Genomic DNA, 72,089 nt, shown 5'->3' on the forward strand with positions numbered 1-72,089 from the left:
CTATCCTTGTTCGTCCCAGCCGTTCCTTAACTGCGGTTGCTGCACCTCTTCCTGGCACTCACCTGAACGACTCTGTGTTACCTACTGTGGCTGCCCCTCTTCCTTGTATCCTCCTGCATGACTACGTTGCCTAGCCGTATGCCTGGTCTAAGGTTCGACGCCAAAAATCAACAACAACAAGTTCATATTAAAACGCTGAAGAGTTTTTTGTTTGTTTGTTTGAACGCGCTAATCTTAAGAATTACTAGTTTGATTGAAATCATTATTTTTGTGTTGAATAGCTCATACATTGAGGAAGGCTATAGGATATATACAATCACTCTACGACTAATAGAGGCGAAGCAGTAAAGAAAAATGTTGCAAGCACGGGAAATAGTATTTAAACTATTTTCACTCGTACGAAGTTGATTTTGTGGCGTCGAACCTTGGACCAGGCATATGGCTAAGCAATGAAATCGTACAGGAGGGTACAAGGAAGAGGGGCAGCCACATTAGGTAACACAGAGTCGTTCAGGAGAGTGCCAGGAAGAGGTGCAGCAACCGCAGTTAAGGAACGGCTGGGACGAACAAGGATAAGCGAATCAAACTCGTGAGCCTTGTTAGGGTTACACTGGTTAAGGCGACCCTTTACAAGGCTTGGAAGCATGTGGGTAACAAGCCATTGGACGTGGAGAGGGTCATTAATTATACGTATATTTTCTACTTTGCCGAACTTTAGCGCGAGAACGGTTTGTCCAAAACATATGAATTTGGTCTTATTCAATGCAGGATTAAGTGCCCTTTAACCGTCATGAAGACCACTTTTCGATAGGGTAAGTCCTTTACGCGGTATAACCGGAAAACCGAAAAAACGCCCCTTTCAGGGGCCCCCACCACTTAAGCACAACTCCGTCGAAGTCGAAAACTTAGGAGAGTCTTAATGGGCAACCAATGAAGCCATTAAAGCAAAAAAATCTTTTGTAGGAATTATTTCCGATTTAATCAATTTTTGTGTTTAATTCTACTGGCCTATTAATTAAAATCATGTCAATTGCTTTTAATTTTTTATTCCAATTTACCTACTTACTTCATCCGTAACTAAAACTTTGCGTAGACAAATTTTAAAAATAAGGCAGACTAAATATGGATACTCAAAGAATTTTCTATTCCTTAACTGATGTGTCTAAGTTGAATCATAATCATTTCAAATCATTTCATTTATTTACTTTAATAATGTGCTATTAGTGATTTAAGCTTAAATTGGGTAAGAATCTCGGAATTCGAGATACCCAGCTGTAAGTCTGTAAATACTTGTATATTGACACCCTAAAAGTTGTCTCGAAACCTAATGGTAGGGTGTAAGCAACTATTAAATTTTAAGGTCTTAAAACTTAAGGTGAACTTACTATAATGACTGGACTATATCTTCAGACCATTATGATAGACTGTTGTTCAATTATCTTCCAAACAATATTCTTGAAGCAAATTCACATGTATTCGTACACAAAATGTTCTTGTACAAACGCATAAACACCATAAACTGCCTGTTCGACCTCGGGGGAGTAACCAAGCGCCCGGGGCCCATAATTTCATTAGGTCTTGTTTTAATCAAGTATAGTGTGTGGACGCCGGATCGATACGTCGCCGGTACGCCGGTACTTCGCCGCTCGTTCAGGTTAGGGCTGAACGGACCGACCTGTGATATTTGACGGTTAATAAACGTGTGTTAGAAAAAATATGTTTGTTCTGTTAGGAGAGATGCTAGAGCAAATTTTTATGAGATAATCATTAAAAGGCTTCTTAGGGGTAGCTAGATTTGTGACTATTTTAATTAGCAAAGACATTTTGTTACTTAAAATAGTCACAAATCTAAAAAAATAAAGAATTTTTTACTTTGTATTTGACGTTTTTCTTATAAAATCTCCTTTTCTTTGCTTAAATGTAAAACCAGCTGGTGATAACTGAAATTGAACCCTCCGAGCTCGCTAATCATAATAGATATGCAAAAATCCCTGTATCAGAGATAGGCGATTCTTTTGCTAAAATGCAATCACTATTTGTATGTGACCAACAGAAAAATCTCAAACAAGATATTATTTATTCCCCATACAAATACTCAATCAATAAGGGGTAGAGATGTTTTCTTGAGTTTAATGTGCCTAGTATAGACATTTTATCAACATCAATTCAATAAAACACTAGCGTCCCTTGTGCGGTACATTCATTAAGCTCAAACGGGCCATCCCATTAGCAACCCATCAGAATGCACTCACCACAGCTCTCAATTATTCGCGGCACTTAGGGACAGTGCACATTAAAGGTGAAGGTTCATCAGGATAATAGATCGCGAGCATTCGGGATCGAACGAACATCCTTCAGGCAGACGATGGCATAAAAAATGTATCGAGTTAAAATGTTTAGTATTTTAAACTTTTTATTTTTCATGCTTTTGAAAGAAATAGTTACATTTAGAAAATAACAATAGGTAAATTTATACAAACGGTGCTAAATAGTTTTTGGTTCGTTCGTTTCGTTTCGTTATGGAAATCCTTGGGAGAGGCCTTTGTCCAGCAGTGGACGTCATTTTAATTAAATAGTTTTATTACTAACTATTGACTTTTTCATTCTTACTTTTAATTTAATTTCAGCATTCATGGCCTAAACATTATTTAATTTTATTTATGTCTTATAAAAAGTGTGAGCATAAAAATAACAATTATCCATATTTAAATTGTAAAATTGCTTTTAAAATCCTACGAGTTTCATGTGTGGAAGTAGAAATGCCTATGTTTATTTTTAAAAAGGCACTCACAGCTTGGCAGCTTGCAAATGAACACAAAGCTCACAATCGAGCACTTGTTGCTTGCTTGCTAGCATAATGAGATGCTCGCGGACGAACGTCATAGTGAGAGCGCACCTTAAAACTCCTACGTAATCTGCCACTAAAATGCATGGAATAAGGATAATGTTCGTGTATTAAAGTTAGATGATTCCTGCAACTTTGTATACCTACCAGTATTTTTAATTATTTTACTACGTACCTATAGTTACTTACTATAGTTGTTGCAATTCACAAAGGCGAGTAAGCTTTATACATATGTGTGGTGGATCGCTATTGTTCGTTTTTTCAAAAGTTTTGATAGCCATTACACTATCGTTATAGCTCACGTGAGTTGCAAGAACTACTTATACTCCTTTTACTTTTTGCTTTCTACAAAATATTTGTAGTTTTCAGTCAAACATTCATAATATAAACTGAAACCCCAATATGTGATGTACGAGTATACGGTGAATGTCTTAAATGTGTATTGCTGTTGGTGTACCTCTATCAATAAAAATAAATAAATATACTCGTATGTAAGCTGAAAAGTTTTCAGCCGCATATCTTCTAAACTACGAAAACAATTGTGATTTTATCAAAGAGAGTCGGATATTCTTTTGTTATATCTTTCTGAATAATATACTCACTTTATGTATACTAATATCATAAAGAGGTAAAGTTAAAGTGTGTGTTTCACATTATTGCTGAGTGTCATAGGTTATAAAAAAAACCGAAAAATTCAACGTGGGCGAAGCCGTGGGCGGAAAGCTAGAAGCTAGATATTTTAATTATTTTCTTTTCAGAATATCAACACCTACTACACAATTTTCAGACAGCAAATAAACATTTTTCTTGTTCCGTTACAGCTCTTACTATGTTAAGGTACAAAAACTTTCAGAAATATAGTAATGTTCATCAATAAAGTACCTTTTAGGTAGGATGAGGCATTTCATTGATGAACATTACATGTCGCAAAACATTTCCGATACAACATCATTATGTAATTTCAGTTTAATTTGCTAAAACGCTCCCAAATTATGGGAGTTTGTGTGAAATGCGTCGTTTATAGCTTCGGAACTTGTTTATGGGTCCATTAACGAAATTATCGACTCCATTAAATATCACTTAGTATCTGACAGATGTCAACTTCGGAGGCGTTTCTTAGGCGCTTCAGTAGTCTACGAAATTGGTGCCTTAGTGGATGTTTTTTGCGTAATTAATTGGATTATCATAAAATTGTGATGTTAAATACTTACTTAAGCCAATTTTTCAATTCATTGGTTATTAAAAATATAAACAGTCCGTTCTACATTTAACAATGCACATTGGATATTTAAACCAAAAGTACCTACCTAAGTTAGGCAACTAGGTTGTTAGTACCATTTATGGAAAAAATATGTACCTATGCAAACAAAGTCACGGGCAAAAGCCATATTATAATGTTAAATAGTAAGCTGTTATCCAGAGAATCATTAGTAAAGTAAATTGAAAGCACACCTAACAACCCTCTGGTAATTTCCTCTCAAATTATAAGAATTGAGTATAATTCTTATAAAGATTCTTATAGCTTCACATTCGAGAATTTTCCAAGAAGGAGCTTTTGTATGATTAATACATTCATCATTTAAGTATGATTTACTATTTAATAAACGCGTGTAAGAGATCGTATACGGGATAAGTAAAAACTGAAAATCTTGAATATTGTGATTTTATAAGCTTCAAGAAATTTTCAAGAATTCAATTTTCACTCATAACTGTTTCCAGGTAGGCAGCACGGATGTTATGGATATCCGTAACCGTAACCGAAACCGGTATAATATTATTCATATATCCGTAACCGTATCCATAACCGAAACTACATATCCATAACATCCCTAGTACTGCCGCACAATTTATAAACGCAGTAAGTACCACTTACTGCATTTATGATTGTTTTGAATATTCTGAATCCTGACATCGCGATCTATAAGAATCAAAGACCCGTTTTTTTCTATCTATCTTAGAACGGAAGATACATATTATCATAAACGCAGTAAAGAGCAGATTGTAGGTTTCTTCACATACTATGTTAGCAGTAAGAGCACATAATAACTTAATATTACGTGAATACTCGCGCTTACTTAATTTGCTACACAGTAATAGTGCAGTATGTGCCAATTACATCATTCTTATTGTGTTTCTACAATTGTTAAGTTCACCTTGCACATAGTATATGTGCAGTAATTCCATTTAAACACACACTGATATTATGTTTCCATAGGAAAAACAGATGACTTGTACTTAATATTAATGCAGTAATTACAATTATACTGCGTACATACTAAGGATTGTCAATCAATCATTTAACACATGTACCGTAAGTAACGAAAACTACTGATAAACGCAGTAAGGAACAAACTTACTGCATTCATGGGTAGTAAGTATCGAACGAAAACTTAGTTAATCCTTAACATAAACAGTTTTTTAATAATTTTAAATACAAAATATTAATTAAAATACAAAAACCTCATATCAAAATAAACTTTGAGTTTAGCTCTATAAGCCTATATATTTTTTTTTACAAATATTTGCGTAACTAATTGTAGACACCCCAAAATAAAATTTCAACTTTGATCGCGTTTTTCTCGAAACTGTTCACGTGTTACTTACTGCGTTTATAAATTGTGCGGCAGAGTAGTCAGTAATAAATTGCCCACACACTTTAGTAAACCCCTTTCCTGGAAGACACTGCTTGAAATAAATGATTATACTGCTATTAAAACCTTTACCAACTGATCAACTAATGGATAATATTGAAACACTAAAGTTCTTGGGAAAATCCCCCTATCCCAATAGGTAAAAGTGGTAAGAGGTGAATGAGGAAGATGCTAGCAGCATGCTTACCCAACCAGTTTGGCCAGCATGAAGAGTGTAAACCAAATTTTCCATTTGACATAAAGAGAAGTTCACCCTCCTGCAAAGACTAAAGGACGTAGTTTAGCAAAAAGGATCCAATCCACAAAGTCATCGAAAATGAGTGAAGTATAGGTACCAGTAGGTAAGTGGTCATTACGATCAATATTACCATGTAGCAAAAAGTGTCAAATGTAACATGATGTGGTTTGGATCCTTATTGCTAAACTGCGTCCTGTCCTAACTGATGATGATGATTATTACTATCGTGGTTTCTTAAACATAGTCTCTTAAATTATATTCTATTAAATTATATATGATTTTTTTAAAGATACGAGTATGTCTGTTATAAAGTAAATTATTCTGAACAACAACATTATGAGTTGAAGTATGTTCTTAGTAACAACATTATTACTTAAGACAATATGATCAATGAATGTTATGAAGAAAAAAGATCTGAAAATAAAAATTATGTATTTTAAATGCTTCTTGGTAGTAACAGTATTAATAAAAAAATTATGATTACTAACTGTTATGAGCTCCGATGGTAGTAATAAAAATGTATGAATAAAAAAAGTATGAAAAATAAAATTATGAAGAGAGATTATTATGAACACAAATCGGTAGTAAGACAAAGAATAGGATTTAGAATTTTATGTGAGCCAATATAGAACCCAAGTCGATACCACATGATGATGATAAAATGAAATTGCTTATTTATTTATTAAATGTTGTTTTACCAATTTCGATCAATCATAACCAATTTTCATGCAAATTAATTCTATAAATTATTCAACGACCATCAACCCTTTCAACACATTGTTTCATTTTCAGCAAGTAATTTTATTCACACAACGTTCCAACAGATTCTCTTCAGCCACAAACATAGAACCTTTTTACACCAACAAATTGAGCCCGCGACACACATGCTACTTTTAGCATAATATTGACGACTAGCGGCCGCCCGGGACTTCGTACGCGTGGATCCCGTTTTACCCCCATAGGAGTGGAGTGTCGTAAAATCCTTTCTTAGCGAATGCCTACGTCATAACATCTACCTGTATGCCAAATTTCAGCTCGATCCGTCCAGTGGTTTGGGCTGTGCGTTGATAGATCACTATGTCAGTCAGTCAGTCACCTTTGAGTTTAGATTTAGTCGCCATTGTCGCTAAAACGCTTGATTCCAATACGTCGCGTACGCATCTGAACGCACGAAGTTACGAAATCGCGATGATGTATCGATAGAGTAGCTAATACGCGCGATTGCGATGTCGCATCCGAACGGACGATGTCGCGAAGTCGCGATCCTGCATCGATAGAGTCGCTAAAACCACAGAATAATAATAAGTACTCTAAGGGCTATATTTCACCGGGACATCATGGCGACGCAACCAGTCGCCAGCTACCAACAAAATGTATACAGCTCTAGAGAGAGTTACTCACCTGGTGTCCGTTTGGTTGCGCAAAGCTGCATACATTTTGTTGGTAGCGGCGACTGGTTGCGCCGCTATGGTATCCCGGTGAAATATAGCCCTTAAACGCGCGATTCCGATACCGCGTCCGAACGCATGAAGTCGCGAAATGATGATGCTGCATCGATAGAATCGCTAAAATACGCGATTCCAATAATCCGTCCGAACGCATGAATTCGCGAAATTGCGTTGCTGCATCGATAGAGTCGCTAAAATTCGCGATTCGATACTGCGATCGAACGCAGAGTCGCGAAAACGTGATTCAGCATCGATACAAAATCGCCACTGCTAAGGCTGGGTTGGACCATCTTACTTGCTATAACAAACGTTAAAATTCTGCCAAACTCTATACAAAAATCACCGGTTATCGTTATAGTTACGGTTAAAGTTAGGTGGTGCAACTCAGCCTAAAAGTAGCATGTCTGCTGTAGCCCTTTGTAGTACAAAACTGATACAAATCGATAACTGAGACACGGTTCCATGTGACGAGCACGCCGCATTGTGTTGGACCCTTGTCACAGTCGACAGCAGGACAATGACGTCAGAGGTGACGTGCCCGTTGTGTAGCGATGTATGAACATTTATTTGACGGTATCCAAAGAAATGTTAATTAAATTGCGAATTTCTGAGTAAAGTTTAATGTGAGAAGTTATTTCGTTAATTTTGAAGATGTTCGTTTGATAAACTGAAGAAGAAAATCTGAAACAGACAGACTGGTACTTTAAAATTAATTAGGTTGTAATTTTAATACCCAGTATTACCCAGTTTTGTATTTTAAAAAGTTGCAAGAAATTGGAAAATTAAAATCTTTATGTAGTCTTGTCAAACTACAAAGCAACAGCGAAATTAACGAATAAAATTGAAAAAATATATAAATAAACAAATAAATTCCATGCAAAATATGTAGAGTCGAAGGCACATCTGACTACACATTTCCGTTGCAAAATCACACCAAACACAATCACATAAAGTACCACAGTATTCAGGTACCATGTCGTCCATACTTATAAACCGTACCCTGAGCACAATTAACTACCGTAATCGTATTCCTTAGCCTAGCAGTGGTTCCCAAACTTATTTAGTCTACTGCCCACTTTGAGAATAAATTATTTTTAGCGCCCCCCATTTTTGTAGTCAAGAGTCGAGCTCAGTCGATGTCTAAGAGTCCTCCTAGTAGATGACGCCTCCCAAGCCTCTACACAACGTCCCGATTTTTGGGTCTCTTACCGCCCCCCTTTAAGCCTGCAGCGCCCACAAGGGGGCGTTATCGCCCACTTTGGGAAAGACTGGCCTAGGCGCAGATCACCGACTTGTAGTTGGCCGATAAGTAGTAGGACCCGATTCTAATCACACTTTCATTCTTCTCCATACTGATTAACTGCCCAACCCAACTGCTATCGGCCAACTGAAAGTCGGTGGGCTGCGCCTAGGTTTACACAACCGTAGCGACGCTGTTGTTTTTCAACCGACTTCAAAAAAAGGAGGAGGTTCTCAATTCGACCCGTATGTTTTTTTTTTCTATGTTTGTTACGCGATAACTCCGCCAATTATGAACCGATTTGAACAAATCTTTTTTCGGCGTATAGGTAATACCTCAAGGGTGGTCCCATTTAAATTTAATAATAAAAAAAACAACCCCCAAGGGTGGAAAATTGGGGATGAACTTTTTATACGCAATATCTCCGCCGATTATAAACCAATTTGAACGATAATTTTTTTGTTGAATAGGTATTATCAAAAGGGTGGTTTCATGCGAATTTGAAGAAAATATTTCACCCCCAAGGGTGGAAAATTGGGGATGAACTTTTTTATACGCAATATCTCCGCCGATTATGAACCAATTTGAACGATTATTTTTTTGTTGAATAGGTTAGGTATTATTTGTGTTCACGCATTTGAAGTCGGTTTTTTTTTTTAATTTATTATCAGACAAAATAAACCATACAATACAAGAACGATATTTCGTGCTCCGGGTACTAAGCTCATTTAAACTATCACCCGTATAGCCATGACGTGCAGTCCACAAGCGATTGTTTTCTATCACAATAACTAAATGCATCCTCCAAAACTCGAACAATGAGAACTGATTTTCCATACAAGCCTATGGCGGTTTATTGTTGTGTCCTCCCAATCGAAATTAAACCGTGGCCACACGAAATAGATCACACATTAACGTGGCCAAGCAAATGCTGTTTAAGGACAGAATGAATTTAAATAATGTACCATCAGGTACATTCTGATTAATCGTGTAAAAGAAGAGCCAAGTTGTCATAAATATGTATTTTTTTCCTCACATTCTTACGTTAATTGACTTAAAACATCATTCGTGATTGTTGGTTAATGTTTTTCATTTGTTTTTGATGAACCTACTTGTTTTTTAGACTGTGAAGACATTTATTTCAATCGTATTATTTTTTGTGGATACAATTGTTATTTATTGGAGTCAGTGTAATAAAAATCAACGCTTGAATAAAATTTGTTCTTTCACATTTTACGAGAAAGTGTTGTAAAATGAAGGCCACTTAAGGAGAGTTTACTTACAGTAGTAATAATCTAAAAAAACATTGTTTTACTTCAAACAATTCCGTAGTAATAACACATACACTCAACGTCAAATAAACCGCACCTTCCGCGACGCGAACTTTAAAGATTTTCTTCTGACACAATCATGGTACCCCGACAATATTGGTGTTATTTAAAAGCCCAATAAATATCCTTAAAGAAAAATACATTTCATTTCTAAATAAATGATTAACATATACCATAAATGTGACTTGAAAATAGACCTCACTTTGGGCTCACCTCTGGGATCAATTAGACCAATTTTTATGGTTATAAAACCAAATAAAGATCTCACGTGTCCTCTTTAACAGATGGATAGCGATTAATCCCAACTTAACAGTTTTATAGTCATAAAAAATGGCTATAGCGTAACTACCTATTTTTTGAAGAAGTGACTCTGGATCCTTGTAAAGACACATTTTTGGGGTAAAAACCTTTCCTTTAATGAAATGAAGTTTAGAACTAGGCTTTCAAATGGTACCAATGTTGGTGGGAAGTGGGGATGCATACGTTTGATAAGTGCTTGTCGCGGGAGGTGCGATTTATTTGAAAGAAAGAAAGAAAGAAAGAAAGAAAGAAAGAAAGAAAAAATATTTATTTGGTACTAAAATAATGATACACATTGACATTAAAAAGTGAAATAATTTGATGCCGAGTGTATTATTCATATCATAGTTCTTTAAGCCCGATGTTGTCCCGAAGTGGTGGTAGGGCAAGCTATATTTGGGACGTGTATAAGTGCCCTGGACAGAGCCTATATACTGAATAAACTATTTGAATTTGATTAATATAAAACGACGAAAAAAGAATGAAAATTTTATTACAGAAAATATGTCAATTTCGCAATGACAAAAAATTTAAATGCAATAAAAAAAGAAGTTCCACAACTTGGACCAAACACCCGTGCGCCTGATAGTAGCCGATAGCTATAACTGTGTCATGCATAAGTATGAAAACATCGTTTTGCACCTGTGAACTACATACTCAATTCTGTGCCGTGCCGTTGTGCATGGTGCGTGTTTCCATTGTAGTGTTTTTTCTTTTAAAAGATTTATTACCTACCAATTGTTTCCTAGTTAGACAATGAAATGGAATAAAGAATTCTAGGGTTTAAGCTTGCGCTTGAAAAAAAAAGATACTACTTGCGTGTTATGAAACAAACCTAAAAACGAGTTTGATGGACTATTATCGCCTGTAGATTATTTTTCACCACACCGAGGAAGTCCTTTGGTCTGCATCTCACCAGATGTAAAGATTTTATATAATTAAGGCTGAGTTTGTTGTTGACACACATTTTTTAAAGCTAAAGTAAGATGGTGTAACCCAATCTAAAAGCAGTTTGGTCTTTTAACTGTGTGGAATAGGATCGGACCTAACACTCTCATTCTTCTCGTGGATATTGTAAGAGGCGACTTAGGGAAAAAATATGAAACTCAGACCACCCCAAACCGTATGCCAAGCGTGTGGAGTGTGAAAAAAATCCTCGTATTTGCCTCTGGTAAATTAGAGATCTGGTGAAGGTCGCGGGCACCTCCCTGGATGCGAGCTCCGCAGGACCGGTCTTTGTGGAAATTCTTGGGGGAGGCCTTTGTCCAGCTGTGGACGTCTTTCGGCTGAAATGAACGAACGAACGAACTAAATTAGAGAAGGTCTACTTTGACCTGATGATTATGACGAGTTTTCTTTGAACACGGTTTGAGAAAAAAATCGTGGTACAGTGAAGATGCGCACGCTCACCTAACTCATAACATTAAACGGTCAATATGCATCCGCGGGCGAGTGTGCGCGACTGCACAGTGTGCACACGCCCTTATGTCGTCGCTCTGAGCACAGAACGGTGTACTTGACACTTTTGTTTTTACTATTTTGCTTTCCGTATCTCGAAAGGGTGAAGCGACCCTTATAGGGGCGTTTGGTCGGTCTTTCTGTCAAAATCTTTTCCTCAAGAACGTTCTACCTATGTCACAACAACAATAACTCAAGAACTTGACTTGAGTTCAATTCGAATTGAACATCAGAAACTATAATTTGGAGTTGTAAAAAATCAACCATAATAATATACTAAGCCATGGGGGGCTTTATATCGATAAAATTTGTCGATTTAGAGGCCCTTATTAAATACTATCAAATTAATAAAGGATTATTATCTTCGTCGACACTGAAATATTTTGTATGTACCACTAGTACAAAATTAATCTTAACGGTATTAAATACATTTATGGAAATTATCGTTTGTTTGTTTTGGGTAGAGATGCATTATTAAGTCAGTGCTAAAGATAATAATTAATACTTAGCATAAAATAATAAGTAACGCATTTCGATATAAAATTACAATATCAAAATTATGATGATAGGCAATGCATGTTAACGGTAATTAATGTATTCGTTGGAAGTAAGTTTACGATTACAATCGATATGCAAACGAATCGCGAAGATTTCTAAATGCCATTCTAAACTCACGCAAAACGACCAAAAGGTATTTTTTGTAAATTTTAGCGGCCATTAATTATCATTATCACCGTTGCATGATACATTCTTACTCAATTGGAGCGTAGACGAGCAGCGAGGCCGTACTAGGTCTCTATTACAGTGGAACTGGCACTCAAGACAGGCGGCTGCTTTTCCATTGGCCCAGGAATCCACATTATTAAAAAAGTAAGGCCAAAGTGCTCCCGTCCGATCGACGAAAAAGTTTGCGCGCGCTCTTTTTCTTTTTTTTTCGGCCTTAGACAAGTTTCAGAGAAAAGTTTTTGAAAATGGCGCGCGCGTTTTTTGTTCGTGTGCTTAGCTCGTGTAGTGAGGGCAGCAGGGGCTTATGCAGTAATCGAATTAGCCGTAATTAAATTAGTTTAGCGGCGGGCTCTGTGGCATGTCACCGTTTTACAAATAGGTTAATATTTGTCGACATTATAATATTGTGCTTCTGTTTTCTGCCTCGTAATTTGCGGGCTTGTGTACGTGTGAGTGTTTTTGTTTATGTCGGCGTAAAAACCTGTAAGTGATGTGATAATTTACTTACTAATTTCCTAAAATTAACTCAAAGACCTCAAGTAGATAAAAGAATTCCTACATATTGTAGAGATTTAGTAAGTAATTATAACTTTTTATTAGGTTCACTTGAAATGATAAGTTAAGTTGTAATTGAAAGCCTTTCTGAAGTTAACATTATTATAAACATCATTTTAATATTAATCACACATGAGTAATCCACCATCAGTAGCTAATTAATTTGACATTGGCTGTTACTTAATGAGTAAGTATAATATTTCTGCGGTCAATCAAAGAGTCCTTCTTAGACCGTATTCAGTATCATTTGCTTTTATTTTTAGGTCGGTCATTCTTAGACGTTCAAAAATTTGGTGCTTGGTTTTTGATTAGATATTACATTGAGTCTCAATGTTCTACCGTGGGATCTTTTATTATTTTATTTATGTTGCAGTGAGGTTGTGATAAATTTTATATTTATAACTGCCAGAAAAAAGGACAACGATTCCCACACCAATTAAAAACACTAAAATAGTTGGCAGTTTGAGTTAACTCAATTTGTTCTTCTAAATAATATTAAATGCCTCTTCATTAATGAAATTGTCACTAGTTATTTATTATTTAAAGTAATATATTTTAAGGTTTTAATTATCAGTAGACTTAAAGATCTCTTGACGTTATTTTAAAAGGGTCTTCTTGTCAAATCCGATATACAAACAACGTGCCAATTTAGGTGCCCACCTAAAATATTTTTAACCCTCAGTTTGCATGGTGACTAAAACTTACGTTAAGTGTAAGGTGGAGACCCAGGGACTCCATATTTCAAATGAAGAAAAAATATACTAATACTTATAAAAGTAATATATTTTTTATTTGGTAACATAATATGGTTAACATACTATTAATTAGAAATAACAGAAATGGAAACATTAAATAAAATTCATTTAAAAAATAAAATTTTCATTAAGTCGTAAAAATCACACGAAAATCGACATAGGCATTTTGTACCTCATAAACATAGAAAAAATATTAACCAAATTTTTTTTTCTCTCTAAATTATGTCGACATAACAATCTTCTTGATAAATAATATGTAAAATGTTAGAAAAAAATTAACACGAAAAAACGTGCAATGGCTTAGTAACTACTACGAGCAGCACATTGCCTGCCCAACTTTTTCGAACAATACAAGCATATTTTTGTGAAATGAATTTCAAAATAAGCAGTCTTTCTTTTAATTCATCAAAACACATCGTCAAAATACAAAATCATCAAAACAAATCTTTCGGGACGTAAGATGTACCTAAAGTCCTTTTCTTTTTCTTCATCGTCTGCATTTTCTTCTAGACTTTCTTGCCAGTCCCTCATATCTGAGGCCTCATTTCCATCTAACGTATTGATAAATCATGTATTGTGACTGTTTGATGTTTTTTTGATCCACTCAAACCGTAAATAAACCATAATTAAAAATATCATAATATAAATTTTTGCTACACAAAGTGTATGGTGGAGTCCACGGGACTCCGCAAGTGTCAATTACTCAACTCGACTTCATCATGTATTCTCAAGGGTGGGACAAACTAGGTAACTACTAACTTAATTATTAACTGTACGGGGTCATTCCATGACAAATGTTACCGAGGGTGAAAAACTAAATATGTTCTTTTCGCATTAAATCTGATGAATTTTGAAAGTAAACATTCCAAATTATAATGTGCAACAAAAAAAAACTGAAAGAAACAAGTAATTTTTAAGTTATTAGTCTTCAAAGTCTATACTTAAGTCAACTGTCTGAATGATCATTTTCTCTCTAATTTATTGGTAATACGATTTAAAAAAAACTATCAATCTGTGAAACGTTTTGCCACTATATGATTCGAGGGTATTTATCATAGTATTGGTAGATAGCGTCATAGTCCCAAAAAAATTTATAATCATCAAGTTTTAAGTGTGTTTTCTTGTTACTTCGGCGATGTAACACCCGAAACAGAAAAACAGGTATTTGTTTTATTATTGTACCTTACACATGGATTAGAGTAACAATATTTGGTAAAAGTAAGGTCATGGTAGTAATGATTTCAAATACTAACTAATATCTGAGTATGATACTAATTTAGTATGTTTCTTTCTTGATTTAAAACTGTAACACCCGAAACGTTTCGGGTATTACATTTTTATTTCTATGTCGATAATGTGTGTATATTGCTTGGAGAAGTGAAAAAGTATTACTGTGAGGCTCCTTTGACCTCCCACTAGCGCTGGCATCGGAAAAGGAGTCATATTTCTCAATTTAAGACTTTTTTGAAATGTCGACTTAACACTAAAATTAAGGTACTGCTAAAAAGTGTCGATGTTTGACATTTCCAATAAATATCGTAATTATAAATTAAAGTAATGCTATTTCAAGCCAAAAACAATAGAAAAAGCTATATTCTGAGGAAAAAATAAATTTGAACTTTGTATATTTAAAAAAAAAAGCTGCTTCGTAATTTCAAACCAGAATTCGCTCTATTTGTGTTTATTTGTTGTACTCCTTATTTTGAAGTACCTAGAAACTAATAAAACACCGATTTTATCGATAAAACGAGTTGAATTTTCGTACTCGTAACACCCGAAACAGAACCATTGTAACACCCGAAACAAAGAAAAAATTTATAAAAAAATAGTAAAACGTTTTATTTAACAGTGATTGTATGTTACATGGTTTGTAAATTTCATACTTTAGAAGTCCTGTAAGTTTTAGGTATGATTCCTTAAGAAAATTCGCTAAATTTCGAGTAAATGCAGCAACAGTCAGAACATAGAGGCAAAATCTCGTAACGCCCGAAACGCACACTTTTCGACTCATATTTTCGTTATCCTACATTCTAAGCTGTACAAACTTTATTATTTAGATAAAACAACTAAAAACGGACAGATTAAGGCACTAATATTATTAAAATACTATTTCAAAATACATGAAATTGTTGAATATGTGTGTACGAACGTAACACCCGAAACGATGGAATGACCCTACGGCTAATAATTAGTATATCAAGTTGCTTGCAGATATAAAACCCATAGTATACGCTAATTGTGAAAATGTGTTTAAAAGAAATGAAATAATAGGTTGTATGCAAAAAAATCACTTACGTGTGCCGCTAGTTGAGCGTTATCTGAAAATAATAAAACATTTTAATTATTATTATTTTTTATTAAAATTAAAACGAATACATTGAGATTGTCAAATTGAGAACCTCTTCCCTTTTGAAAGCCTTAAACTTAGAAATAAACGTTTTTTGTTTAATTCTTTCACTGGCCTAGTAAATGAAAGGGGCCATGCTAGGTACTTACTGCAGGGGTGTATAAACGAACTGATGATTTTAAATTATTACACTAACAACTTCATGGACATATTATTATTACCTGAACGTAAAAAAACTAAGGCTAAGTTGCACCACCTAACTTTGATAGTAAGTTTAACGACAACCGGTGTTTTTTGTATGGAGTTTGACAGATTTTTTACTTTTGTCAAAGTTAAAGTAAGATGGTGCAACCCAGCCTATACGTTTATATCTCGTTAATTCATTGTTTTTCTGTTCAAGAAATGGAAAATTTATTCTAGTATCGAATAGTAAAATAAATAATAAGCATCCTTGGACATTTTACACTACGCTTCTAGTCCCAAACTAAGCAAAGCTTGTACTATGGCTTGTACTAGACAACGGATATAAACATACTTAAATACTTTTTTTTTTGTTTTTTGTGTTATCCAAAAATTAACTCAAAATGTTTAAATACATTTTAAAAATAATCTCTTTTTTTCAGGCCCACCTAGCTTAAAAGCTAAACAACATTCGAGTCCATAAGAAAGCAATTAAGGTAAGCGTACTTATCTACTTACATTTGAGTCTGACAGGTGAGGTTTTGTCCGGAAGGCTTAAGCCTTTTTGCCCTGTTCGGTTTTAATGGAAATTGTTTGGAAATTCCGAATTATTTTGGAGTTTAGGTAATTTATTGTCGTTAATAGGTATTTTAATGTACAAATAAATAAGAGGCACGTGCCTTACCAAGTGAAAATGTTATACAGGCCGTCATTTCTAAATATGTTTTTATAAAAAAAAAACTACTGAGCTAATGGTGTAAAACAATGTCATAAAGATTTATTTTACTTCTAACTGTCAATTCAAAAACGTCGCTAGTTTCAATCCACTTTGACCACTGGGCTATACCTAAATACGAGAAATAATACTGATCGTTTAGGTGAAATATGAGAAAAATTACTGATCATAGATCATGGTTTGCATCCAAGACCAACAGATTGACCAAATCAAACTACCTACTGAGGAAAATAATTTAACAATTACACACAGTATTATTAGACATAAACCAAACCTACTCACCCTTCAGACATAAACCAAAAACTCCCAGCAACAAAAAAAACCTGTTTGATCAATTCAGATAACCGACAAAATAATCTAGAATTAAGCTAATCCTAAACACAAGCGTAGTTAATCAAAAGTCGCACGGTAGCGCGGAGCCAAGAAGCGGCAAAAGCAATTTGTCTGCTGCATATTAAGCCAATTAAAACTTTTCTCTGACCTCTCTTTAATTGAGGACCAACTTTTGCCGCTGATAATTACTGCATATCAACAAGTCACGGTGATTTTATGAGGTTTGATATACAGGGTGTTTAATAATTATTTTTCTGACTAGAAAAACCTTTTTGCTTCAACTCTAATGCCATCTGCGCTCACTGCTGGACAGAAACAAAAAAAATATTCTCTCCACTTCTTTGACAAAACAGAATCAATCAATAAATAAAATTTTATCAATTTTAACAATGATCCTATTTCATATTTTATGATAATCATATTTCATACTTCATAGGACTTGCGTGCTAGCCCTTTAAGTACCAGCGGATCGAGACACAATGTTACCGCGGTCTCATGCGACCGCTTAGGGTTCCACGAGCCAGTCTGTGTTTCCAGCCTGTATTATTATGTATTTAAGTTTGATATTAGTTCCACTATCTCACGATTATCTTCTTCAAAAGACCCAAAGTGCCGTTATCACCTAACAGAACTCTAAAACCAACAAAGGGGCCTTGAGAAAATAATTAATTAAAAAGTACAATGAGCCAAGAACACTGATTCCCAAGAACAATGGAACTATTTAGCGATAACAAAAGCGTGAAAAGCTTACCTTCGGATCCGGGTTTAGATTTAAATGATTGGATTAATATCAGTGGGAAATTACAATTTAATATGGTACCTAATAAGATATTTGTAGGCAATAGGATCACTGAAAACCAGCGTCGTGGCCTTCCCCACCGTGGGCCACGGCATATGCTGATTGCTGAGTGGAGTCCCATTGCGATGGGCATCGCTGTTGCGACAGGATAGCACTGCTCAGTTCACTTTTTATTTCCTTGTCATATTTATGTGCTACTAGCTTTCCGCCCGCGGCTTCGCCCGCGTGGAATTTTGTCTGTCACAGAAAAACTTTATCGCGCGCGTCCCTGTTTCAAAAACCGGGATAAAAACTATCCTATGTTCTTTCCCGGGACTCAAACTATCTCTATGCCAAATTTCATCAAAATCGGTTGCGAGGTTTAAGCGGGAAAGCGTAACAGACAGACAGACAGACAGACAGACAGACAGACAGACAGACAGACAGAGTTACTTTCGCATTTAGAATATTATTAGTTGGGATTTCTGTTTTTCCGTATACATTCTCTTTCCTTAACTAAGTGATGTTCATCGTAATAAATGTTACTTTCTTTCTAAAGGTTCGACCAAACCAACGCGTGCAGACCGCGTGCGCGATGGCGATGGCGATCCTACTGATTTGCTGATCGCGTTGCGGTTGCGATTGCAGTTCACGCGTTGGTTTCATCGAACCTTTACAGGCAACTGGTACAAGTTTGTCGTAATCTTTTAAATTGGATTTGTAAATTGATACTCAAAAAAATAGCTTACGCATATGGCAAAACTAAACTTCAATTTTAACTAAAAAAATAAAATCATCAAAACGTCCGAATGCCTTCAAAATTTTGTCGGTAGCTTTTGGTGTAACCGCATTTTTGTACGTTTCATTTAGCTATTTGTGTACAAAATCTTAAAACCTATTGCACAAATTAGGAACGAACTGTACCAGTAAAAATTCTAGTTTGTAACCTTAAAATGTCCGAAACTTTATTTTATTTTTCCCTCCAGACCTAAACGAAGGGAACTTTCTTCATTTCCTGGCCTTTCGGGATTCGGAGCTCAATTGCATTATTTAGATGAAAACTAAAACTTGGGATTGAATGTGTGTTTCAACCGTATACTAAAAATTGTTCACAGATATTTCTGAAAACAGTTGGTAATTAATTATTTTGGGATCGAGAAAAGTGCACTGAATACTTCATCCTCATCATCATTATTTTACTGAACTAAAAGGGCAGGGCACATAGGTACCTAGTATCAATACTTAGGTACCTAAATTTATTTTAACTAGCTATGGCCGCGACTTAGTACGCATGAATATTACTCGTATGTTGGTTAAAAAGATCATTCTAAAAATTTATAGCGCTTCGTTCAAATTATCAATATTTTTTTTTATTCACATACAAAAATTTTTTGCTTATTTTTTATTCACGTAGATTCTATTGTTTATGCTGTCAAAAAGTTATTTCTTATTTTAAAGCCATAAATAATAGAAACAAAACATTGTACACGCTAGTCTAAAAATAGAAACAATTTCAAGGCAATAGCTTCCAAAATACACTCGCAAAGTTATGACTGTTGGAGTCTAATCAAAATTCGTTTAGTGTTTTTTAAGTGGTTTAGCTAGTGTACTTTGTAATCCACTCCTAAGAAAAAGTGATGACTTTTATTCGTGTTTTTGTTTTTATGCTTACCACATTACACGTTCGTATATTTTAACCATGACAAACTCAGAATTTACTGGTTTTGCACTGTCTAGTCTAGAAGAAATATGAGTCTCCATAGGTTTTGTGAATAATCCACATAAAAAGGAAATTTATTCCATTATTTGACCTAGGGTCATGAATACTTTAACTGCTGTAATGGGTTTTTTATTCAGTCATCATCATCACTAATATTTTAAAGAGGAAAGATTTAATTATTATTTGTAGTAGGAGGATCCGAAACTACAGTGGGCTGAGTGCGAGTTTAAAAATGTATGAAATTTTTATTTTTTGAACGTTTCCCGCTAGGGGCGCTGTGCAATCCGTCATACATTTTTAATGTCATATTTTGACGCACTCACTAGTGAGCGCGTTTGATGTAAACTCACACTAGGCTCACTGGACAGTCAGAAATCTTTCACCATTAAAATCCTACATTATTTCTGATGAATATATGCGGTACGAAGTTCGCCAGGTCAGCTAGTTCAGTCATACCTAAATAACAAATAACCTTTTATCTTCAGTTAACTTTTTTTAATTAAGGATCGCTTGTAACCAGCCAGCCCAAAAAGAAAAGCAGGATTAGGGTAAGGTTGCGATCAATGGACCGGCTCTTTCTTTGGACCACTATGATTTCTCGGAACCTAAGTACTTTAAAAATCAACCGTTTGCACGAAACGTTAGCTATTTGAGCTAATACCAACCCCCGATCCCACCAGTGTCGCCGTGAGCTCCGTTGAGGAAGGATGTTTGCTGCAGTGTTTCGCGCGCTCCCGATGTAATTTTCTCGTGACACAGTTTACCAGGTAAGTACAGTTTATTAAATGTTTTTAATGTTATTTATTGTGAATCGCACGCCTTATTTAGTTGTTCAAGTAGATTTGTAACTGTTTTTTGCAATATTTCACAGATTTTTATGTATTAACCTTTTTGTCATTGGACTATGAATTGCTATCAATGGACCAGTAAGTTTCTCTTTAATTGGACCAGTCCAATCATAGCAACTTTTAAAATAGAAATTGAAATGTTTTTTTTTTTATTTTAGCATGGCAAAACGAGGGGAATACTATGCGTGGAACGAAGAAAGCATGACATTGGCACTACAAGCTTTAAGTAAACAAGAAGTTGGACTGAATGAGGCAAGTAGGATATAATTATGGTGTACCAAAAGCGACGCAAAAAAGAAGGCTGGACGACAAAAATTTAAGAGCAAAAGGTGCAAAACAAATAATTGGTTCGATAGGTGACCTTACTCCTGACTTAGAGAAAAAGTTAGTCGATCATATTTTGGAGTTGGAAAGCTGTTTATACGGAATCACGCCAAAAGATGTCAGAAGCTTACTTACAAAATAGCTTTATAAAGCGTTGACTAATTGTAGAATAATAAAATTGATTATTATATTATTATTGTCTTTTATTTGTTTGAATTCTCATGGTACCGTTGAATGGACCACTGCACAAATTTTTCTAAGTCCAATGATAGCAACTCACTGGTCCAATTAAAGAAACAGTGGTCCAAAGAAAGCAACCATGGCAAAACAGTTTTTTTCTATTTTCTCTGTTTATGGTTAACCCACTTGTTACTAGCGTTCTTTTAAAAGAACGCTAGTTTTTACATAAATATTTTTACTAATGTGGGTAGTGTAAACAATTTTTATGTGCAACATTTGAAAGATGAGGTGTGTCGCAGTACTGTCCAAGTCTTATAAGTACACTGACGTAAATAACTATAAAGTTTTGGAGCAATTGTTTTGAGATAAATTTATCATGACTGATTTAAGGTAACTAAGTGATAGAAAAAGTGAATTCCGTAACAAGTGGGTTAATGCTAAAAATCACAAATGACACATGCAAGTTCTTATATGTAAGGCTTATTAAAATGTTGAATCATGTTGCTCCTATCTATCACAATTCCGCTGTTATGTCATTTTAAAGTTAAGTGGTCCAATAGTGGCAACCTTACCCTAATTATAATTTTACTTAGCGGTCAAAGTGCAACAAGTGTCATTAAGTCAAATTTAGAATTTAAGGACCCATTCACCATCCCCCTCCCTACCCAAATGGCTAACGAAAAGATAAAGGCAAGACAATTCACCTGACAAGCAACCAGGGGCCGTATTCTCAGATCTGTCAAGCGCAGTCTAATTGACACGACAAGCGTTAATTTTTTGACAGGCCTTAATTTGCGTCATGAATTCAAACGGCGAACACCGCCCTCCATACGAAGAAGCGGGAAAACAAAGAATAATGTAATGCAAAGCGTGGAGAACTACCGGCCATTACGCCTTAATTCATTAATTTTAAGCGATATCGGAAAACCAATACGCATCCTTAAAATATTAGAGATAAAGCTCAAAATGGTAAAGCGCCAGTTTAACCAACTTTGCGCAAGCTAGCTTGTGTGTTCCTAAAGGGGTTGTCATAGAAACTGTAAAATACTGCGCGCGCATCACGCACACTTATGCAAATCTAACACACACGCTGGAGCAGTCTCCCCTTGGTGTGGGAGGGAGACGGGAATAGTGGACAATCAGGAATAAAAGCGTTGTTTAATTTATGTGAATTTTCCTGAAGAAAAAATATGATTTTCTTTATTTTTAATTCACGGTTATAATTTTATTTAGTTCGAACAGTGTGAGATTGATAATAATAGGAAACTCATTAACATAATTTTGAAGAAAAACATGTACTCTAATTTAGGTTTCACGTATGAAATTTTTTAATGAGAAGTTTAAATAGCTGTAATTTTCTGATACATTCAAAAAGTAAAAACATCAAAATTTTTTTTGTAAAAAAAATCTTTTACTGTCATTTTAAATAACAGACCATGAATATGAATGTTAATTAATCAGATTAAAAACGATTTTACCTTCTAAATCTTCAACATAAATTCCCTTAGTCCTTCTCATTTCTTACAACGCTTTCCCCCAATCCCAAACCGCGCGTTCCTTTTTCCTCCCAACTGTACTCCGCGCAGCGACCCACACCGACTCACCCGCCACACTATCCATACACCACTAACCATGTGTGCGTGTTTTATACCACAGATTCTGCGCGATGGACCCCAGTATTCTCGCAGCCATGGACAAAGAGGCATTGAAAAAGCAGATCGAAAACATGAAGTACCAGGCTTCCATGGAGCGCTGGCCACTATCTAAGAGCATCGCGGCGTGAGTACCTTTAATTTTAAAAAGAAAACGCGGGTGACGTCATCGTGAAGTGTGTCTAGTGAATTTACAATTATGGTGCTTTTTATTGGAGCCCGTATATTGCGTGAAGGGAACGACACGGGCGTATCACGGATAATGTGGTTTTCAGTTTCAATGCGAATGGAGGCGCAAGTCTAGTTTTTATTTCATATTTAGTCGGTATTCGAGGTGTTACACCCATTTTGTGTTATACTTTCCCCCCATGGACGTAAATTTTCATTTCCATTTGTCAAGTCTCAAATTTGTCAGTCTCTCTTTCGATCAATACGTGCAGTTTTGTTCCCTTATTTGCTGTGCTTTGTTATTTTTATTTCTAATTTTATTTTAACATCATTTTTATTACATTTATGTCATTGTAATTATGTTTATCAATCCCATATCTTAAGTTACTGTTATTTGGATTAATTAACCTTTTTGTTGTCATTATTGTATTAATATCGTTTAATTTACACAATTGTTTTAACACAGTGCATGTAATGTAATAATAATCGTCGCGTTATTATTAGTTTTATCGGTTGAATGGGCTTAATTTATTATTAATAGTTGACGGATGAGCGCCATTATCAACTAACCACTATTATTTCCACTTTTGGGTGTATTTAACCTATTTACGTTAACTTTATTAATGACACTGACCTGTCACACAAAAAATAATGTGACAATGTTAACAATCATGGCGATTTGGTTGTTCCTGTTACAATAATAGAAATTATCCATTTTATGAATTCTTTGCCAAATCGGTTCAAATGTATTCGAAAGGACTTCCACATAATTTGAGGGCTCTTAATGATTGTATTGATGACTCTCATGCAAAGTATTAAGTAGTTAGGTACGTTAAAATCATGAATTCATATTTTCTGAAGATATACAGGGTGTTTGGCGCATCGTGTGCCAAAATGATTTGGCGGATAGAATGGGTCATTTCCTATATTTTCAGCCCCCATAACACGTTCCATGTCAGGCGGCTACTTTTATATTAAGTTTTTTAGTAATTTCACCAAAATACCCAAAACGCATCATTTAATTTCGATTTAAAAAAAACTACTAAGCGTAGCCTCAAAGTAAATATTTTGTTTTGACGTGCATTGATATAGGGTTGCATCAAATCTAAATTTACTGGCAAATATCATCTAGTTTTTTTTTAATTCAGCTTTGAACTTTTCCGAAAAGTTAAAAATGGACAGAACATTTAAGTTTACATGGCTATAATTTTTTTTTTAAAAGAGATAGCGATCTTCGGATTTTATCAAAACTTCTCTAGTCTATCCCCATTCAAACGGTATACTAATCTTGTTTAAATAATAACAACAACTTCACAAATTCCCTAAATTAGTGCATTGACTCTATTCGGACTGATTTGCGAAATTTGTGTTTATAGCCCCTTTTTGTGTGAATAACACGTTAAATACCTACAGGTAAAAATTTATAGCCATGTAAACTTAAATGTTCAGTCCATTTTTAACTTTTCGGAAAAGTTCAAAGCTGAATTAAAAAAAAACTAGATGATATTTGCCAGTAAATTTAGATTTGATGCAACCCTATATCAATGCACGTCAAAACAAAATATTTACTTTGAGGCTACGCTTAGTAGTTTTTTTTTAAATCGAAATTAAATGATGCGATTTGGGTATTTTGGTGAAATTACTAAAAAACTTAATATAAAAGTAGCCGCCTGACATGGAACGTGTTATGGGGGCTGAAAATATAGGAAATGACCCATTCTATCCGCCAAATCATTTTGGCACACGATGCGCCAAACACCCTGTATTTCATTTGCATTGAAAAATAAAAAAAATGTAAGCAAAATTAAAGTACCTACGTAACAGACAACATGAAAAGCTTAAATTAAAACTCGTAATTTCTTTTTATACAAAAGCAGATTTGAGCTCCTGCTATTTAAAATGATATACAAGTATTTTTTTCCAAACTACTACGTTGAATAAGTAACTTTGACCTAAACAAACTTGTACACAGACAAAACACAACAACTTACTACCAAATGGTCAATTTCCTCAATGTATTTTGAACTTTTTATCTTTCATGATAAGGTTCAATTGAATCGACGAAGCATCATTTTGTGCTTATCTGTTATGAAAAGGTTCCAATCAATCGAGGAAACTCCATTCTGTGTTATATTGATGTGCTATCGACTGTACCTACTAGATAACGACACAAACATTTTAATTCACTAACATTCGTGATTATCAGTATAAATGGTATAAATGTGCATCTCATTATCACTTGCCCCCATTGGGAACCAAAGCCGCGACAACAGCTGGTGTTTTAGCCCGGCACGCGAACAACCAAACCGGGATCTCATTGATGAGTTAATTAATAACAAACTTCTTTAAAATTACGTAATTATTCGTTTCAAAACTTACGTTTTAACCTAGGCGCAGACCATCGATTTTTCGTCGGCCGATAGTTTAGTCGGGCAGTTGCTCAGTATGGGCCGATTCTTCATACAATTTAAAATCGGGCACAACTATCGGTCAACTAAAAATCGGTGGTCTGCGCCCAGTCTTAGAATTATTGTTTTCGTTAAAATAAGTTAAAAACACAAGTTTTTAAATATAGTTTATCTTGAAAAAAAAAAGCTCCCGTTAAGGCAGCATTTTTGCAACTTTTTAAAGATTTATTTAAAACACCAATTCATTTGAAACAAAAATATTTTCCTATTTCGTCCTGAAAATTTATTATAATGTCTTCCAATGACAGTTTAATCTTAGATTTGTTATCAATATCTACGGAATTCATCTTCAACGCCCAGCTCACCCTTGACCAGTGTAATCATCTGTTATCCCAGAGGCAGATTTAATAGGTATTTACGCCAAGTGACGACATGAACTGAACATCTGCCCTTACAAGCAGTTCAGTATAAAAATAACATGTTTCGAGTTCACGAAAGTGAAACTAATGACCTGTTATTAGGATTTTAATTTGCTTAGCTTTTGGAGTAGGTAAAGTTATTAAAACTGTTGTGGATATAGACTGACGCCCGTATTCACAAACATTACTATGAGGTCTCACAGTGCGCGTGGACGCACAGGGTGACACAAGAACTAATCACAGAGCTCTATTGAACACTATGTGTTCGATTTGCTGCTTCACTTAAGCAAGCATTGTTTATGAATAAATGGGCTTTGATAATGTGACTGCGTTGTAAAATTTTGTGATTCACTTATTATTAAGTATACTTATTGATCTATTCTCCTTAAAGTCACCAGATACTATCAGTGACAATGTCATAAATAGTACTGTCATTCCTTCCATAAAAATATCATTGATGCACCATAACCGTTTATTTTACTCCATCTGAGGTGGAATTGTGTTAAGCAATCGTTATCATTTAATTTTGACAGTTCATAACGTACGATTATTCTGTCAAACGCTTTGTTTAACTGACTATATCGTACGTTATGAACTGTCAAATGATTACGATTGCTTTACACAACACCTCTGATCCCTTTTAGAATGAAGAGGGCCTACCCCAAATGAAATTGTAAAGGGCACAGAAGAAGATATAAATTGATCTATTCAATCATGATAATTGATGAATGGTCTAAATATAACTAATATTTAGATAATGATACGCGTGGTTGCCCTTCAAATAAGCATAATACAAAATCCAAATAGGACAAGTGAAAAAACTCTTTATTAGATAGATATCTAATGAACAGTTCATAACGTACGATTATTTTGTCAAACGCTTTGTTTAACTGACTTTATCGTACGTTATGAACTGTCAAATGATTACGATTGCTTTACACAATGCCACAAAATATGCGTTATTATCCTCTATCCTACTACGACACGATTTATGCTTATCATGGGAGTTTAACGATATTAGAATAATATTTGTCTTGCAAGAGAACCAACGTGGTTAAAGTGGCAAGCAACTGATATAAATAAACAATATAAACGTTGTTGTAGTTCCTGTGATGTTTCTTATCAAAAGCTTTATCATCTTATCTTGTAGCTATGTTTATATTTAAGATATACCTTCAGCTTTAGTCGTGCGGATATAAAACGCAATATCGCGGGATCCTTTGAGCGATATTTCACGAGGCTTGTTATTATGTAGATATTAAATCTCCCGTTGTTAAGCCTCGTATACACTTTACGTCCACAGTCACCGCAGGAGTGAATTTTGCCTTATCCTTGTTTGAAAATAAGGATCTATTACATCTTTAGCTAGTAACCGCCTCTGTGGTCTACTGGTAAGACCACCTGTTTCAGACGCAGAGGTCCCGGGTTCGATTCCCAGTGGGGGCAGATTTTTCTGTTCGGTTTGGTTGGTGGTAGGGCTTGTTCTAAGTCCGCCTGGCTAGCTACCACCATCTTACCTAAGTCTGTCGCCATAACAACAAAGTTAGAGGTAAGATAGCCAGTTCCTCCCTGGTTGAGGATTCGGGTTAAGCTCGCTTCCACCTTCGGCCTGATCGTCACTTACCATCAGGTGAGATACAGGCCAAGAGCTTCCTCGTTGTGGAAAAAAAGGATCTATTACATCCTTAGCTAGTAACTAGCTTAACTTAACTAAGTACTACCGTCATAATAATTTCATCAATTTGACCTACATTTTAAAGATTTAAGTACACTGTAGGCCAGTGTAACTAGGCAAGACTGCCTGTAGACAACGTGGCATTCGATTTCATATCGATATTATAATCACTGCTACGTTCCCAAGTTTTATAAAAAAATCTGTAGATATGCAACTTTTTCGAATAAAAATCTAAGTAGGTACCTACCTATTTATTTATGTAATGCATTGTTTGAAAGCAATATTTTTGTTACTGGATATCTAACTGATTAGGGCTATTTTCAAAGTTGATCGTAAAATTCTATGTTCCATGAAATAAGGATAAGGCCTGTCAAGATTTAACGTTAATTTTGCAGTTTGCAACCAAAAATGCAATTTAAATTGCAATTTCACGACCAAATCAATATTTCAAACCATTCCAGCATTTTACGTGCGCAAGTATTAAAGTATATTTAGAGTCCCGCTTATAGAACAATACTTCATACTATTATTAAACTGAAACACTCAAGAGTTATTTTAGGAAACTATTTTATTGTTTGAACGGAGTTCATCTTGATAGCGCTATAAAACACGGAATGGAAGTGGACACTTGAAATAGTCAAGCTTTTAAAATAAATAAAGCATTTTATTGCATATTTATTTATAATCGCTGTTTTAAATCGTAGACGTCTTTTATGCTTCAATTTATGGTTTTTTGGAGAGTATGCTAGGCATTTGCCTATTTTCGTTAGACTGTTATTTACCTTTGCGGTACATATAAAATTAGATAATGAATAACACCGAACTCCAAACTAAAACACTTATGCCCGTTTTCACCATCAATCCCTAATTTACTATGGTAACACTTAATAGGAATTTTGTTTTCATAGGGGTCACTTAAAAATTAGGGATTGATGGTGAAAACGGGCAGTAGGTACCTACTTATCTTTTTGGTAGGTAGCAAGCTTTATTTAGGACGTGTACCAAGTGCCCTGGAAAGGGTCTAAGTACTGAATAAATATTCAGATTTTTGATTTTATAGAATTTAATCATTTTACATAATTTTACTCTACCTTAAGTATATTTCAATTAAGGCACGATATTACAATTCACAATCATCATCACAAGATATGTAACAAAACAGACACGTCACTTCCATTCCCAAGTCTTTCAGTTTGGACGTCAAAATGTCAGACTGCCTAACAACCGTGGTATAATTACAAAGAGCCCTCAGACAGGCTTGTAATCTGAAAAGGCTGACAAGTTCCACTTTCCACTTGTTAAACGTCAAGTTACAGTGTCACACGTGACGTCTAAAAACGGTGAGTGTATGGCGACGAAGATGTCTTGATACTTTTGAAATTGACTTCATGATAATAAAGTATGCTTGACACTTTCATCGATTCTTCAGTAAGGAAATTTTATCGTTCTGTTTTTTATTAAATACTCGTAGATGCATATTGGCAATCCAACAATTACCAATGCATATGTGTATAGTTGCAGCATAATTATAGGTAAAACATGTTCAGCACTATTTAGCTGAATTTATCGCATAGCGAACTAGTTTTAAAATAATTATTACATTAATACAGTCTATATCTATGTATAATAATGAGTCTAACACCATTCATTAAGACTAATTATTTCATTAACATATTTTTTTAGGGTTCCGTAGCCAAAATGGCAAAAACGGAACCCTTATAGTTTCGTCATGTCCGTCTGTCCGTCTGTCCGTCTGTCCGTCTGTCCGTCTGTCACAGCCGATTTACTCGGAAACTATAAGTACTACAGTGATGAAATTTGATGGGAATATGTGTTGTATGAACCGCTACAAAATTATGACACTAAATAGTAAAAAAAAGAATTGGGGGTGGGGCCCCCCATACATGTAACTGAGGGATGAAAATTTTTTTTCGATGTACATACCCGTGTGGGGTATCAATGGAAAGGTCTTTTAAAATGATATAAAGTTTTCTAAAAAACATTTTTCTTAAAGTGAACGGTTTTTGAGATATCAGCTCTCAAAGTCGTAAAAAGTATGTCCCCCCCCCTCTATTTTTATAACTACGGGGTATAAAATTCTAAAAAAAATAGAGGTGATGCATGCTAATTAACTCTTTCAACGATTTTTGGTTTGATCAAAGTATCTCTTATAGTTTTTGAGATAGGTTGATTTAACTGTTGCTGCTACGGAACCCTTTGTGCGCGAGCCCGACTCGCACTTGGCCGGTTTTTGTATTTTAACACAAAATTGATGGTGCGTTTCACGCATCGAGTTAATTTGAAGAATCGCTCAATCGATTGTGCCATTTAGCCACTGAATCGATTTATAATCGTGTGTAAGCTTACAAAGATTGCAAATTATTGCGATGATGCTTCATTGTGTTTGACAGTGTTAACCGTTGACTGGCGTTTAATTTACTTGTCTGATAGTTAAATTGAGTTTCGAGAGGCAAATAAAAAGATTATTAGATTTAGAAATAAATTTGGGGTCAGCGACTTTTTGTTGCATCGAACATCCAATTGAAGCAGTTAACTTCATTTAGTCGATTAATGGTCGTTTATTATTCGAGACACCAATTCGTTGATCGGAAATGAGACAAAGTATCAAATTCGTAAAGTAGCGTAGATACACACACAACACGCGTCCTTACGACAAATACTTCAAATATTTAATTTCATTCTGAAGTATCGTGTAATAGTACTTGCGACTGAAAAGCTTTAATATTTGAAAACTTTATGGAAGGACTAGCAGCCGCCCACGACTTCGTACGCGTGGATCCCATTTTACCCCCTTAGGAGTGGAGTTTCGTAAAATCCTTTCTTAGCGGATGCCTACGTCATAACATCTACCTGCATGCCAAATTTCAGCCCGTCCAGTGGTTTGGGCTGTGCGTTAATAGATCACTATGTCAGTCAGTCAGTCAGTCAGTCAGTCAGTCAGTCACCTTAGTTATATAAATTTAGATTTAGAAGGTAGGTTTATTTTATTCTGATCTTAGCAGTTCAGTGTTTCTAAAGTAGCGATACCTACCTACAGTTTGAGTCAAGAAGATGTCATTTTAATACAAATAATAGTGATGACAATAATTTATCGCTACTTACCTTCGCATAGTAAATCTAGGTACTAACAGCACTTCATCAATTTGTACCTAAACCCTGGGATTAGTTGGTCTTAACCGTGAAATAATGGTTATTAGATAGTATAGTATGTGCTATTATCACAATAAAGTACAATTGAGTATGTAATTGTGCTATTAATTTGGAAGCATACACTTAATTCATAAGATGAGCCTTGGATTATTAGATAACTAGCTTTGGCCCGCGGCTTCACCCGCGTGAAATGTAGTTTGTCACAGATCTTCATAAATTATAGCCTATATGTTATTCTGGGTTATAAACAATAGTACTGTGAAGTTTCGTCAAAATCCGTTCAGTAGTTTTTGCGTGAAAGAGTAACAAACATCCAGACATCCACACAAACTTTCGCATTTATAATATTTGGAGGATTATTACTTACATAATATTTAAAGCCACCACAAATTAAATAACTAACCCTAAAATGCTTGCTTAGTAAAATTTACTCATCTCAGTACTAAATATTACACTATCACTATACAAATCACATTGAATACCTACGTTACCATGTACGTAATCCAGAACAAAGTATATCTAATTAATAAGTAAATCTAATTACCGCAGGTAGCAAGGTAACCCCGCTTTACACGTCAAATACAAGTTACACAAAGCGTGACTGACTCATCAAAAATTTGCAACTTTCATACATACAAACTTTGTAATACAACTTTGGATTAATGCAACTAAGCAAATTAGTAAACTTGTTAATCACATCACTAAAAGCTGAAAGTTTGTAGTACAGCCAGCTGAAATATAGTTTTTACTCGCGGCTTCACTCGCGTTTTAACACAGAAAGAAAAAGGGCCTTTTCAAGGCGAGAGTGAACAGGCACTTTTAGGGCAGGTATGTACTACACTAGACTGCATCTCACTTAGTATTAGATGCGATTGCGGTCAAATACCTGCCTTGTTCTGAATGAAAAAAAGCTTGTGTGTCTCTTGATTAAAAACACTTTTTTCATCAAAATGTAACCTGATTTGCAGGTTTTGGCAATCACAATCTCTTTTCTTCTCCTTCGATCTTAATACCCTTTGGAGGAAGCCTAACCTGAGTCTTACTTCAAAAACTCTACCTACAAATATTTTTTTAAATGACAGCTACTAAATCTAAAACAAACCATTTTTTATTTAACTTCTTTTTTTTGCGCCGAGAAATGCTTTGCGCATAACCAGTGGCTGATGGGGACAGTCAGTCAGTGGGTTATGTGGGGCTCTCCCCGCCGGTAGGATGGGGCCTACCTACTAAAACTCGCCCAGTCGAACATAATTTTGTAAGCCTTACGTTACTTAATTGAACTAAACTCCACATACCATACTAATTCTATTAGTACCAGTGTTAGTACTAAAACCAAACGTACATTATTAGGAGTTGCTAAGTGGCTTCTCAAATAAAAGCTAGACTCTTTCAATGGGGCATTGTTGGGATTTCTAAAAGTACTTCCGGTTTTAGTGTAAGTTTCTTTTGGCCAGCTTTAGAGAGCTTTGAAAGAATTAGTTCGGATGTAGTTTTAGTTTTAGAACTAAAAACTTTAGTTGTAGGAGTTCTGAGACTGAATGATCCTAATTTTCCATGTGTCTCTGGACACATTTTTTTTAAAATATTATTAGCAATTTGTATTGCACAAATTACTAATAGTCCAGTTACCCCCTCGGGACTATTCCCACCTCTCGTTCCCACCACTGCAACTCCTGTGTAGCCAGGATCTACAGCTTGACCGCCACAAAAACCCAACCAATGAAGGCCAAGTTTGTCCCGGGGGAAAGTTAAACTGTCATTGGACCCGCAACGAAATTAATCAGAAGAACATAGGAGGAGTTCGAAATTAAGGTTCGACTTCCCTCCATTGCAAAGCGGATGACAGGTGACAAACAAAGGTTTAAAACCTTTAAGAAAAGATTATGCACCACGGACAATAAATTAAATTAAGGGGGCCTATCTTATGAGCAATTAAGTCCAGTTCCAGTTACCCCCTCGTGTTCAGCTAAATAAGCTTGTGTTACGAGTGGGCTCACCACAATAGTCGAACGCGCGTTCCTCGGATCTCGAGTCGGCCACTCCGACCACTTCACCGTTGGGCTATCGTGGCTATGAAGCTACATTATGTGTTAATATCATCTGTAATCTCAAAAAATTATCTCATTGCATCGTAATGACGTCATATTTTTTTTTGTCTTAAGACTTAACCTTTTTTTCGCTTCACATTATTTTCAACTGACCTCAAAAAATTTTTAATAAAGATTTTTTTTTACAAACTTAATATTAGCAAAACCAAGTACAATTTGAATACAATTTTCTATTGACCACCAGAGTTTTATTTTTGTTGCTTTATTTGACTTTTGTTTTTGCTACTACTCGTATTTACGAGTATATTTATTTCTCTTTCAATGTAGGTATTCAAAGGGCTCACTGCCACACAGAAATGAGTTCGGATATTAGCAATAATCTTGAAATGAAAGTCAAAGCTTTCATCAATTCAAATACCATTACCATTGGATCGATGAGAAGCATTCGATTGCCACTACAACGTCTCGAGTCTGAAACGCTCTTGGCTCCGTTGAAATACAATCATACTCTGTTACAAAAGTTTTGATACTTGAAGTGATTGGGAGACTTCAATCTTAATCATTGATGGCTTAGTTTAATGACATGCACTATGGAATTAACGCCAGGCAGTTATGAGTTCAAATCCTGTAAGAGGCAAACCTACTACAATAAAGCTAATAAACTACAATGAAGCTCTCTAGCCCAGAATTGGCTTTTTAAATAAATCCAAATGGTTTTATTCTGAATTTTAATCAATTTGTAAAGTATCAATCATGCTCCTGTTAACACAAAACAAATAAAAACTAACTTACTTTATAATCGTTTTAAATCCGACGAAAAGTAAAAATTGCCTCTAACTTTAACAAAATTGGTCTTTATCCGGAATCGTTCAAGTGTACTTTTCAAGTACCAAAAACCGACAAAAAATAGTTACCGTTTTGACAACATAGGTTTCCTTCAAAAGCATCAGTAAAGTTTCTCAGTCGTTCGTTAGACGCCACTATAGCAATTGTCCGCCATCTCAAGTTTATCTAGAGATGTAGAGTATATTTCTGTTTACTTGGTATGTAAAATTTTGATAACGCAAACAAATCGACGTGTTTAATGTTATGAGACCGCATTTCGTTTAATATAATCACAATTTTAAGGTCTAGAGGCATTTGAATCATATAGGCCTTATTCCGTGTAGGTGATTTAATAAAGCCAAAATCAGTGGTTTCGTAATTTGCTTATTTTGAATAGATTTAGTTAAAAATTGTGTTATTTTTTGTAATATTGCTAAAATTAAAGGATGGAAGAAGTTAATTAACCTTGATTTTGTTGATTAGCGTTAATATTTATTGAAATATAAGCATTTAAAGTTAGGTAGGCCTTATTTGTATCAAGTACCTTATTTTTTAACGCGTTCGCTAGTGACAACGTTTGAAGTAGGTAAACTCACGCTAAGAGTAGGCGCACACCGTTGATTTTTCGTCGGCCGATAGTTTAGTCGGGCAGTTGATCAGTATGGGCATGTATGGGAGTGCGCACACTACGCCGATTCGATTTGGCCGATTCTTCATACAAATTAAAATCGGGCACAACTATCGGCCAACTAAAAATCAACGGTGTGCGCCTACTCTAAGCCCTGTGATGTCCTACACAGCACCAAAAGCTGTATAGGACGAATTCTAGGAATCTAGATGTGTATTGTGTAATAACTATGAAATACCTAACCCTAAAATAAGATCAACCCAAGTCCTTACTCTTTAGTAAGAAACGGTGTAAAATAGATACATTTTAATAAAATATTAAACCACAATACCTATATGAAGGTCACATTATTACAAATATGTTTAATACAACACAAGGTATTATTACTTCCTCCTTTAATCACCTAACAAAAACAGGATAAAGTTTATACTTTGACATAAATATTAACTATAAACATAAACAAACGTCTGTACACCAAGCCACACATTTTATTTGCAAAATGAGACCTAATCACTACTTCATAAGATCCACAGGTTACAGCTACAAGTCTTCCAGTGACTTGACCCACTTTTAACTTGGTCCTTGGACTGAATTTTTAAGTATTTTTCCTTCCAGTAACTGGGTCCACCTTCAATGTTTTATTAAAAAATTCAACACGAAGTCAACAAAAATCTACTCTAGAATCTTAGCGTGGGCCCAGTTGCTGGAAGAAAAAATATTCAAAAATTCAATCCAGCACTTGGCCCGTGGACCAAGCTAAAAGTGGGCCAAGTCACTCGAAGACTCGCTACATGCTTAACAAGCATGATCCTATAACGATCCTTTAAAACACCATTCTAAAAATCATTTTGTTTGCCTAGAATTACTGAAATTAAGAAGGATCTTTGCATTCTTTTCTCATAAAATTCTTGCCAAATTATTTTATTTGCAACCTATCAACGGAAATTTTGGCCGTAACTGAAACATACCATCATGTTTCTATTTTTGTTCATACATTTTTACCATACTCATCCGTGTATAGAGCAATATTTCCTTGTGACGAATTTCTGTATCATTCGCTTTTGAAATTTTTAACGGTTTTGCATTGTTTCATATTCATGAACTGTAGAATTTTTTTCATAAAATTAAATATTAGTGATCGGATAGAGGCAAGATGGGGTGTTTGAAAAAATCTAATGTCCTAAATTCGTGCATTGATGGTTTGCACGTCAAAGATATGAAAAATACTAATGATAAAAAACAGATTTTAATGAAACTCTACCATGAAAATTTTATTAAAATCAAAATGATCTTTAATAAATAAAGACTAATTCAATTAGTTCTTACAACTCGTCAAATGCTTTAAAAGAGTCTTTAAACGTCTCATACTTTAACATTAGAAAAGCACGTATGTTTGTTTTTTTCATTCAAAATATTAAGATATTCAGGCACCTTCGCACTGACTCAAACTCAATGTCCAATTGAATCAGCGCGGAATGCCATGACGTTAATGAGTTAATGTGCTGATGTTATAACCGGGATAATGACTCTAATGATTCAAGGGTAACTCAATCATCAACCGCGCCACTCTTCGCGTTATTCGCACGTGTGTTGCAAATTGTTGATGAGGAATGTGTTATGTATGTCGTAAATTGATGATAACTTCATCATTTTAAGAATTTACTTTCTTCTTCTTCTTCTTCTTTTCGTGTCGACAACAAACCTACACAGTGTCAGCCCAAAACTCCGCCACAAGAAAGAGTGGCGTTGTCAGTAGCACTCATCAAATCCTCCTGAGTGCAGTTGCTTAGGCACTCAGGGCATGACATCAGGTCCCTCATCGACTGGGGAACAAAACCGCACCTGCACTCCATGTTCAAGCCATCCAAGAATCCCCACCTGGCCAGATTGTCCTTACTACGGCCAACCTGCGTCCGAAGTCTATTTAAAGACTTCCAGGTAAGCCAGGGGAGCTCATGTCCAGGTGGAGGACTCTCAGACACAGGGACAAAAGGGCAGGGGAGATCAGCTCTCTCGTGCCATAACCTGCATCTCTCTTTTGACCGATCGTCATGAAGGAAAGAATTTACTTTAATTTACTTCGTTAGGTTTAAGATTTTGTTGTCAGTCACAGGAATAGACTGCCTCAATCCCATCAAGTCCTGGATTTAAATGCCAGATGAGACACACAAAAAAAATATTGTCCAAAATCCCAATTTGATTAGGTTATTAGAAATCAATCGAATAGAACAAGAAGTGATTCATCAGAGGGTGCATCAAGCGTAGCTGTTATTGACTGATTTTAAACACCTTTAGAACCTCATAGACTTTTTCTTACACCATATAGATTGATCAACCTTTGACCTCTTGAATCAATATGTTGAAAATCAAAATTTGGAGTGACTCTACAGCTCACCAAGAACACCTATTACAATATTTAGCTCAATATATTTAGTACCATTGTCCGTACCTAAAATAAGCGATACTACCGCCAGATATAAAACAAAGTGTGCAAATCCCATTCTGAGCCCACACAACACTAGGCCAAGGTGTTAATAGATCCAATATAAATCGATCGAAGGCCGCCCGATCGATCATAGATATTTAAAGATATCGAAATATTTAGACGATAAGATACGATGAAAGTTATTGCAACACTCCAGCTTTATCTAAATATAAATGACTGCCGAAATTATACAGGCTGAAATTATTAGTTCTGGAAGTTATGGAACCTACTAAAAGTTACTATCTTACGGCAGTTATTATGAAATTATACTGAAAACTTGCTCTAAAGTATGTACTATCTCTCAGTCTATGATTGGTCGAATTTCAGTTGTTTCAGCTAAATTATGTCCACTGCTGGACAAAGGCCTTCCCCAACCATCCAGCTGGTACCTCCTGTGATGTTTATTCACCTGATCGTCGGATTAAAAGAATGTACGAACTATTAAATTACAAATCTGGTGTATTTTCATAGACAACACAATCTAAACTTATTCTGAACATTTAGATACCTATGCCTGTGGTAATTGTTGAAGTTAAAAAAGCCAATATTTTTTTACATCCTGTATGCTTTACCAGTTATTAATATTTTGAAGTGTTAGTTAACATCCGAATCGTTGATTGATAAGTATCATTTGATTAAATAAATATTTGCTCTCTGAAGTCGTAACCTAGCAATAAATAAACTTAGAATACATTTGTCACCAACCCCTACTCTTCCCGCGGGTGTCGTAAGAGGCGACTTAGGGACTACACATCAAACAGAGAACGGGCAGCAGCGCTCTCTGAAAAACATCAATCTTTTAAACTGCGATCTCCAACCCGCCTGCCAAGCGTGGGGATTATGGCAAAACCCTCCACTATAGTGGAGGAGGCTCATAGTCCAGTAGTGGACTGTAAAGGGCTGTTGATGATGATGATGAATTTTCATTAATAAAATACTTTGAAGGCAGTAATTCTTGTATTCATAATGTTATTATAACAGCTTGTTGATGAGATGTTTCGCGCATATTTTATTCTATACAATATCAACTCATATTTCATACATTGTTGAACAGCCACAGCCGAAGATGTCAAAAACTTCTGAATACTGATGAATGAATATGTTACATCACAAAAGAATCGGCATAATAATATTTTAGTATTTTAAATTCAATAGTGCCCAAAGTTTCTTTGTTGCGTTTGACTCTACATTATGTAATAGCAAGGGTCAGCTGTTTTATCTATATTCTATATCTATTATATAAAAGAAAGTCGTGTTAGTTACTCCACTTATAACTCAAGAATGGCTGAACCGATTTAGCTGAAAATTGTCAGGGAGGTAGTTTAGAGCCAGGAGAAGGACATAGGATACTTTTTATCCCGTTATTTATTGCCATTAAGGCGGAACAAAGTTCGCCGGGTTAGCTAGTTTATAATATTTTTAAAACACATAAATCTTTTTCAAAATCATATACTTTATTTTACAAACACACAAAGCTAGTAAGTAAAGTACTCGATACGTTAAAAAATAACATTACACAAAACAAATTATCGACCGAATTGAGAACCTCTTTTTGTTGAAGTTAGTCAACAAAAAGAGGTAGAGTAGTATAAATATAGATTTCAAAAATTGGACATCAATTCTTATATTACAAGAAACTACAACCAAACAAATAACAACTCTGAATTGATTCTAACAAACTCCAAACTCAAAAAACTCCTTTCCTTACTCATTAAGTGACCTCTACATTAGTTTTACCTTTCCCTAAACTACGAAAAACATCCAAAAAGGGGGGTATCAGCAAATTCAATAAACCTCTCCAGCTATCCAGCTACCTGCGTAGATCTGTTTGCTGATCAGCCAACTTATAATCAAATTCACTTAGTCTTAGATAACGTCAATCGAGAGTTCAGTAATGAGATTTGGTCTCCGATGAGGAACTCTAAAATGTAGGGCAAAGTCCCGCGACCGTTTTAAGACGGTTGGGTAGAGAATAGAGACATCGATGGTGATTTTCTTAAGCTTGAAGTTCTTTACTGAAATTCAGCCTCCATCGCAATTCAGGTTAAAAGGGTTGTTGCTGAAAATGAACTGTGAGAATAACAAAAGCTTAAAATAAGATAACTAACCTATAGTTAGATTGTTACATTAATAAGGTCTGTTTCTTCCAAATCCTGGCTTGAAGCCGGACTATACTCGGATCTACCGTTGATCTAAAAAATAATGGAAACGTATCTAATTTCCCATTCATAGAAATGAATTCTCTTTCTGCTTGTACATAACCATTTCCATTGCAGGATGAACGATAATTTCGCTCCGTTTACAAATGAACCGCCTTACTGAGCAGTTTGTGTCTAAACGTAGATCAGAATACAATGGTCGACCCGAATTTGAAAACGGGACAAAAATAGTCATACTGTCACAACTCAACGAGAACAGTCTAATAATAATTATTACTAGCGTTTTTGGATTACTTAACATTGCAAAATAAGTTTCAAAGTCAGTCAATTTTTTGAGATGGTTCAGAATCTAAAAACCATTATGAATGCATTCTCTTTAACCAAAATCACATTGGAAATATTCAGTCCATCCATTTAGTTTTTTTAGAACTTTACTCGCTCGCTTGCTTATGCTGAGCCTCATCCTTTTGCCTCGTATGTCTTTTAATATTTTGTTTATATTTCTAGGTTTGTAAAGCATGTAAAAACGAGGCGATAAAGTATTATCTTATCTTATCTAACTATTAAACAGATTTTTAAGACATGAAAATGCAAATTTCTGCTAAGAGTACTCTTTTTAGTTTGTTCTTTGTGAGGAAGCCAGTTTTCGCGGGCTGTGCCACAATCAACCCGCGTTATTGTTCGAAGTATGTCACAAATGACGTCATTGTGACGTCACAATGTCTCAGCTGACAATGCCGTAAAGTTAAGGTTGCACCTAACCATATTACATAATGCACATAGGCGTCCTAACAGACAATGGGCTGTCAGGTTGAAGAACCTCCTTCAAAATTAAAAAACACATATTGTCAACCGAATGATTTTTCTCGTAAAATATAAAACTAAATGATACCTAATAATAATTTTCCAAGTCGTTAAATCCTAGTACTGCATCTGAAACCACAACAAAAGTAACTCTAAGCTTTTATTTACTGCAAAGTAACTCGATATTTTAAGATAACGGCGACAGAAACGCCACAATTTATAAAAATAAACAAAACAACCGTATTTTACAAAAATTCTACACAAATTTGGCGCTCTAAACACGCCCAGTGTGCGCTAGCCCTAAGAAACTTGGCACTTGGCATAAAGCCGTGCACGTTCGGATGTGTTTCCGTTACGGTTATGACTGCGAACGGGTTAAAAGAACATGTTTACGGGCCTTTTGTTTATTCCATACGTAACTCGTAGGGTAAGTGCTGAGAAGGTGCCAGGGACTGCACCGAATGGTTGCGAAAACCAAATAAAAGTTGGGAAACTTCTTTGATTCATTTGTTCTTAATTCTTTAATCCATCACAAGTTAAGTGTTAAGAATACTATATTAAACAGCTTTGAAAGAAATAATACGTCTTTAAGCTTTGTACTGAAAATTCGTCTCTTAGCGAGAGGAAAAATCAGGTATATTGGATCGGCTGGTAAAATGGACCACCTTAATATTTCGCATATTCTTTAAATTGCTTCAACGGCGACATAACTAATTACATTGATTATATCAGTCATATTGTTTTGGCGTATTACTGTGTTTCCATTGTAGAAAATTAAACAATACGATACGAAATATGAAGGACTGAAGGTGGTATATTTAGCAGCCAGTCCAGACCAGACCAGCACCAGACTTTCGCTATGTATTTTGAAATGAAAAGTGATATAGCACTCACTATTCCGTGGGACCCACGACCTGATAAAGGTAGCAGGAAGGCGCTGGATGCAGGCCGCTACCAACCGTTGGATGTGGAAGTCATTGGCGGAGGCCTATGTTCAGCAGTGGTCCTATGGCTGAAATGATGATAGCATTCAAACTTCAAAGATGTCACAAGTGGTGTGTTTATGATAGAGAAAGAGGATTCGATTTCCGGTTTCCTCAAAGCACAGTCTGCATTTGAAAACGATGCATTTTTTCGATATTTTTTGGTTCCTATCTGACATTATTACTCCCTTGTGAACGTACGTGACAGCCCTGCGCGTATAGGTTAATTAGTCGTTGTACCTAATTGAGTTGTTTCTCTGTACGTTTACTACTCTGTGGTACATTAGCTTATGATAGAACTATCAAGTAAGTCATTATTGTTTTGGTAATCCATCAATATCATCATTATTTTTGCGTGGATAGATTTTCATATACCTATTCCAATTTCTTTTGAATTCCAATTTAAGTACGTACTATGATGATAGTGTGGTTTTACTGTGAGGTGGTCATAATATTGAGCAATTACCATGAGTATTTCTTATTATTTTAAGAACTGTAACAACTCCGAAATTGGCAGTCCGACGCCGTAATCCTCGTATAAGAAGAGACATGTTTTGAAGTATATTTTCATATTGTCCCAACAGTATTACAACGGATATTACATGCCAAAAACCCGACATACGTCGTCCATTTCCCTAAAAGCACGCGAATCTCGCCAAAAATAATATAGGCGCCATCTTAAAAAAACACTCCAGCACGCACAGCGGAATAAGAATAAAATTTGATCAACATATTGGGCTACTTTCGGGACGAGTGACCCAAAAACAAAGCGACTACCCGCAGACCCATCCCCCTACCCACCCCCTAGGGTTGACGCGCCAAAATGTGACGAAATCTGGGTCAATTATATTATCCGAATAAAAAGTTGATACTTATACCAGTTGTAACGGGAATGCAAATTCTGAGTACCTACTAAAAGTTATTTAATACCATTATTTGGTATTACAAAGTACGTTTTAATTGCTCAGTAAAAATTGAAAAGTGTAGAGTTCCTAATATTTATAATTTCTTCATAGTTGACACAATTACTGAGAATTTTTTTAATTAACGTTGTCATTTGAAAAGTTAGCAGCTGCTGTTCGGTAATTTTTACAGAATCCGTCTTTGTTTAATTTCAAATCAATAATTTTTGACCAGTAGACTCTGAAATAAAATCCATGAGTAACGTTGAAAACTCTGAAAAAAAAGGGCCTTGATAGCTGTAAAAAGTCGACTAAGACAACGCCAGAGCGTACAATCTCTTCTTCTTCTCTATGTTAGTTGTTATGTAAGTTTGTAACAATAGTCACAATAGTTGGTGTCAAACTTGATCCCATCAAAAACAATACTTGTCAAAAAAACCAAGTCTCGCAACTCAGTTGTTCTACGGTAAAAAGTTGTGAGATCCATGTAATACCAAGTCCAGGCCAGGAAATCTTTAACGTTTTACATAAATTATTGACTTGGCCATCGCACTAAATAATTTAATTTACACGTGTTTTCATGCGATGGCCAAGTCAATATATTTATGTAAAACGTTAAAGATTTCCTGGCCTGGACTTGGTATTACATGGATCTCACAACTTTTTACCGTAGAACAACTGAGTTGCGAGACTTGGTTTTTTTGACAAGTATTGTTTTTGATGGGATCTCATTTCTTTTTGTATTTTGTAGACAGCAGTTATGTATCTAGAAAACTGGACCGAAATTGAAAAATTTTACTCGACTTGGCGGTTGCACTACCGTGCCCCCAAATATTTTAGTTTTTCCTTGATTCATACACCAAACACTACTTATATTCCAAATTTGAAGCTTCTAGGTCTGCTAGAAGTGCCTTAGAGTTTTGATGATCGGTGAGTCAGTGAGTCAGTGAGTCAGTGAGTCAGTGAGTGACAAAATTAAGTAACTTTGACCCGTTATAATTCTTAAACTACTGGTTCAAATTGAATGAAATTTTAAATATACCGTGTCTTTACAATGCCTGCATAGCTAATGAAAATTCAGCCTTCTAGTTTTATCCACAACGAAGTTACAGGCGGTCGAAAATGGCCTGAATTGCTTCGAGAAAAGGATAGTACGGCCGTGCCGCTTTTTTGCTCGACTTGGTGGGGGCACTGCCGTGCCCCCAGATAAGCAAAAGTTACAAGTTACAAAGATACAATGAAACAAGTAAGTATCTAAATGTATTGATTAACTAAACTTCGTAGTCGTCGCTCATTTCGGATACCTTGGCAATATACACGTACGAACTTAGCAACCAAGGTCAGACTGACATCAAAATAACAAAAGCACTAGCTATTTTACTTTATAGAGCCTATACCATATAACCTTGACTCGGATACTAAAGCGTCCTTGTTATATTTTCGTCATAAGCTCCAATTGATACTGCCTGCGCTATCACATGTACAGTTAGCGTCAATTTTGTGTGACACCCAAAAGTAGGTAGCCAAAAAGTTCGCAACACGTCAAAGTCAAAGTCAAAATTTCTTTATTTGTATAGACTAATATATAGTGCTTACAAATCGCCAATATTTTGCTCTTAAGGAGCCTCTACATGTCTCACAATCTTTTTACTATACCAGCGCTTCGAGACAAACATTTGGCAAGTGCTGAGAAGAAGCGCCGCAACAGACTCAGTCACCACTCTCTGCCGGTTAATATAAATAAATAGAAATAATAGGTACATTATTGATTCAGGAGCAGTTCTCTGAATTTACCACTTCGCGCCTTTATTACAATTGGAGTAAGGTTGTGTTGGCAAGTTTTTGGCCACTTTAGGTGTCACCGAACTATTTGGCGTTGCTGTACAGACGATAGCACGTCAGACTACAATTCGTTGCAAAAAAGCACTTAACACAATTACAATAACATTTAAGATTCCATAGTGTTACTAAGCAAGTTGCTAAGTATTTCCCATTCTCAGTAGTTTCCTGTTTTTCTCATGTTATGGAATTATTTCTTAACATACTCGTAGATGTAGATGACTCAATGTTTCAATAGCTAGCTCCTATGAAAAACCAAAACATTGTTCATCCAGTTTAAATCTGATTTGATTTTTTTTTACCTCTGCATTCATCATCATCATCATCATCTCAGCCATAGGACGTCCACTGCTGAACATAGGCCTCCCCCAATGCTTTCCATGTTGCCCGGTGGGTAGCGGCCTGTATCCAGCGCCTTCCTGCTACCTATGATGTCGTCGGTCCACCTTGTAGGACCATCTATATGTTACGGTTAATGTGATAAATTGAAAATTATTAATAATAACCGGTTATTATGAATAATTACCGACAGTCGCGGTAAAAGTGATAAATTAATCACATTTAACAGTGATTATTTAATTATTCAACCTTAGTACTAACAAATTTCTTAAAAGAGAACAACATCTTGTGTACTGCTCGTGTACAGCCAAACTTTTGAACGTTTTGATATCATATATTAATATAATTTGGCATAATGAGTTTGGAATGTTTCTTGCATAATATTACTTTTCCATGATGCCTATAACATAATGTTTTGATTTAAAGTGAAAAATAGGTTAAGGTGCGGCGGGGGTGGCCCTTGGGCCACCCCTAAGCCGCCTATTTAGTTTTATACACACATAAATGACCTCATATTAATCACATTAACCAAATCATGCGGTAATTATTCATAATAACCGGCGATTATTCATAATTTTCACATTTATCACTTTGACCGTAACATATACATTATCCTTGTTGAACATAGGCTACAGAATAGCGAAAGACATTCTGTGACAGGCCAAGACTAACGCGGGCGAAGCCGTGGGGAAAAGTTATTAGGTCTTATAAATTGTATTCCTACATTGAACAACAGGCTAACGAATGGCTACTGAGTTTCTTCCGCCCCTTTATTCTCAGTTCTAGATTTTATGTTGTCCCGAAATGGTGGTAGAAAAATCTAAATTTAGGTTAAGTTCAAGCAGCTAAAAGGTTGCATAAGCATCATATCAGATCTTTTTAGACCAGTATCGTTATAATGTGATTGTTTTATTTTCCACCACAAGAGAAACCAGGTCGTTAAAGTAGGTATGTTTTATTTGCATCGTATTAATAGTAATAAATTTCTACGTCTATTAGTTTCGACGTAATTGTTGAACAAAGATACCCCTTCCCAGCCTCTGTTTCTTGTGTCTGTTTTGTACTTCCACTAAATAAATTATCTATTTTATTGGCTATCGCATTCAATATAAAATATTCTCTCATTAGTGTTACCCAGGCTTTCACTTGTTTTTGAAGGAAAAGGAGAAAACTAAAAATTAAAAACTTAAATCCTTGTACATCGACATTCACGTTGCGTAGATAAATTAATAAATATTGTCAACGAATGGTAGATATGGTCTGATATATCAGCTCACTAAACCCAGTCTCTATTTTCAATCTTTACCACAATTTCTTTTCAATCAAGTCTATCAAAACGATGTTTGTTAATGCCTTTCAAACTTCTAAAGATAACGTTCATCGATATAATCGATGAGTCAGTTGTCAATTGGGATATCCTTTGACCTTATTCTATTGAATGGTTAATTGACTATTCATCCAGAATAAGAGGGTGTTGCTTGGTTTTCAAGTTTATTTGAAGGAGTGACGTCGGTGGTTAGAATACATTTTTGATTCATTAAAATTTATACAGGGCTGTATGTAGGTAGGTATAACGATTTAGGCCCGGTTTTTGAAGTGAGATTTTTAGTTTGAGCGTGTTCATCTAATCAAGTATTTATGGATTTTTAAATTAACTTTATCCTTGAGTAGAAGATGACCAAGCTATAATCTCAAATCAGAAACCAAGCTTTAGAGTAGGTAGGTACTAAAATATGATTTTACTTCCAATGATTGAATTTAGGACGAAACACGTAAAATAAATTGGCCTTTAATTGATATACCTACTCGTAATTGAAAATGTTTCCTAACTAATTTTGAATTTGAATTTGAAAAAAAAATTCTTCTCATATTAACATGGCACCTCGAGAAAATTTTCTCATGTTTCTTTGGAATTACTAAAGAATTACTAAAAGTTATCAAGCCTGGAATGCCTACAGTCCGAGGTCTATTTAAGGCCTCTACACACCTACTTGTTTTACAACGGACAATCGAATTACAGTGAAATCGGATACGATGCGTATTTGAAACGCGTAACGTCTTTATGTAACTTGGTAGTGGTTCAGAGAGCCGATAATCCCTCTTTGTAAAAAGATTAGTACTTAACACTTCAAATGCGGAACATAATTTCAGTTCTTGTTCATTTTAGTCAGTGAAATTAACGAGAGAGTTTTGTTTTTGTTACTTACAATTTACTATCTTTAGCTGGTAGCTATCTGGTGTACATACCTGGAAAATAATATAAATAAAAAGTTAAAAATTAATAAGCACTTTAAATATCGTATAGTTTTAAATAATTTAATGGCCAAAAAAAGTAGAGAGTATTTATTTATTTAATCTTTAATACCATATGAATTGGTACAAAATGCGAACTTAATGCCATTAGGCATTCTCTACCTTCAAGTTAAGAAAGAAAGAAAGAAAAGTATTTATTCGATACTAGTACAAAATAAAATAACAAATAGATATAACAAAACCAAACAGTAAAGTACATGCACCAAAATGGCATCTGCTCAGTATAAGCCGTGACGGCAGAGAGAACGTCACGACCACTGGTATTCTGCGGATGCCAGTTGAGCAAAAGGGCGCAGCCCGCCCAAGAACAACCGGTTTACAAATAAGTGATTTTAAAAATTAATACAGCTTTGACAGGTAATTTAATTAAACAGCTTATGCGAAATTTTGATTATTAAATAGTAGCTTAGTTAGACAAATATTATGTAACAAAGAGTAGGTACAGCCATGAACAAAATAACTTAAGTAAAGAAATTATGTAGTTCCTTCGAATATTTCTTTTAAAATTATGACATGATGGAGAATCCATTGAGTTTTTAATTAAAAGGTTGGTACTATTTTTATAAATAAATTCCACATTATTATGTATGCTTTTGCAAGTTCAAAAGATACTTTTTATAATTTAATTTAAAAGAATTCAATGTATTACAACTTTTGAAAGGCGGTGGTATGTTATTCCAGCATTTCGTGGCAGAGTAACGGAAACTACCACGAAATGCTGCGGTACTGTGACTAGGACATCCAAGGCGTGAGGCAAGCCTAACACTCCTATGGGAAAATAAAAGCTTTTCATATAGATATGGTGGACTTTTAGTACGCACAACCCCAAATAGTAAACACGCGTAATGGAATGCACGTCTTGATTTCATATTAAGAAGGTTTCCTTGATTGAGGAAAGGCGAGATATGGGCTCTACGCGGGATGTTGAAACAGAATCGGGCGCAGGAATTCTGCACCCGCTGAATGACCTTTTTAGTGTAACCATAGATACATTCGCCTATGACGGTATCGGCGTAGTTAAGCTTGGACAAAACTAAAGATTCACAGAGTTTAATTCTCACGTCAACATCCAAGTAATTTCGTACATGGTATAGTACTTTGAGCCTATAATAGCAGTTCCTAACCGTCTCCAAAACATGACTGTGAAACTTAAGTCTATTGTCCATAAGGACGCCAAGGTTACGAGCTTCAGTTACCTGTTGGATAACCTCATTATTGATTGTGATATTAGGGTTGAAGTTGTTAATACTATTTATATAAGCTAATAAATAAATAAATAATCAATTGTTACACGGTCTTAAGCGACTGCTTGAGGTTTGATGGGCTAGAGAGCTGTCCTAAAATACTAAAAAAGTATCTAAATGTAAAATCAGTGTAGAGACTACTACTAAAACAGTTGGTTACCAAACCATAACGTGCTGAGTAAAAAAAAGTAATACACACATCAGAGGGTTAATACTAACAGTTATGAGTACATGTTTTGACCAAGTAGACCACATCATCCAATCAACCGCTTAATGTAGTACACATCGATTTTATTCAGCGTGGAAGATAGAGCGAGAACAAGAAAATTCAAGAGCAAATAAAAATAAAGACTGTTTAATCCATTGCGAAGCGCGATATTGCACACTATATTGGTGTATTATTATAAAATCTATTGGACACACTACAGGGTGTTAGGTAAATGGGTATATGCGCCGACACTAGCCCATGTTAAATTGATATCTTAATTTTAATTATTTTAATTTTCATACAAATCGAATTTTATAAAAAATATTTTGTATGAAAATCAAAAAAATTAAAATGATAATATCAAATTTCTGACTTCACCATACCATTTATATGCCCAGGTTAACATGGGCTAGTGTCGGCTCATATACCCATTTACCTAACATCCTGTATATTCGGATCAAAACTAAAAGCCACGCTGTTTGCATAGACATTAAGCACCTTGGTAGTAGCAGAAGCATAAAGGTCATAAGGCAGAATTATCAACTCGGAAAGGGATCAACACTGTTATCGACTTTCGCGAGCTGTCATCGCCTTTCGCCTGTCAACCGCGAGGTGAGGCGTTTACGTTACGGTGCGGATAAGTGTGCGTAGCAGTATGGAATTTCATATAAAGAATACTGACCGCCTCAAGTTGATACGGTTACGATCCCTTTCTGGGTGTGCGTGTCCGAAGAGTGCGTCCTTTACAATTTGTCAACCCCGTAAGCATATTTTGAGTTGACTTTTAAGTTAGACTAGGCGCAGACCATCGATTATTAGTTGGCCGATAGTTGTGCCCGATTTTAAATTGTATGAAGAATCGGCCAAATCAAATCGGTGTAATGTGCGCACTTCCATACATGCCCATACTGATCAACTGCCCGACTAAACTATCGGCCGATGAAAAATCGATGGTCTGCGCCTAGGTTTACTTGAAAATGTCATCCACCTGAGCCAGAACGCTGTGTGTCAGAAAGCTATACTTACATAAATACTGCTTACATAAAACGCTTTGTTTATAATTCCAACTCATCTCATCATTCTCGAATACAAACAACCTTTGTTTTATTAAAATTCACTGTGTATTTGGAAATTTCCCGAAGCAAATAAACAAACTGTGTTCTGAGTTTACAAATTATTTTCACAAAATATAGCAGTTCACATTTGTGTTGGGAAACTAGATATTCTCGTAACAAACTGAAAGCTTTAAACTTATAAATCTCACATTTCAACCTGTTATTTTGCAACGCAGAGCTTAATTATTCTCTCTTCTGTGAAAACAGAATATTGTTAAAAGCTTCAGGTACCGCGTACTTCATGATTACGTAATATTAAAGTTAAATATTATTATATTGAAATATTTTTAATGTATTTTCAAGTGAACACTCACTTCATATTTCTCTTTAGTGAATAATTTATATTATACGTTTTCTTTCAGCTGTCCAATATAAAATGCCCAGCTTATGAATAATAAATGTATAAAATATTCCTTATATTTCTCCTACTAGCTTTCCGCCCGCGGCTTCGGGCGCGTGGACTACATTATCTACATATTTTACGAAACCCTATTTTTTTTCCAAAATAAAATTTAGCCTATATTACTCGTGTATAATGTAGCTTTCGAATGGTGAAAGAATTTTTAAAAACGGTCCAGTAGTTTTTGAGCCTATTCATTTCAACCAAACAAACAAAGTTTTCCTCTTTATAATATTAGTGTACACTGTAGATAAATTAAAATTATCTACCTTAACTAGGACTAGATAACTGATAAAGGAGATAGATAGTACACCTTGGTTTTAAAATCTCGTACATACAATAATATAATATGCCTCCGGCAGCATTGGGACATGCAACCCCATTTGGATCTAAAATCTTACTAAAATCTATCTGTTACGCTAATCACCGACCAAGATAAAGTAGGAAACCAACCAGTAATAAATTACGAATTAATCTATACTTAATAATATTATATAAAGCTGAAGAGTTTGTTTGTTTGATTATACGCGCTAATCTCAGGAACTACTGCAACTGGTCCGATTTGAAAATTGCTGGATAGCCCATTTATCAAGGATATAAAACATTAAGAAGAGAGCGTATCTTCACCTTAAAGGCCGGCAACGCACCTGTAACGCCCCTGGTCTGCGGGTGTCTATGGGCGACGGTAATCACTTACCATTAGGTGATCCGTCTGCTCGTTTGCCTGCTGTCACATAAAAAAAATCACCCTATAGCCAATAGGGGCCATTTTTCTTTACTGCTCCAGTAAAGAAAAATGTTGCAAGAACGGGAAATATTATTCTAACTATTTTTACGCGTACGAAGTCACGGGCACAGCTATGTAGTTTGTTTAAAAAACTGTACATTAACATTATTCCTAGCACAAAATTACCTCACAACAACAACCAAAGTAAGTAACAAAGGCCAAGCCTAGAGTCCTATTTAGTTACAAAGAACATCAAACAGTTAGTTTAGAACATAACCTTAGGCCTTGAGCAAGCACCTCTTGTTATCTCTGTTCTAAAATTGTTACATAAGTTCGTACAAACACTACCACCCTAAAATTACTCCTCAACGCCAATCAAAGTTAGATTCAACAATAGGTGAGCTCTTAGTTATGCCATAGTAAATCAGAACAGTTAGTAAATCTTCATAATATTTAAGTGCTTTCACTCGAACGCTTCAATGTAGAGATATCACTGAACTTTGAATTTTTATTTGAATTTATTGAGTATTATTAACCAACTAGCGGCCGCCCGCGACTTTGTACGCGTGGATCCCGTTTAACCCCCTTAGGGGTGGAGTTTCGTAAAATCCGTTCTTAGTGAGCACCTACGCTCATAAAGGAACCCTCATGGAAAATTTGAGACTCCTAGCACTTGTAGTTTCTGAGATTTCGTGTTGACTGAGTGAGTCAGTCAATCAGTGATATTTCGCTTTTATAAATATAGATAACTTCAATGTAAAACTTTCCTAAAAAAGCTCTGAAACAATAAATTTTCCAAAATATTTATGCAATAAAATGTTTCCTTTTGTAAAATCTATTAAGGAATCACTATTTTACCTACTGCTCATTAAAATTTACAATATAATAGTCGATCTGCTAATAATGGCGCAGCCCAAACTTTACACGTTTATTTAGCTACTCTTCCTATTACTTAAAAACAAGATAAAATCTGAACAATATTTTCAAGTTTTCTTTCTCTCTCTCCCACACCTGTAAATGTTATTTGTACCCATTCCCCCGACTCATGTAATCCAGCCACGATAAACTGTACCCCGTCCGTATTATACAGGACCCACCCAATCACAGTTTAATTCGACAATATCCCCTCATACTATCTGCAGCCATTTGCGGTTTCACCTGGAAATTGGATTTTAGAACTTTATCAGTTGGCACGGAATTTGTTGGCATTCGATTTGAGACCTTATTACGTTTAGTATAAACGTTAGGTATTTTATGTGAACGGTGTAGACAGGTTTTGCAGAATAGTGTTGTTAGAAAGAATAAGTTTATTGACCCATTTCATAGGGTAACTGAATATTGTAGGCCACTTTTAATAATACGCTCGAACTGTTTTTGAAGGTACGTATATTTTTAACAACTCAAATAATCTAAATAACATAATATTTTGAGACAAGTTAAAAGCTTATTACCGTTTTCATTTTTATAACTTTTTTACCAAAGGATTTTAAATCTTTTGAAAGAACTTACTAACGACTTCATTCAAAAATTTGCAACTTCAACTTTTGCATTAATATTGAATAGTATTATTCAATTTTATAGCCACAAAAATCAATTCTAGTGCCAACATAAAGTAACTGTGCCGATTTTAGCCATCGTTGCTCTCAATTCTTGAAATGGCGGGGAAAATTAAAAAATGGAATGGCCCGTATTTCAAAGTTGGAGGCAAGTCTTGAAGAAGTGGGCGAATGTTACTGAAAGTTGGTTCTTTATGTCCCATTTTTGGATGAACTGGTTGGAAGTTGGAATTTACGGATGTATGAATACAATTCATAGAGTCGTATGGTGAAACTTCAGGTTTAGAGGATCTTAATAGTTTCACCTATTACAAGGTGCTGTTTATGATTGCACATACAAGTAGAAAGATAAATATCGTATAGAGTTAATATTGTATATTGATTAATGAAATATTTCGATACAGTTTTATACGGCGTTAACCAAGCTTTTTTTAACTAAAACTTTTGTGGTACTTATTTTGTATCGTAACCAAAAAAAATAACGTTTAAAAACATGGGTTCAAAACTCTTTTGTTTTTTTTTTTGGCTATTTACTTCTTTTTTTTTTGATAGACCTGGATTTTGAAGAACTGAGGTTTCAGTCTTTGCGGATTCGTAAGTTTCGATTGGGCCGTATCTCAAGGTTGTTTAAAGTTCTCATAATGTTTGAAAACGGGGCTCTGTTATCAGTTGCTACAATCCAGATAAAAGGAATTGTAGTTCCTTTTCATGTACATAAGGGAAAAGATTAATGGTTTTTACGTCTTTTGTAGCCTTTTTTAGTACAGGATTTTCCATGTGAACGAAAAAATCCCGAGCCTCGGCAGAATTAATGTAGTCAATTTAGCCGATCAACATGTATGGAGGCCCTCGTTTTTTAGGTTTAGGCTTCATTGTTATTTTCGCAGACAAAAAGGTTTTTATTAGGAGCTGTTAATTAAGTTTTTGTAAAAAAATGTTGTTCAATATGGTGAATATTGCGTGCAGCGATATTGGTGCGAAACGATATTGGTTACATTGACGTTACTGAATATTGTACATTATTAATATTGATAACGACATCTAGCGGATTTTATTTTTACCAGTTAATGGTGTTTTTTTTTCTTGTATACGCCGTCCTTTTCCAACTGATCCCAAAAAATATTATAATTATACCAAGCATTATTAGGCCGAAAGCTCAGATTTTTAAAAGTACTCTCATGTTCTGAAACTTTTTTCTATATTCGATTTTAGATCGTAATAAATTATTAATGAGTCGGTTTAGGGTCATCCCCTCCAGTGGCGAAGTACTGAAAAGGCTTGTTCAGAAAGTCGAGAGAAAAAAAACTTTTCCATTATGTTCGACAACTTCTGTTGTTTTCGAACAATTTATGTATAATATTCCCTCTGAAGTATTAGCTATTTTTACCGCTAAGATTATGTAGTCAAATTGGATGAGAACTTTTTTGTTCTTTACATTTTGTTCGCATAAATTAAATTTTGAACTAAACTCACCGTCTAATAAAATTAATGTATTAACATTATTTAGCTAACAGGTTTTATATTATTATTTAATGGTTATTTAACCATTATCGACTCACCATAGTATAGTAGGTATTTATTGCAAAATAACTCATATGTATAAGATATCACAGTAGCATTTACTTAGCTCGATTTACTAGTCCGTTCAAATTCTGCTTAATTACGTTTGATAGTCGAAACTATATTAAACAAACGATTAATCTACAAATACTGTCCGATGATATTACACACATTTTAACGATGATCTAGATCAGATAATAAGTCAGCAGACCCTTCTCAAAATAATCTACTTCATCAGCTACTTCAGTACCAAACTTTGCCAAGGGTAAAACGGTCATTACATATAATCGAATATACCTTTCTGCTCACTAATTGCTTAATCCATCAACATTTGGAAACAAAGAGAACCTACTTTTAATATTTAGTAGAGCACTGGATTACTATGACTATACGATGCCGTATTAACTTTTGTAATTCTTGTTACTGTCAAGTTTTATATTAAACTAGCGACTAGCCCCGGCTTTGCACGGGTGCTAAGTATACCTATAAACCTTCCTCTTGAATCTCTCTATCTATTAAAAAAAACCGCATCAAAATCCGTTGTGTAGTTTAAAAGATCTAAGCATACATAGGGACAGACAGCGATAAGCGACTTTGCTTTGTAATTTGTAGTGATGCAATATTGAATAATTTGCCTATCTACGCTGTATTGAACAATCATTAACCCGTTTCGTCGTTCAAAAACCCATATTGAGACTGAGATTAATCATTATTTAATGTAGCTACATCATTAAAAGTCCACAAATTTCATTACCGCTTATTTCATCTTCTATCTATACAGTAAAAATCCTTCAGAAGAGAAAACTCTTATAACAGAGCTGTCTTTTCTGAGATTTATTTTTTACAGCCTCTGAATTATTGATGCCTCTTATGAGGACTGAGGCCTATTGAATTTATTTCTGTCGGTTGGCTGCCCTGTTACTGATATTGAAGAAACCTTTGGTTATACGCTTTTGATACTTGTTGACTGGAAGCTTAAGATATTGAATTCGTAATTCGTGAAGGTCGAGAATATAGTGCGTAGTGAATGTAGCTTGCAATATTGCTTAATTGTTCTCTGTTTGAGGTAACAACATGCTATGTAAACCTGACTTTATAGGTTTGTCTATAGCATACAACTATTTTTTTAAATTACTAAAATTTAATAAGATTCTTGGGAAATTAAGAGCGAGCTTTAGACCTGCAATACCTACTCCTAAAGTTCTCAAGTGGCGACCACAGGCTGGAAGACGTAGTGTGGGCAGGCCTCCAACTAGGTGGACCGACGATCTGGTAAAGGTCGCGGGAAGAGCCTGTATGCGGGCAGAGCAGGACCGTTCTTTGTGGAAAACCTTGGGGGAGGCCTTTGTCCAGCAGAGGACGTCATTTGGCTGAAACGAACGAACAAACTTACATTATTATTCCTTGAACGAAGAAACATAAACTTACGAACTATATCTTTTGTCAACGATTGACAACAAGGCGTTTTGCTAAAGGAATAGCTTCCGATAAAATATTCAACAAACTGCCCGGACACCTTGCCCGGAAGATATTATGCGACCCGGGTCCAAAAATATTGTTTTTCACACATAAAATTTGTGTATTTTATGCTGATTTCCCTTTACCGTGACTGTTTTATACAATAGAGCCTCAGCTCGTTGGAATAGGTTGCACTTTTAGCATATTTTTGGTCCTTTTTCTCCGCTTTGATCTTAAATCTAGTTTGGGACAAAAGCATTTTTAGTGGACAGCAATAAAGAACCGATGAGCTTTTCGCTTTTGAAAAGCTTTAAACTTCATAGGTAATGGCGCTTGCCAGTCAAGAATTAACTTTTAAATGGCCTTAAATAATTGATTACTGGTACTTTTTAAGGCACTAGAGGAAGGATAAAGCGGGCACCAGCTTAATGTGAGCATCCATGAATCATTTTCGATGAAACTAACTGTCATTTAACTAACAATCTTTTAAGCGCGAAGTTTTCTTTTTATCTTTACAGCTATCAAACCTTGAAACACAATAATTTTATTGATTAGTTTTAATAAACAAAGCAATATTTCAAATGATTTAAAGATGTTTATGGTGATTTACTTACAGTATTTCCGCATACAAACTCTTCATGACACGATTGTTTTAACAATATCCTGGTCTTAAAATAAATAAAGTAAGCACTTCTAATGATATTTCGTTAGACATAAAAGTCAAAACACCGTAAAACATCCTCAAAGAAAAATAACCACTTTCCATACGATATAAGCATAATTTACTAGCTCTCTTTTGACATTATTTTCATTATGCCCGGTAATTGTATATTGCTATTCATTTATGCAGTCGTAACCGTCTCGCATAAAGTATTTTCCTTCTTATCTAACTGGCGACGTCGCCAGAAACCTTTTTAGGGGTTTTACCTATCATTGAACAGGGTCAAATAGCTGTTATCATGCAAAAAGTTGTACAATCCACATAGGTAAATAGATGAATAGATCGTTGCAAAAAATATTTTAACAATCATGAAAACGAAACACGATTGTCCTCAAAAAGTAACCGACTTGCGGCTTCTGAAATTAGAGTAATTAATGAAGGCAAAAATTTGTTATTGGTGACATCAGAACGGATAGTAAAGAATACATAACTGACTTCAACAAAAGGATGAGGTTTTCAATTCGGTTGGATTTTTTTACATTTCTATATCTATCTTTTCCTAATAACCTTACTTTATCTTTTAACCTTTGATCATTATCGCTATGTTACAATGTATGTATTTGAATACTTTTGTTCAGACTTCTTTTATGTTTGGGTTCATACTATCTGCTCTCTCTTCGGTTTCCAAACTGTAAGATCACCTAAATTTTATTATTTCAACATTGATCTTTTAATGATAAACGAGACTACTTATTCCCACCTCTCGTTCCCACCGCGCTGCTTTGCAGGATCTACAGCTCGATCGCCAATAAAAAACCAAACCAGCGAAGGTCAAGTTTCTTGTGATTAGTGGAAATAACTACACTAAAGAGCGCTTAATCTATGTATAACTATTATTTTACATAGTATTTTGCCATATGAATGAGGTTGTCCAGATACCGGTCCAACCTTCGCCATAACAGATAATATAACAAACATATTACCCGGTCCGCGACGCTAAGTGGTTGTAAAAGAACCTTTATATTTTTATTGCTTTGGTTTTACGACAAATCTGCTAGTTTTATGTTATGGCAAGGACACATTTTGATTAAGAACATAATTAAAGACAAACAACATTATCATTATAATATTCTTCAAGTAGTAGTTGTAATATTATAAATGCAAAAGTAATCTGCCTGTGTTCCACTTTCACTCCTAAACCAATGAACCAATTTTGATTAAACTTCGTACGGAGATAAAATTAAGTCCCGGGAAAGGACATAGGATGGTTTTTATCCCGGGTTTTAAAACAGGGATGCGCGCGATAAAGCTTTTCTGTGACAGATAAAATTGCACGCGGGCAAAAGCTTGGGTATAATAATATAAAAAGTATCTTTGTCTGTTACATTTTTACGTTTAAACTGCTAAAGAGATTTAAATGAAACTTGGTATAAACTTAGTAAACATAGACCCAGGAAGAACATGAGATAGTTTTACCCCTGTTTTTGAAAGGGGGATGAAAGGGGAGATGATATAAAGTTTTCTTTGAAAGAGCGGAATTCACAGACTTGATTAAATATAGTCTTAACTGTAACTATACATTTTAAACCTTAACCATCTGGAAGTATAAGAAACTTTGTACAGCCCGGATAAAGTATAAATTGAATCCCCCACAAAGGCATGTGAATTGCCTAATAAAATACAATTTTCAGGCAAACTCAAATAAAACGTCGTTCCTTCGCGCAAAACTTTGAATATTACTCAAGAACAATAATATATTAACAGGTGCCAAGAAACTTGGCCCATTGATTGTAATTTAACTAACTTTTCATATTAATTTATCCATTTCTTAAGTTGGGATGTTTAATTGAATTTTTAAGAGAATTTGGGGTAGCTGTTCATTTATTTTAACTGTTAAACAATCTCAGCTATAAGTGGAGACATCATGTAGGACATCATCATCATCATCATCATCATCATCATCATTTCAGCCATAGGACGTCCACTGCTGAACATAGGCCTCCCCTAATGCTTTCCACGTTGATCGATTGGTAGCGGCCTGCATCCAGCGCTTCCCTGCTACCTTTATGATGTCGTCGGTCCACCTTGTAGGTGGACGTCCCACGTTGCGTTTTCCGGTACGCGGCCTCCATTCCAGAACCAAACATAATGTTTGTTCAACAATGAAGATTTTATAAGCAACGTGAACATAAAGGAAAATGGTTCGTAATATATTTGGACATACAAACTGTTTTCCTTTTCAGGAATGAGGGCAAACGTGACTTATCATAGTTTACACAATACCATCGTTTATTATGATTAAGGACTGTTATTCATAGTTTAGCTTACCATGAATTATAATTAATTAGCCTCAACGTAAAAGGTTTTGAATCTACTGTATTTACAGTTCATATTTACTGGTTATCTATTGAGACTTTCTTATCAAAACCAAATTATAAAATTGCCGCTGACCACAAACCCTAACTTATACCATATCAGGGTTTCCAATAAAAAAGCACCAATAATCGTAATAAAAATCTTGGCGTAAAAAAAACGTGATAAAATTATTTCCAACGTTTAGTCCGCGACCACTTCACGTGCGCACATTACCGCGAGCGAAGTGAATACTCCAACGAGTTTTTCCCTCACTAATGATCTCATTCTTTGTTACAGGATGCGGGAGTATGTGGAAGAAAACGAGAAAAACGATCCACTCATACACGCCCCCGACAAGAAAAACAACCCTTGGGCCGAAAAAGGGAAATGCGTCATCATGTAATCTTATTAAAAGTATGTAAAAAAATATCACCAAATTCTAAAATGATTTCTTCAGGCGATAACGGGAAAGAACGGCATGTCTGGTCTATAATATCATCCACAAAATTGGTGTTGCTCAAGACAGACAAAGTTTGCAAGATATACAAGTTTTGGACAAGCTATAAAGAAACGAAACTGCCAGACAATATAAAGAACATAGAAATGTAGTTCAACATATTCCATCTGACATCATGGTAACGGTAGCGAAGCCAAAACTTAAGTCGCTTTAGTTGATTACGTTATTTAGTTTTTTTGTTCCCAAACAAATCTAGTCCTTTTGTTCAGTGACGTTGTAAAGAATGTACATTTTGACTGTGCGAGACGCAAGGATGTACTTATGAATGTTTTGTTGAAACGTTAAAAATGATTGTAAATACGTTAAATTTTGTATTTCTAGTAATAAAATGTTCGGACACGAATCTATCGGTAGTTGTAACCGGAAAGTAAATATTGGAATTAAAAATTGTAATGAAACAATGTAAAGTATTATAATTTGAACAACGTATGTTAAAATCAGATTTAAACATTTATATTTTAACATTTGTTTTGATATTGTCTTGAGAATTGCCGGAAATTGGGTACATTTAGATTTTTGGATTGAAATAAAGTTACAAAATGTAACAAGAGAACCCAAGCAGTTCCATACAAAACAAAGCAACTTCCTTTTTCATTTTTGTATGGAGTTGATTTGGATTCTGTCCTGGACCAACCGAAACCTGCTCAATATGATTCTGCTGATTCAGTTGGTCCGGCGCAATAATAAAATTGTAGCTTTTGTTTTCTTGGCACAGGGGAGAGTTTTGCCATTTGAAATTAGTTTAAAATTGTACATTGAATGTGAAGATTCTTAGAGCTCAAGGATCTACGCGTTTGACGATATTATAATTAAACTATAGGGTTAAATCGCAATCACAACTTAACATCTATTTGCTGAGTCACGGAATGATGAGGTTCGGATATTATTGGCAATAAAAGGAATGAGGGACGATAAGGTCGGTGGTGTTAAAGTAGTCGAAGAAAGTAAATTTAAGGTAAATTGAACGATAAAATTGTGAAATAACATAATCTTGTTCGAAACCAAAGTAATTGTTAAGGAGGTTTAGGATACTTTTTTATGAACACAGGTACATTCCGCAGTGCCATTATCTAGTAATGCTTCTATAAAATATCTCTTAGCGATCTTCTATATTCCAGTTTTATCATATTTATACTCCTCTGCCTCATCCCTTCTCTGTCTATTGTTTCCGCATTACCGCCCTCAACCACGTCTTCTATGGTTTCATTATCCCCTCACCCGGCATTAAACATTATAAGTAAATAAAATCAACTATCAAGTTTAAATCTAGCACTTGATTAGCTTAGTATAATTCAAAATTAAATTGAAAATTTTACCTAAGTCATTCAAAGTTTACTTATTAAAGCAAACTATCGTAGTTTCCAAATAAACTTCTTCTAAATTATATCTAAGAATTCTTGGATTGGAAGCTGAAACTTTTCTGCGTTGATGCGAATTCTCTGTTGGAGTATTAAAATTTCAACGGATTCACGTCGTCGCTGTAAAGTTTGGGAGTCTGAGCCTGAGTAGCGCTATTAATCTAACATTCCATTAAAAGGATTGCCTTTAATCCTAATTTTGAATAAAATAGTAAAAAAATAAACTTACGCACTGTAGATAATTATAGATTAAAATAAAATCTAACTTTAAACTTAAACATTTCTAAAACTAAAAAAAATACCTTCCCCTTACCATATCTAGACTTGAAGTATGGAAAATCATTCTGGCTGTGAATATACTTCCCCTTTGTTTAGAGAATTCTCCACGGTCGTAAGCGTCGCCAGTCTTCTATCTATATGGACGACATGCTATTACCGACAATAAATCATGCAGACCATTTTCATACGAGTTGGAGCTTGCGCTATAGTATCGTTTGCATCGCTCTTAACATAGGGAACTTATGTCAATTCCTTATACGTACTTTTCTACGTTACATCTTCTCACATGCCATTACCATCTTCCTCTTCTCTCCGCTCTATCTGTTTCCATATCTCCACCACAATTCAGTTCCACATTAAACCTATCCTTTTTAGTGATAAATAGTTATAAATTAGGAAACATAGCGATTAATTCGTAGCGTTACTTAAAAATAAGAAACAAGAATCAAAGTTGTTTGTTAATCTATATGATAAAATTGCAATTCAGAGAATTAACCTTAGATGATAATAAATAAAATGGAGTAATTGTTTATTTAAAATGAAGTAGATGATAATTAGGGACCTCGGTCGAGGTTCGGTGGCAAAGTTCTTCCTTGAAAACTTTTCAATTTGAAAGTTTTCGGCGATTTCCGGGGCAATCCTTTATTATGTTAAGTTTTTCGTTTAAGTTATTGCGTTTTTATGTTAAGTTGTGTGAAACCAAAGATTGTGTATTTCCTTGACACGAATGTATTGTCTTGAAGTGTATCGAGCGGGGGTAAAACTGTTTTAACGTATAAAACCTAGCGTTTAGACAACACCACGTTTTACTCCACCCTCATATTTTACTATAAGATAAGAATTAACTTAAAACAGTAATTTTTAATGGATTAATCTGAAATTTAATAAATAGCTAAGGGTGATATTGGAAATGATTTTTTTAGAATCAACATAGGTTAAGGTATCGTATGTTATTATAATTATGTAATCAGTAATCACTGAAATAAATGAAAATCTGTAATATTTTCTTGTTTCATTACCCGAGTGGCTTTAAAGAAATGCCAAAAAAAAGTAGAGAACTCAACAGTCTGATATAAAATGTAATTTAATGCAGTGTAGGGTAAAACTTATCTGCCCAGCTAATCAGTAAATGCCTGTTGACTCTTTCCTAAGTTAATAACAATAAGATGGAAGGTAGCAAGTATTGCTATGATATATTGCTACTAACACAGAAGTAGATGGATCACAATCTTATTACATGCCACCAAAGTTAGATACGCAAACCTAATTAATGATAGGTACCCGGTCCAGAATACAGTAATTGGAAATGAACAATCTGGCAAGAACCTCAAGTAGTGGCTAGTGGTAAAAATAGCACTGCACAACAAAATTGCAACTTTTGGCTGATGATTGACTTTCATTACATGATGTTTACTAAATTGACGTCGCTGATTCTGAATCTGCCGTCCATTTTTTCGTAGCAGCTCTTGTTTACGTGTTATAGCTTTCACTCAAAAATTGCTAAATTTCAGTCTTAATTCGCCCACAGTTCAAAAAATACTATGTTTTCTTTGTATAATTTAATATGGTAGCAATAAGAAGTGTTTGTGTGAATTATCTAAATCAATTTTGTTTCATTTGCGGAGAGGATATGTTTAAATAATCCGTTTAAATGTGACGAAGTTCGTAAAATTGGCTTAAAAAAATTAGTTTGGGGACCCAGTGGAAATGAAAGATAAGCCTTGAATTCCGCAAAAGGCGTGGAAAAGATGCGTTGAGTTTTTACCTTTACAAACAAATAAGAATAGTGTAGATTTAGGTACGAAACCGCTATGATCTGAAAGGAACCCTTGAACCATCGCGACGACTGTTATTTTTATTTTTGAACAAAAATGGTATTAACCAAAAAATATTGAACTAAATAGTAATTCCTTGCATACGTTTGGCATATAGACGTCTTTTCAACCCTAAGAAGTCACCTGAACCTCATGTTGATACTTCACATGAGGATTTTGAGGCGAAAACTGTCAGTGTGGTAGAGACTTTGAATGTGACCCGATATTTTCAAAACCATGTAGCCAAGATGGTTTAAACGATCGTTTTAGAGATTTAGGATCTTCAAGTCTTCCGAAAAGACATGGAATGAGTTATTTTGGCATTTTAATTTTTTTTTTGGAAAATCCGAAAAAATCTTACTACATATTCTTACACATCGAACAACGTATGAGTCACTTAAAAACATGTTTTTTTGGTTGGATGTAATATAAACATCGAATTACACTCTCTTCGCAATCACCTGAACAATTTTATCACAACTCTTAAGGATCTAAGTGAAGAACATGGCGAGCAAATCCACCAGGGCCTTCGTACGATAGATGGACGCTATCAGGGCCACTGGAATGCACACATGATGGCTGACTGCTGTTAAATCATTCAGAAGAGCTGTCTGCCTTCAGCATCAGCAAGGAAGTCAAATAAAAGAAAGTTTTTTCAACTTAACAACTTCAGAAAATAGGATCACCTCTAAAAAAAGAGTGTTTTTTTACAAAAAGACCCAAGTGTCATATTTTTTTAACCAGAGCTGATACAGATATTTCAATCACAGATTTGAAATCGTCATTAAAAATTGGACTAATATCATGTAACATAACCCAATCATCAGAAATGCTGTTGTGCAGTGTAGTAAGAGCTTTCTTTCTTTATAAGTGGTTATTTTCGGGGGAGGCCTTAACCGCTTCCAGAAATGGACTGCAATTGGCTGAAATAATGATGATAAACGTACTTACTTACTCCACTATTTAAATAGTTCATATACAAACAAATAAATTTTGTGACCCAAAGACCAGTGACCCAAAGTGTTTTGGCCTCCGATAGGTGAGATGTCAGCATTTTGTTTCGGTGCGGTTACCATCGCCTTCCAAGCTTGCGAAGATCCGTGTCCACCACGTCACACCAGGTGGGTAGGTAAGTAAACGATGTTAGGTAAAGTAGGTTGATAGTAGTCATTCACCTGGCAAATCGAAAGGTCGTGAGTTCGACTCTCACATCAGGCAATCGATTTTTTCCAGAAAGTGATTAATAGTGGCCTATTGGTACAAGTTGTTTTACTAAGGTTGAGTTGCACCACTTTGACAATAATTATAACGATAGCAAATATTAACAGTACATTTCACACTTTTCTAGATCAATTAGCCAAAAACGAAGATTATGAGAACAAGTAATAACGGTAGACAAACATTAATAGATACATTATACCAGTATATCAAACCCATTTAAGCTGTACTACTAATATAGGCTTCTAAGATCATTGTTACTAACCCTGCCACGATAGCCGAACGGTGGACAGGCCGACTCGTAATCCGGGGAACGCGGGTTCGGTCCCTGCGCCGTTTGACTAATTGTGGTGAGCTCACTCGTGATACAAGCACATTTAGCTTAGTACGAGGGGCTAACGGGAGTTTTTTTTTAATCTAAAAAAAATGTTACTAACCCTACTAACATAGTCTCTAAGATCAAATTGTTACTAACTAATATATGGATTGCATTATCTAATACTTTACTTTTTATCATTTATTATACGAATACGAATATTTTTACTATAAAATAAAAAACTAAGAAAAGTTAAGTGGTTTTTAGGCGAGAATAAGCCTGTCTTCATCAACTTTGTCTATTTGAAATATAACTACTAAAACATCTCTCCAACGCCATCCCGGTAATAAGGACATCTCGACGATCTCGTAAAGGATTGGAAAACCCGAAATGAGCAGTCATTTCTCCAGCCATCAATATGGATTTGCCCCAAAACGTTGTTTACCCGGCCCGGGATAAATGTATGGGAGTTATTGAATTAGTCCCGGATATTGGCACGATTTATTACTGTCAGTTAGTGTTGCCGATCGATAGTCGACTATCGATTACTAATCGATAGTCTATCGATAGCCAAACTATCGCAAGACTATCGATTGGCCTATCGATAGTATCGATACAATCGATAATATTGTTGCTAGTAATCTAGTATCTATCGTTCTATCGTATCGTAGTAGTATCTACGATAGTATCGATACTGTCGATACTATCGATACTCTCGATAGCTCAAAACGAGGCAATACTATCGATACTATTCACGAGCAACAATGCTATCGATACTATCGATGGTATTGTTGCTCGTGAATAATAAACTATTGATAGTATCGATAGTATTGTTGCTAGTACTATCGATACTATCGATAGTATTGCACATATTCAATAGTATTGCCTCGTTTTGAGGCCTATCTACCTTTGAGGCTATCGATAGGCCAATTGATAGATAAGGCTTTTTCAGATGAAAACTATCGATAGTTTTATCATCGATAGTTCGGCAACACTACTGTCGGTCTGGAACGTATCGTGAGATGGCGTTTTTGAAAACTTTCAGGCTGATGCTGGTTGGGTATGTTGAATCAATGGACGAGTTAGTTAATTAATCAGGGGGTTACTGAAAACCCTTTGAGAATAAGTGTGAAAGCATTATTATTAAACTAGCTTTTGCCCGCGGCTTCACCCGCGTGAAATTTAGTTTGTCACAGATCGTCAATCGTCATAAATTATAGCTAGATATGTTATTCTAGGTTATAAAGAATAACACTGTAAAGTTTCATCAAAATCCGTTCAGTAGTTTTTGCGTGAAAGAGTAACAAACATCCAGACATCCATACATCCAAACTTTCGCATTTATTCCAGACAATAAGTTACAAAATGTGACAGTTGTTTCTGAAATCGCTTTCGATGTTTTTTATAAGTATGCAGTTCCTTCGCTTCGTGAAGCGATTTCGAAATTACATTATTATAATAAAACGTTTATTTTTATTTGTATAGAGAACAATAGTGACTAGACAAACCTCAAGAGGATTTAAGACACTATTTAAATCAAAGACGTAATTACTAAATAATGTAATAATAAATAAATAAATAACTTTCACTTTTGTCGATTATTTTGCGCTTAAAACGGCCTCTACGTGTTGGATCTGTATCCCCACGCAAGCCTTATAAAGGACCGGGCCACTTTTGACCCGTGAGCTCCAAAGCGTACAAAAAAAATAATAATATTGTCACGTATTGTAATTTGTCTAAGGTCGAATTAAAAATCTAGATTCAATTTCTAAAACAAACATAGCGAATCACTTTGTGTATATTCTAGTACAGATATATCGTAATGTTCCCAGATTGGCAAGGACTCTTTTGGTAAAAATGTATGTCACCCAACTTCTAAATTAAAGCAAAAAGCATCGCAAGAACAGATTTCTCTAACCAAGACGCGAAATTTCATAACACAAGGAAATTAGTATAAACTCCATCGCAAAATAAGGCGCTCTCTAATTTCCTGACTACGAAATTCCTCTTGACTTTATAATGCCACGTAATAACGTAAGTATGCCTTGAAACATAGATGACTGAATTATAACTTGTTAAAGACGTGATGTACACGCCAACATAAATATTAAATACGTTATGAGATACACAAGCCTTTGAAGTGTTGAAGAAATTAATAAGAATCGAATCATGTACAGTCACGGAATGAAAAGGTTCGTCAGTTTTCAAATTGATTCCTTCAACGAATCGCGAGCACATATTACCTTTTGAAACTATGTTACAGAATAATCTCGAGTTAGAGAAAATAATCTTTAACTGTTCGTCAGTAAAGTTCAAAATTATCCAGATCAAAGTTGTTTGACGATTTATCTTGTCAAGAAGATTATTATGATTGATAAACTAAAACCTTCTTGTTGGTTCAACCTGCCATTATTATTTCTATTAAATAAAAAAAACTATTGTCAATTGGTCAATGTCATCATTGCATTGCACTGATGGGATAGAAAAATAAACAAGCAAAACCTTATTTGTTAGCAAACGTCATATTTATTTAAATGCTAGCAGCACTGTTTCTTGCACTGTTATGTTGGCAGGTTTGACTCTTACAGTACCTAGTGCAAGCGAAAACCGACACTAAGGTGACGAACCTTTTCATTCTGCGACTGTACATTACAGTCAATGAATATCAAGCTGCGCGTCTTGTGCAATGTATAATAATAACAAAAAATGTAATAAGTAAGAATTTAGGTTCTATGTATTTTGCAAAAAGTGCATAAAATTGTCTGAAGTGCTGTTAACTATACTTACCTATACGTATAAATAATAATACTTCTTCCCATGGCTTTACTGACTAAATAATAGTGTTTTCACAATAAGTGCCTACTTAGAATGGAAATTGTAAATTAACAACATAAGTACTTTAGTATTCAAGCAACAGTGTGCTTACCATGAGTTTACGTTAGGTGTGCTCGCTAGCGACTGCGTAAAAAATGACATTTAAATGTATGACATATTGTGTAGCGCCCCTAGCGGCTACTTTCAAAAAATAAAATCTTCATAGAATTTTTTGACGTATTCGCTAGCGACCTCACCTAACGTAAACTCATGGTAAGCACACAGTACTTAAGCCCTATAAAAACAGATTTTAAAAAAACCCTCTTTCGGTAATCATCTTTGGTTGCTTACCTACGCTAAGTAGGTATCATTCACCACAAGACTGATGCTTTTGTTATTAATATATTAGAGTTAAAGATATTATAGATTGAGTTTGCTATGGATTACAGGTACAGGTAGGTCCTTGTACAGGAGAAGTCTGTTTTCTAATTAGCTGAAACTAGAAGTAAACTAGAAGCTTTTCCTGCTAACAGCGTTGTAGTCCGGGTCATTTGCTAATCCTTAAATCCGGTCGAGTCCGCTCCAACACCAGTTCGCACCAGTTACAGCCGGTTATGCCCATCTTTTTCGGTTTTACGATGCCCAGAACACCGCTTACGTCACGACATTGTGGTTTATTAGATCCAAGTTCTAAGTTTTAACTAATTTTATGAGCAGATTACCATGAAACGAGTTTTAAAATGTCTAGCTTAAGTTTATGTTAAGATGATAATAAAAAGTAAAGTAGGTGCTTACCTAGATCAGTATGTTTAATTATTTATACAAAATAATTGCTCGACTTCATCATCATCATCTCAGCCATAGGACGTCCACTGCTGAACATAGGCCTCCCCCAATGCTTTCCATGTTGCCCAGTTGGTAGCGGCCTGATGTCGTCGGTCCACCTTGAGGGTGGACGTCCCACGCTGCGTTTTCCGGTACGCGGCCTCCACTCCAGAACCTTGCTGCCACATCGGCCGTCAGCTCGACTTATAAAAAAAATATTCTTATCTACTTTATCACATTTAGTTAATTTCGTTCCCTTCTTAAAGCCAATTTTGTTTCGCTTTCCTTATGTGTATTCCGTGTAACTAATTTACTCACCTTAATTATTCATTCAGAAAATCACCCAAAAACCTGGCGAAAATATACTTAAATAAAATAACTATTCTGCAACAAACGGTGTGAAAATTCGTGCCTAAGTTAATAATTTGGCAAGAGCAGTTTAAAACACCCTTTTAGGTGAGCTGACTTTCATTTAATATTCTATTTCATATGTCAGCCTATAAATATTCCAGAGTGAAAAGTTTGTCTGAGATAGTCCTAGAGATTAAACAACCTTATTGAGATTACTTTAAGGTTGAAAATAGAGGTCTTGGGACCTTGGGGACTGGAGCTCCCGAATCAGAAAGTTTTATTCATGAGGACCTGTGAGGATGCATGTAGGAATAAAAATCACCAATGAAGTTCCAGCCAGCTGAAGAAGTGTTTAAACTATTTGGTTTGAAGTTCTGAACTGATACTTAAATATAAAGTAACTAGCTGACCCGGCGAACCTCATCGCGTAATTTTCATCAGAAATCTATAATACATAAAGCTCGTCTATATCTATAAAAGCGAAAGGTCACTGATTGACTGACTCACTCACTCATCACGAAATCTCAGAAACTACAAGTGCTAAGTCTCAAATTTTGCATGGGATTTCCTTTTAGAACGTAGGTGCTCACTAAGACGGGATTTTGCAAAACTCAACTCCCAAGGGGGTAAAACGGGATACACGCGTACGAAGTCGCGGGCGGCCGCTAGTAATGTAATATTATAATCTCACTAATAAGTGTCCTTAGTGGGATTCAAACACGCTGCTGGCATTGTAATCCTGTTGGAAAGTCACCAGGTCAGATGGGTGTCAATCAATCACCCTGAGTTTGGCAGTTATTCTTGTTGCAATCCATAATATTGTCAATCTGACTTAAAATTTAAACGAAACTTCAATTTAAATAACCATGTTTAAGTAAATAAAACATTCGTCCACGTATTTTCTGACTAAAAATATTTTAGTTTTCTAAAATAACTTTTATTTAAGTGTTAACGCCTGATAAAACAACATAGCAGCGTTTCACGCTACTTGCATTTGGCTTTAGAAATATTTGCAGGAGAATTTCGTCGCCTCTTTTCAGAGCGATTTGTAGTGTGTACCGAAAAATATGGGTGACAGAGTTATTTTAAAAAGGTAGACAAGGAAAATGGGAAAATTGTAAACAAAGCAGGTGATGAAAACATATCCTGTAAGCGATGGGAAAATTCTTCATAGATATAGTAATAGTTAAGTATTAGAGTAAAAATAGACCAAAATAAGTAATTTCTGTAATCTTCCTAAGGTTTTTAGAAGAAACCACTACCTTTAAGCTATAAGTCCACCTAAATTATGGTATTTAAACTTATCGTATTTCTTGGGATTTTCAGTGCTATTTTCAGGTAGATATATAATAGATTAAAATACCTTACTATACTCAAGTAAATAGGTACGTAGTCGTGATAATATAAAACCTAGTTAAACTGCAAAAAATAGACTAGCAACTGGAGACAGCACTAGAATACTAAGTAAATTAAATGGAATAAAATTCCACTAACTCGATTCGTTCATTCTCAGTGCAGTGGGAATCTAATAAACAGGGGAAAGCTGCAATTTTATCAGGTTGCCGACTGTCTGCTAGAACCAGAGAAGCGATTTCGATCCCTAGACAACCATCAACACGTGATCGCTGTAGAATCCTCGCTGTTATAACAGAGATTGATAGAGTAGGTTCCTAATAATTTATTGACCAATTTCATGGCATCATTTTTAGACTAAATTCTTTAAACTTTTTTTGCAGTTAATTATTTCATTATTACCTGACACGAAGATAAGTCTAAGGCTGGGTTGCATCATCTTACTTTAACTTTGACAAACGTCAAAAATGTGTCAAACTCCATAGAAAAAGCACCGGTTATTGTTAATGTTACGGTTAAAATAAGGTGGTGCAACTCAGCCTTAGCCATTCAATCAAATGACGTATTTTCTATCAATAGTAGATTATATTGTTTATATTGCTAAAATTGCTCATCTAAAGTAGATACTATAAGAACATTGATAGGCGGTGAACATTCATTTGTAACTTTCTGTCTTTCTTTTCACTGAATTAGAAAGAAAGAAAGAAAAAGTATTTATTCGATGCAAGTACAAAATTAGCTAGATTATCTATTTTATAGCTTAACCTTGCAATTGAGTGGGCTTTCTAACCCTATTTCTACTGTACCATCCGGCTGCTTTGTATTCTTCGTCCGTATTTGAGTGTTGGAGAATTTGCTTGTACAAATTTGACTTTTCGTAACGAGTTTACGACTCCTGTGTGCAATGGCGTGTGAAAAAATTACAGTCGCACTTATGAGGAGAGGAGCCAGAGATGAGGAGATTCATTAGAAATAATAAAATAAAAATATCGTATGTCAAGTGGGTTGTTAGCTATCTTCATTCTCTTGAAATTCATTGTGAAAATAGTGTTCATATTCCTAGTTTAATGTCCAGGAATCTACTGCTAAACATAAATTCGTGCTCTTATTCTTTTTTTTTGTCGTGTTGTCCACAAACCTACACAGTGTCAGCCCAAAACTCTGCTACAAGAGTGGCGTTGTCAGTAGCATTCATTTATTATCATTTATTGTCTTTATCATCATCACCCAGCCTCTAGTTTTCTATTTGGGCCCCCTATAGGCCCACTGCTTGTGAATTGTAGCGGATTCTTAAACTAGACCATCAGTGCACCGAGTGGGAGGTCTACCCACGCTGCGTCTTCCAGACGCCGCTTGAGAACTTTCTTTTGTGGGTGGTTCAATGTAACTCACTCACAGCTACTCCAACTTGGCAAATTATTCGAATAGCTACAAATAAAATCATCAAATCAAACATATTTATTCAATTCTGACCAGTATTGGCACATGAACGTCAATGATAAGAAAAAAAGGGAGCCCTTAAGGGACACTTTACATGACTCCTTCCTTATCTTTTAGGCCCTAGATAGAACCGAGACAAAGATATGGCAAGAACTGAAAAGAAATGCCGAAAAAACTCAAACTCATACTACATACTGATATACCTATTTCGTCAATTTGTGGATCATCAAGTTATACTAGCTAATGCTATGTTCCACTGTGCTGCTACAATAGATCTTGTATTGTAGGTAAATGTAAAAAGAAATGTTGTTAAAATCAGTGCTAATGACTGGTAGCACTGATTTTATGACTCCCGGTGAATCCTGAAGTGTGAATTACGAAGTTAGCACCCTGTCTCGAGTGAACCTCAATATGATTTGAACAGGGCCTTGATTTTTTCGAGTGCTGAATAAAACCTCGCATCTTTTTATCCAGTCAGAAAGGAAAGATAAAAATCTGTCTTTCTTATTTATTAAAGACACCATATCTCAGAATCAGGCACAGTGTGCGTGTAATTGGGGACATCATTCATCCCTTTTTTCGTTTCTCTCAACCCTATTCCTCATATTGGTTGAACTCGCCCTTATTAGTATGCTCGCCGCGTAAGAAGGGGTGCAAGCGCGAATTCTTATTCGCAATTTGATATACAACGAAAGAGAATATCGCTTAAGCTGTAAGAACTTGCGTTGTGAAGCTTTGAGCTTTTGGAAGTCAAAAATAACGAAATTTTCATTAAGCTTTCACTTAGCACCATCTTACATCCAACAAACGTCACAAATCTGTCAAACTCCATAAAAGAACACCGGTTATCGTTATAGTTACGGTAAAAGTTAGGTAGTGCAACTCAGCCTTAATCTTTGACACCATTAACAGTAAGAACCATTATGAAACTCGACAGCACCTTAGGATCAACTTAAACTTGAATAAACTTGAATTTCACTGGTTGTGTTTTTATTGGTGATCAAGCTGTAGATCCTGGCTACACAGGAGTTGCAGCGGTTGAAAATGAGAGGTGGGGATAGTCCCGTTAAAAATCACCATACAATGTTCTTTGCAAAAACAACTTTTACAACAACAAAAAATTACACAGTGTTTCGCTCGATATGTATTGGATAAGCTAAGCTAAAGCAGGCCTAGCTCACTCCGCGCGGTACATCCGATAATTACCTACAGCGAAGCGCCCCGCCGGCGGGTATTATATCAGTCGAGTGTCAGCGCGCGCCCGTCAGGACGTTGTAGTATGTACCTAATTCTATGATCGAAGTATTATTTAAAAATGGATATAAAGAGAAAGAAATATTTGCGGCGTTCGGGTGTTTAAATTCGAAAAGAAATCTACACCGGATTTATATTTTATTTCGCTTCCCAAAGATGCTGAAAGGTATGTTGGCCATGTAGGTAATCAATAATTCTTAGGATAGTAGTATAGGAACCTAACCTACCATGACTACTGCTCAGAATGCGTTCGTTCGTTACAGCCAAATGACGTCCACTGCTGGACAAAGGCCTCTCCCAAGGTTTTCCATAATGAATGCGTACTTACCTACATACGCACCTCATTACATATAAGTAGATTAATTTATTTTTCACTAGACAGCAACCCTAACAGCGTAAGAAGAGTTCAGAGGCACGCGATAGAAAGAGATAAAACTTGTAGGTGAATAAAATTGTAGGTACGTAGTGCTGTGCGAGCTGAATTCCACTGTATCGCGTCGTAGCAAGACTCGCATTTATTTAAATCGTCTTGCGGAGTAATCCTTCTGTACCTGTACTATTACTTATTCTGTGGCTAAAGCCAAGAATTTAATGAAATCGAAAAGCAATTTAATCTGCTACAGCTACGAGGCGAAGCAAGCTACGAATGTCTGACTACGAATTCGTAGCGTTACAGAATGCTACGGCAAATTGCAAACATTGATGAACCTGCAAGTACCTTTTACAAATTTATCTTACCTACTTGAAATATTTTGTATGCCATTCTATTCTATATTTGTTAAAAGTTTTTAAGTGAGTTTTAAATTAGGGTTTATCTTTGGAAATTAGAGGTTTCATTTATAATATTTAGTTTCCCTTAGTTGTGTATACGAGTAATATCATTCATAGCTAAACAATAGTATCATCACATTATCATTATGATTCCAAAATTTTTTTTTTAAGATTTCAACATATTTTTTTAGATATAACGTACCTACCTACCTAGTTTATAAATATCGAATTTAAATGCTATTATCACACGGTAACCTACCTACTTTATTAATGTATATCTTGTATGAATTTATGTTTATAACATAAAACTTGGCGTATTGACAGCTAACAGAGGCAGCTGACAGCTCTAAACGTAGAACGTCAGTGACGTTGCCGCTGACATCGGAACACGTGGCTGGAACGTTGCCAACGTTGCCGTGTTGCCAGCGTGTCAGCAGCGGAGCAGATTGACTGGACTAACTTTGAAAATCCAAGTTTTTGTAGAAATAAATACATCCAAATAAGTAGTGAATAGTCACACAAGTGGCTTTACTACTAGAATCGTTGTGTGCACTCCCGATAAACTAGGTCGTTAAGTTAATTAATAAGCCCCCAGCCCCCTTCCATCACCGGGGAACCAGACGCAGGTTAGCGTACCATCCCTATATTGTCAACAGTCCACCAGCTCGCACTAAGCGTTTCGAT

At 35.3% G+C, this 72,089-nt stretch overlaps 1 protein-coding gene across 2 annotated transcripts; it reads left to right on the forward strand.

The window, feature by feature from the left end:
* Positions 1-12,295: 12,295 nt before the first annotated feature.
* Positions 12,296-60,128, forward strand: Ggamma30A (guanine nucleotide-binding protein subunit gamma-e). 2 transcript variants are annotated; one of them, XM_028321581.1, is made up of 4 exons: positions 12,296-12,381; positions 16,518-16,571; positions 22,650-22,772; positions 57,393-60,128. In XM_028321581.1, the coding sequence occupies exons 3-4, from the start codon at positions 22,660-22,662 to the stop codon at positions 57,496-57,498; spliced, it is 219 nt and encodes a 72-aa protein (XP_028177382.1). In that variant the 5' UTR covers positions 12,296-12,381; positions 16,518-16,571; positions 22,650-22,659; the 3' UTR covers positions 57,499-60,128. The 2 variants fall into 2 exon arrangements, with proteins under 2 accessions (XP_028177382.1, XP_028177381.1); XM_028321580.1 differs by lacking the exon at positions 12,296-12,381 and adding an exon at positions 12,590-12,720.
* The last annotated feature ends 11,961 nt before the right edge of the window (positions 60,129-72,089 follow it).

The sequence above is a fragment of the Ostrinia furnacalis genome, unplaced genomic scaffold (genome assembly GCF_004193835.3).
Source record: "Ostrinia furnacalis isolate ACB-3 unplaced genomic scaffold, ASM419383v2 OfSCF7555, whole genome shotgun sequence".
Taxonomy (NCBI): domain Eukaryota; kingdom Metazoa; phylum Arthropoda; class Insecta; order Lepidoptera; family Crambidae; genus Ostrinia; species Ostrinia furnacalis.

Excerpts from the sequence above, each read along its gene's own strand:
- Ggamma30A (XM_028321581.1), top strand. The coding sequence starts at position 22,660 with ATGGACCCCAGTATTCTCGCAGCCATGGACAAAGAGGCATTGAAAAAG. Across the intron at positions 22,773-57,392 it reads CTATCTAAGAGCATCGCGGC|GATGCGGGAGTATGTGGAAG; the intron begins GTGAGTACCTTT and ends TCTTTGTTACAG.